Below are 72,089 nucleotides of genomic sequence, written 5' to 3'. Positions count from 1 at the left end.
GGGTTCAAAAGGAGGACACGAATAAGCCAATCATGATGGTCCATTTGTTTCTTGTAGGCGCATATCTGAATAGCTGCCTTGGACTCCATCATTGGTACATAAACCAGACACCTTTCCCCCATACCTCCAGCCATGTTTCCCCTACTCAGATTCTGGCTAGACTATACCCCATTCCCCTTTGTGGTGCACCCAGGACAGCAGGCCTTTTTAAGGGTGGCTGGCCTGCATTTAGCCCATGCCATCTTGAGGAGCCGCAGCCGCCACGTTGTCGTCTAGAGCCTGCTGCTGGATATGCCATCGTCTGGAGCCTGCTACTGGATATGCCATCGTCTGGAGCCTGCTGCTGGAGCTGCCACCGTCTGGATTCTGGCGCCGTCAACATCGTCACTATTGTTAAGTGGTAAGCATTTTTCTTTTAATTCAGTTTTACTGTTATGTTCCTATGCTTTTATCTTAAAAAGAAACCGCACCAGAATGGTTTTGTTTTAAAATAAAAGTGTAGGAAGAAGTTGAAACTTGCAATTTCAGTGCACTGCACTGAACGTTTCCCGAAACAGCTGGCACATGTGTTTTGGGGTTTGTATTGTGCGTGGGAGGGGGGGGTTGAGATGGGGTTTGTGGGCAGCGTTGCAGGCCGGTAGGGAACATAGTTCCACTAGTTCTTTCGTACATTTCGACCACTGATTGCTGGATGTTCTGACAATACAAATAATGTTAGCCAAGCACTCGGACTGGTGCAATAAAAGGAGCACTATTGAGTAGTTTGGTTGATTAACGTCTTCTAAACTTTCAGTAAACAATTTTGATAAAACATCTTATGCATAGAGAAATTGTTTTCTGCCTTCCCAGGTATTTTCATCAAATGCCCAGGTGCTCACAGCACATGAGATATGGACAGTGTATGCTATGCTAAGTACTCAAATCATAAGGCCCACCCATTCTCTGTCACCCACACCCAACCACACTCTCTCTCTGGCAAATCAGGATGCCAGGGCAACACCCATGGACACATTATGGCAAAACGAGACCAAAAACAGACCTGAAACGGCCAGGCCTAAAATAATTGTGACTTACAAGAATGGCTAAGCCTATAAAATAATGTGCACTAGGTGTGCAGTCATCAGTGAATGGTAGACAGCTCTGCACCCAGAGAGGACAGGACATTTAAACATCACAACAGTCATATGTAAACAAAAGTATCCATATGTTGGTGCGAACAAATGGTGCTGTATAAAATCGTGTATGCTACAAACCATTTTTGAGCCTCCGCGCGTAGTGTCCTGGGGTGAGTTTTTGGCATAGCATTTTCTGTAAAGTTGTGAATTGACACGATTCACGGGTAATGGTTTGAGGGCCACCTATTGAGGCGAGGGGTGGATGACTATTTTGAGGCAAGGGGTAGACCATTTTTTTTGGGTGTCCGGCCTACTTCTTGTCCCAGTCCAACCCTGTGTGTAATGGTGTATGAAGTAGGTTACCGCACGTTAAAGTACATGGGCAAAGCAGGACATGTGCTTGCATTTGTGTATCTTCAGAGCCACAACATTGTAGAGCTTGTCTGCTGATTAACTCCAATGAGGGACTTGCTCTCTAAACCTTGTATACACAAGGTGACATGCTGATGAATGGCATCAGTGGCTCCTCTCCTTGACCATGCTGCAAAGAGGTACAAGGGAGGTGACGACTCAGTGCCTGGGGATGGCCAGTTTATGTGTCTAGCATAGGGTGGACTTTCCAACCCTCAGAGTGCTCCAGTCTAATTCCCACTGCTTCCATAACATGCTTGTTGTGGCATGGGAATACAAATGCCAACATTACAACAAGGTTTTCATTGAAGAGTCAACACATTTCATATTTGTGATATTTTGCAGCATACTCAAATGCCTCAGAAACAATCGGCTGGTGGACTGAGCTTGACATTTTTTGTCAGTGTGCTGAAGGACCAATTGGCCAAGATGCTGTTGCAGAGGAGCTTCTGAAAAGCACTGCAATTGCAAGATTCTGTGGTGAAATTGTGCAGAATGGTGGGGCAAAAGTGTCCATTGCTCATATTGGAGAGCAGGGAAGATGTCACCTTTTCCTTTTGGCAAACATGTGAATGATACCATCTCACGATTGCCCACATGAAAGGGATTTGTAAATTGGTTGTCAGCTTCCCTTACAAAAACATATATTTCATGCATGGGTGGTGACAATATGTGGTTGTTGCTTTACAGTTTAAAAAACACATTAAAAAATAATAAAAAAATGAAAAAATAAAGAATACCCCCACACAAGAGAACTTTTTTGAGAGATGAGAAAGGCCTTAACCTGATGTCTTTCCTTCTTGTGGTCTGCTTAATTAAGTATGCTTTGTATGCTGTACAGGTCCTTTTGATAGAGGAGACAACAGGGTTTATGTGACATTCAGTGAAGATGAACAACGACTACTATGTGTGCTTTCTGACCGTCTTTGAAAAAAACTCAACATTTAAGCAAAGGGAGGATCTGAAGCTAGAGTCCCTTCTGGTACATATTGCTTGAGCTTGTCAATTCCCATCTACAATAAAGTTGTGCACCTAAGAATGGTTTGCACCCAGTGCAACAAACCGCTGGCCCTCATAATAGAAACAATACAAATATTGATTCAAAGAGGGTACTCATACCATACAACATACACAGCATCATGGAGGAAACATATCTTTGAGTATCTCCAAAATAGATCTGCATGGTCCTTTAAGTAATCAAGGACTCATGGAAGCCCATAAGCACCCAGATCAAGAAGGGAACCCCTTGGGGGAGATACATATATGTACACACGAAACTGAGGACCGGCACATGGGAAAGTGTTTCTACTCTAGCGATTAAATGTATGTTTTGTAGACATACTAGAGGTGGCCTTTCAATTATATGTGATGATATTATAAGTTGCAAAAGAATTGCTTCTCCCACGCAGCCCCAAGAAGATTATATACAAGTTGAGCTCAAGGATCCAAAACTTTTGCAAGGTCTCTAGTTAATTGAATATAGAACTATTTCATCCCCATCCACCGGCATCATTCTGAGACTTTTATCAACATGTAGATTAGGCATCCGTCGTGGGGTAGCTTTTAATATTAGTTACACTTTTAATCCTAGAACTAACTCAGGCAATATTACAGCTCCATGTGCCCAAAGATACAATTCAGGTATTAACGATTCCCAAAAGCAGAAGGAGAAAACAAGGTGGTCCTGAGGGGATGGTGCTGCTCACTCGGGTCCTAATTGAACTACAGACCTGATGAGGTTGATTGACTATCTGTCACAGAGACACAAGCCCATAGACTGTATAGACTCTCCTAGTTAGACTATGCAAATGGTAAGCCCTCCCATAGGGCTTAAGACTTTTTCAGCTTGAGGATTGTAGGGTATTTTGTGAAGATTTGGGGCCTGACGGTATTTTCTTACCGCCGAAAAATAACTTAGCAACAATCACTCCTTGTATTCAGATTGGGCCATGTACAACAATAATACAGTGGACATGCATTATTTCAGCACACAGACATGCGTATTTGGTATGTGTGGTTGGTATGCGTGGTTGGTGGTATTTTGGTGAGCATAATCCCCTTGTTTTATTTGTGGCCCCAATATCCAGAACCCCTTATTTTTGTTTAGATTTTTCGTGTAATCACTAGAGAGACCTCAGGCTTGCATTTCAGGAACACCAAATTTTCATTTTTAGTGTGCCACCATGGGCAATTTCTCTCTGTCTTATCTACGGCAGCGAGCTATCATGTGGTATTTTCACTATCTTATATACGGTAGTGAACTATGTCCCGGGCCTCCCTTTTTGCCGACTCATAGACCTCCGTCAAACTACAACACACACAGTTAGTTATAATTGCTCATACTGAATTACATTGTGCACACGGCTGCAGCAAATTTGACGTTTAGCTACCTTGAAAATGACAATTGCACTGTCTAAACATCTCCCCACATCATCAGCACTGTATTTGTAAATATAAAACACACCACCCGTCTGCTTTCAAATATTTTTGCGTATTATAAAAGTTGCATTTAAACACGATCTCACTCTTTACAGAAATAAATAAAATAGCACAGTAACAGCATTGTCTGTGATACACTGAAAAGAGAGTGGCGGAGACAAGAACTCAATTTGCAACATTAAACATGTGAGTAAAGCACAGGAATCTCCTTTCCTACACTGACTGAATATTCTCGTACACACTCAGCCCCCACACTACTGTAATTACCTTATCTGTTCAGCATGAGTTTTCTTCAGCTGTTCTCTTTCTGAATTTGGCTCCCTTGAAGATTGACCCCAGTGAAAACAAGCGTCTTTCGTTCTCAAACCGGGGTTATTGCCTGGAAATCTCAGCTTTTGCAGCAGGAATGCTTCAGCCAGGAAACAGGTCCTTCTCCCAGCTCTGCCAAATCTCGATTGTTCTCCCCCTCTCCTCAAGCTCCCCCAGCAAAACTCTAATCACTGCCTCTAGCATGATACTTGCTATGACGCTGCTCCAATCAGAATCAATCATGCCATCTCCTCCCTCACTACACAATGGCTCATTTCTACAGTAACCATTTGTAACCAACTGATTTCCTGTTCCTTCGAGCCCTTTGCTTCTGTAGTTATGTGGACAGAGCAGCAGAGAAAAAGAAAAAAAATGAATGTGCGTTTAAAAGTTCACTTTCACAGTAGGCCTAATTCTGCAGTGGAGACACATTTTTATTAGTGGGTTATGTTAAATGCAGTTTTATTAGTCAGGTTAGTTATTAATAAGGTTAGTTATTAATTTTCAAATGTGTCTCTTGCACCATAGGCATTTCAGGTGAAAAATAGTGTGCATTTTTGAATGTGCACGTGTGCTTTTAACTGTAAAAATAGATTTGCCTCTTATATGTTAAAATCGTTTTTGACTGAATAGCCTGTCTTTACTTATATGTCCATGTTAATCTGGCAACACATATAGCAATGCACCACACCCATGTGGTGGTGCTGCATAAAAAAAAAATTGCTACCTGTACAGTAATGCTGTACTCTGTGCTGTAACACGCCAAATATCCTTACAGGATTATTTCATGCAACATAGTGGGAGTGAGTAAAAATCTTGTTGACAAAGAATGGAATGATTATGTAAGAAGCCATCCCATAATCTGTTTAAAGGAAATATAGACAATTAATATTGTCCCCCTCCAGAGCTTTGCTACATATTCTATACCTATGGTGCAAGTTAAAAATGTCAGACCGAGTGGAGGCCTTTTAACTTTGGTACATTCTTCTATTTACTGTAAAGTAAAAGAGTGTGACAGAGGAAACCCCAACGTACACAAGTTGCAGCTGGAAGGTGGATGTGGCCCACCCACGCTGTTATTGAACATATATAATCGTACATCGGCTAATGGAAGCATGATGGATCATGGAGAGGATAGAATTGGCAAGGAACAAACAGAAGGGCCAGCTACATATTATATAAATGGGGGATTTTAATGCACAAATCAACCAGTATTACTACTTGAAGGAGTAATGGAGGAGGAAGATCTAGCATTTGGATTTCCTGAAATTAAAGCCCCACAGTAGATCTCACAAATATGCATTGGAGATGGTTAGGTATTTATTCACCACTGGGATGCGTGGATGCAACAGTAGGTGCCACAAAGATCAGCCAGCCAAACCTACATTTGCCACACACAGTAGAGCCTCACGCATTGAGCACATTTCGTTTTTTGTGTATGGTTATTTTTTTGCAAATTCAAGATTGACACTACATAGAGTAGTTCAGAGTTGTAGAGCGGCGTGAGCGTGATCACTGGCGACCTTTTTTAAAATTAAGACAGGAAGGAGTGTTGAACATCTCAGTGATAAACACTACTAAATGAACAACAGTTCCATTTGAACTGGTAGCAAATGCATGACACTTTAAAATGGGCAGAATTTAGGGGAAAGTAACATTTATTCAAATTGTATAAAGATATATTAGAGCCATACAGTGTTTTATAGAACTTGACACTGCAGATTATAGGGAAATAGTGTCTGCTTTTGGGCAATGACAAGCATTATGAGCTTGCACATAATTAAACCTAGGAAAGCAGTAGCTAAAAGGGCTTTTAGGAGAGAAGGATGGTATGATTCAGAATGTAGTAGGGTAAAGAGGAAATTAGTGATTGCCTTAAAAATGAGACGGGGGAAATTAACTATAAACACTCCAATCACGAAGGATAGATTATAAAACCCTAATTGCCAGAAAAAAAAAGTTTATGCTAAGAATACCTGGACATAGACCTCCAAGCTGTAACAGGTACATACAGCAAGATGTTTTGAAAAACAATTAATAATGGGTTGCTAAAAGCCATGAATATATTAAATGGTGCCATACCAGAAATAAAAATAGGTAGAACATTTCATGGCTCTTTATAATGGCAGCAATACTAGCCAACACAAACAGTGTAGGTTAGGCACTTAGGAACATGAATCTTTGTCTTTAATTTTCTCACTGTGGGAAATATGGGTGGCCATTCTAAGACAAAAAAGGGGAAAGGCTACGGGGCCAACAAGTATCCCAGTGGATATCTTGAGATCTGAAACAGATATCTGGGCACCAATACTGTGCTGCTTATTTAATGCTGTCACCATTCTGGTGGCAGTCCCAAACTCCTCGACAATAGCAGAAATTGTGTGAGTATATAAAAAAGGATGAAGGTAAAACGCTGTGAATAATATACCAATATCTTTGCTTGAATCTATTTGGAAAATGTATGCAGGGGCAGTATTGCAACACCTGGTGCAGTGGGTGACGAAGGAGAAGATTGCAAGCCATCATCAGGATGTTATCATAAGAGGGGTTAGACAAGGCTATGTGCTGGCACCAACATTATTTTCTATTCTGATTAAAAACAAAAATGAATCACCCAACAGTGCGCAACTGCAACTGATGTGCCTAGACTGGGAAATGATAAGATATCCATCTTGCTATATGCATATTACTCAATGTTCATTTCAATGTCCACTATGGGATGAGCAACAGTTAACATCTTTTATGATAACTGTAAATAATTGGGCCTTAAAATAAACATAAAGAAAACAAATATCATACTCGTTAGACCCCATAGCAGAACAAAAATAACCACATTGAATATTGTTATTGGAGGAAGTGCTTTTGCTAGTTGGCCGTGGAGTTCACAAGTGTCTGCACATGGACAACTCATCATGAAAAAGCTAAACTAAAATATGTTAGAGGATGTAATGCAATAACCTGCTCTCACTCGAGCTGTTGGGGTGGCGCTTTTATCCCAGCTCTTGAAGTCTATGAGTAAATCGAGCTGGCGATCCTATTTGGTGCCAAGATTTGGGGTTATTGTTATCAACCGAGCTTGGCCGTACTGGACAAACATTTTTAAAAAGGAAATTGCAACTCCCAACTGAGACATCTAGGCATATGTTGTTAACAGAACTTGAGCAGAAATACATCACTGAAAGAGGTATTAATAGGTCCTGCACTCTATTGGATCCGACTTTGGACATCGCTCCATCTGGAGAAATACAGGAAGGTTGTTAAGGATCTACTAAAACACCTGGGAGGGACAACAACTTCATGGTGAATTCATGTTGAACAGATATTTACAAACTTGGGCATGATGCATTTTTGGTCTGAAAGGGATAATATAGATAGGAATGCCAACAATATTATAAAAGGTTTATATGAGGAAAAGATTCTAACAGAGTTGCTAACGATAAGTGGACACTCAAAGTTGACGCATGAATATTGGACTCACAAAACGACTTGGGAAAATAAAGATATGTAGATTTGATTGATCATCCCTATGGTAGGCTGTTGTATATGACATTTAGATTTGGAATTTTACAAAAGTGGTTCTTTTCAATAAATGGAACCCTGAGACCCCTGATCATTGTCCAGCATGCTTACGAACAGATTGCTAGGGCATACAACACAGTTGACTATTGATGTAGATACTAGATATGTGGTTACCCATGAAGCCCATGTAATGGCCAAAGGCAATACTAAATGAATTGTGCAATACAATGTGTTTTTTAGTGAATGTTGTATCAGAATTGTACTGTGTAGTAGAGTATTACTAACTTTTAGTATGTGAATATATGAAATGGAAGACAAGGTTCTTACATTTATGTTGTAAGCTTACTGCTTTTACAATGAATTTAGATTGTTTTTCATGTTTTTCTTAATGTGCGTTTGTATATCTGTGTATTTTTATTTGTGTATTTGCTGTAAGACCTTTCTATTGGAATAAAGCAAACAATGATGATGACTGGTTTCAAAAGCGCTTCCCTCCTCCTATAAAATGAGATATAATTTAAAATGCATGTGCATGCCCCCTCCTTCACCTATACAATGAACATGTAACTAAGTATGCTTTGGATAGCTCTCTACCAACTACAAAAATGACAAGCACATAACATTTTAACATGTTTTTGCATACTCTTCTCCACCTATCAAATGACATCAAACAAAAAATGCATTGGTGTACTTCCTTGCCACCTTTCAGCATGAACATGTGATTAATATTTGCTATTAAGAAATTAATTCTACATGCAGAAGAGATCCCACTACAGAATTATTGGTCACACTTCATTTATAGCCAGAGAGGAGAGCACACACACAAATTCTTAGGCACACATTATGTATTAATTGTATTATGTGGGAAGTGAGCATGTCAGCACATTGTTATTTGAACAGAATATTACAGGTGAACGTGAGAGTACACCAAAAAATTCTTAAGCATTTGCTATTTGTTAGGTTGGAAGAGTGCATGCCAAAGCCTACAAAAGTGGAATGCACCTAAGAATGTTTTGGCATGCTCTCATTGCCTATAAAATAACGTGTGACTAAGAATACTGTAGTGGGATCTCTTCTGCATATACAATGAATATTTTACTAAAAACTATAGCTACATTTAATTTGAAAGGCGGAGAAGAGCATGCACAACTTTATTATGTGCTTGTCATTTTTGTAGTTGAGTATAAAGCTATCAGAATCATACTTAGTTCCATGTTCATTGTACAGGTGGAGGAGAGGGCATGCCAAAGCATTTTTAATCAAAGCCAAATCCTACAAAAGTGTAATACACCTAAGAATGTTTTGGCATGCTCTCATCGCCTATAAAATAACGTGTGACTAACAATGGTCTGTAATGCTCTTGTCACACTTACAAAAATAAAATGTGCCCTAGAATGCTTCAGTGTACTCTTTCTTCCGATATAGAATGAGTATTTGATTACAACTGCTTTGACATGCTCTCTCCTCTCCCTACAAATGAAAGTGTGACTACAAATGTTTTGGGGTGCTCTCTAACCACCCACAGAAATGGCATGTTGCTCAGGATGTTTTGGTGTGTTCTTCCCCACTATCAAATGAAGTGTAAAGACGAATGTGCATGTGTGTTCGTTCTTCCACCTATACATGTTTGTATGGATAATAATGTTGTGGAATGCTCTCTTGAACTATTCCTCCACCTGTAAAATGAAGTGCAACTAAGAATGATTGGATGCATTCTCTTTCCACATACACAAATGACAAGCACCCTAAATGCATTGGGATGATCTCTACTGCATTTATAAACAACATTTGTGACTAAGTATAGTTTAGCATGATCACTTCCCACCTACAAAAATGACCAGCATCTAAAATGTTTTGGTTTTCCCACCCCCCTATACAATGAGATGTGTGACTAGGAATGATTTGGTATCCTCTTTTTACAACTATAAAAATGTATTTTGACAATTAGTTCTTTAGTGTGCTCTCTCCACTGCATATTATCAGAGCCTGTGATTAAGAATGTGGTCTCTACCTGCATTTAAAAATACTCTGTGCATAACAATGATTTGGCGTGTTTTCTTCTCTGTTTCTAAAAGGATGGATGCCTAAAATGGCTTGTCTTTAAAAGCTTTAGGGTGCTCTTGCTACTGCCTATAAAATGACTTGTGGCTAGGAATTCTTTGGTGTGCTCTGTCCTTCAGCTTAAATATATGCTTGATTAAAGGATAGTTCTGGGACTTTTTTTTATTGTCCCTACGGTTCGGCCATGTGTTTTTAAGCATAACTCGGTAGATCGTAGAAAACTTTCCTATGGACCTTACCCGACTTTTCGTCCATTAACGCACTCGAAATCAGCCGCCATTTTCTGATAATCCTATCATTTCCCCCCATCGCCCTGGCTCACCTGCTTTTGCGGCACTAAACCAAATCCCCCGCCCCTGAAACAGACTTTATCTAAACATTCATATTCCCCGCCTCTATCCGTGACGTGACTGAGCTGCGTAGGCAAACGCGCCCAGGCGTCTTCTACGCGACTCCACACAGAACCCGGAAATCAACACAGATGAGCTCACACAACACAGCGCGCCACAATTGGGAATATGAAACTGTACTTTTAAATTAAACCGCAAGATTGTAAATTTGGTAAAGTACATTTATTTGACATCAAATGTTTTGAGAATATTCAGCGATTTGCATTTTTATTTGCTCTCGATCCAAAATAGTTTGTCTTGAGGCAAGCGATGTTCGTGTGCAGTACACAGGGTGTTGGTTTACGATAAAATAAGCTCTTCGGTCGCACTGATAATCGCATGGCTGTTCCAACAACGAGGCACTAGGCCACCACAATGGTCTGTATGTTGCATCTAGCTGTTAGTACTGCGTAAGGGCATACTTGTACTTGGCGATCGTCCCATAAAATGGTCAGGGTGGTAACGTTGTTCACGCGGAGAAGCAGCTGGCGGTTAAAAAAGCCATCCGCCGGTGTCTGGTACTCGGGACACATACAATAATGAAGGATGTACCTGTTTTAAAAACATAAAAAATGAAATTAGTCTCACCATCAGATCTTTATTAAAATTATTCATTTTATATATTAGGTCGGGAAATTATTTCATAGCTAGGATAGTGCAACTGGGTATTATACGTCAAGGGGGGGCTGTAGGATACTGAGACAGTCCCCCAGTGCAGGGGTTGACAGGGAGGCAGTGCAGGTGGAGAGTGGAAGGGCCCAGGACCGAGGTCGCAGACAGTGGACCAGTTGTAGCAGGGGAGAGGGAGAGAGAAAGCAGAAGCAAAGAGGAAGGTTTTGAGGTGCTTCCGTAAAAGGAGATGGTTCTCCTCAAGATAGTGCGCGGTACAAAACAATATGCCACATAGAACGAACAAGTACAACTTAACCCGTCTTTAAAGCTACTGAATAGTAATTAAATTGTGGTATAAACTCATCTAAAGAGTTACTTACATTATATTTGCATTTTCCATTGTGTCTGTGCGTAGGGCAGCCCCGAAATACCACTCCTTCTATGCCGACGTTATTTCTTCTAATGAACGAACATTAAATGGCTTTCGTTTCTGAAATTATATTCATTATCGTTTCTTACGTTATTGCCCCACACCCCCAAAAAGAAGTCTTTCGGGATGGTCCCGGCCTGTCAAGGTCAAATAACAATAGAACCTTATACTGAGTCGTGGGCCATTCCGGCACCCGAGCAAAAAATCAAAGCAGCTGACCTTCATTTTGAACGAGCACACATTCCTAGTTAGCTACATTCAGTGTAAGGCCATCTCACAGGACTTGAAATTTACACTCCATCTTTGCATTTACATTGATCAATCACTTTTATTTACACAATACATAGTTACACATATTCAATGGGCCTGCAACATGAGGAGACTCCAGAGCAAAGTCACAGGTGACACCCGGGTGGTTCGCACAACTGCACGGTGAAGGGAGGGGCAACGGTGGAGAGACACATTGCATGTACACTGAGCAATCACTTTTATTTACACATTACATAGATACACATATTCAATGGGCCTGCGACATGAGGAGACTCATGTCGCAGGCCCATTGCCAAAAATACATAAGAACTTGACAAAACCCCCCCTCAGACCGATTGTTGCGGGAACTGATAGTATCTTCAACCCACTAGCAGTTTATGTGGACAAGGCATTACAACCCATAGTCCAAACAACCACAACATATCTTAAAGATACCACAGATTTTCTCAATCACCTAGACACCTTAACAGATATTAACAGAAATGATCTACTGGTTTCGTTTGATGTACAGAGTTTATATACATGTATCCCACATCAAGACGGTTTGGAAGCACTCGAATGGTGCCTACTAAGAAATGAATGTGAAGCGAACAAAACCTTCCTAATGAAATTAAGCAAAATTATACTCATTAACAACTATTTCAGATACAGGACGCAGTACTATTTACAAGCATCAGGAACTTCAATGGGGTCAGCAATGGCCCCAGCCTATGCCAATCTATTCATGTACCATTTGGAGATGAAATGGATTTTGATACCAACAAAATTTAGCAAAAAAATCATCACCTGGAAAAGATACATTGACGATGTTTTCGTCATCTGGAGAGGACAACATCACGAACTAGAGGAATTCCTGAAATACATCAATTTAGGCCACGACAGAATCAAATTCACAATGGAAATTGGAACCCCTAAACTACATTTTTTGGACGTTGAACTAGAGATTGGGGAAGATGGGATAATCACCAATATTTATCACAAACCCACCGATGTTAACAACACGTTACACTTCAGGAGCCATCATCCGACGCATTTAAAGAATAATTTACCCTACAGTCAATTCCTTAGACTAAAGAGAATTATCTCAACAACTGACACCCTGAGGAATGAAAACCTATTGATGACACAAAGATACAAGGAAAGAGGTTATCCAGAGTCTATCATCAAGAAAGCAGAAGAAAAAACACTCACATTGGAGAGGAAAGACCTCCGTATATCAAGAAATAGATCTAAGGAGATCCCATTTCTATACGCTTTAAGATATTCAGCACAGAGTCATCACATAACAAGGATGATCAAGAAGAACTGGGGTATAATCAAATTGGATCCACAACTAAAGAGACTTTTTCCTGAACCACCCATAATCGCCTACAAGAGGGGTCGGAACTTCAGGGATAGCCTAGTTAAAGCAGAAAGACCGAGAGTGGACAATCAAAGAACCCTCACCAAGAGGAAAATAGGTACGTTTGCTTGTCTCAGTTGTGGCAATTGTAACAACATAATGAAGGGAAGCTATGTAAGACACCCATCAAATGGCCAAAAAATCCCACTTAAGGATTTTGCCACTTGTGACACGAAATCAATCATTTATGGTTTAAGCTGCCCATGCGGCATTTACTATGTTGGACAGACACAAAGGAAAGCCAAGGAACGCTGGAATGAACACAAAAGTAACATACGTACCAACAGTGTTAACTCACCTGTAGCAAGACATTTTTCCATAAAGAAACATAATATTTCTCAACTAAAGGTTGTGATTTTGGAAATTGTGAACAGAGCCCCAAGAGGTGGCAATCATGCCAGACGTATGAACCAGAGGGAAATCTTCTGGATAGAGAGACTAAACAGTCTAGCTCCCAATGGGATGAACGAAGATTACAGTTTAGCCTCATTTTTGTAACTAAATACTGTTTCCCCTGACCCAATCAGAAACCCAGTGTGGATACAATATCAATTGCTGTTAAATACATTTTTGAATTTGTTCAGTTCACTTAGGATGATTTTTTACTGACATAGGATGTATTAAGTTACAGACCATAGAATGTGAGCATGCTTCTCTTGAAATAGTAAACACACGGATGTCCAATATTCGATTAATTTTTGTCCGTGGTAAACAATAGATATCCCAGAAGTTACATGAGACACTCCTCACATTGATCTTCCGACTCTTTTCATCTTTATTTCATTTGACTCAAACTCCCTGCACCGGTATAGATATACACCTATATACTATTGGTTAATCACACATTGTTTTCTAAAATATGCCCGTATGACGTCTGTTTTCCCGTCACACGTTGACGTTCTAAACATTGTGACGTCGTCACGCTTCGACGTGATGACGTCATAATGTAAATAGTGGCCATCTTTAGTGAAAAACCGCGTAGAACGGTTCGAGCTACAGCACCGGCCATCTTCTCAGGAAGGAGGTAAGAGAATCCTTTGTAAACAGCTCCCCAATTGCATACCATGAGCCTAGAGGCCTTCACAGAATACTCTCTACACAATTATCCCATCCAATTGTTTTCTTATATCTTATATAGTATACAAGATCGCGTCTTTACAGACACGAGTTGAGGAATCGCCCATTACTGCACTACCTCCATACCTGAGGACTCTCTACATACCACAGCGACCCATTCCATGGATGTAGTAGCTTCTTACAGAAATACCGAAAGGTAATATTTTTTCTTAGATATTACATGACTAGATTTTCCTTCATGAATTAAGATCCCGTTTTTAATTGAGCTTTCCCTATTGTCTTTTTATCACATCTACAGGTTGTATAACCATTATTGAGCTGATATTGCTATTGACAATAAATCCAGTTAGGATATTCCACATTGAACATCCAGGTGATTATTATTAGAAATTTCTCCCAAGAGTTAAATGACAGTTATCAGTGAGAATCTAAAATCTGATCATTGTATCATACATTATAGACGAAACAAAGATTAACGGCAATGAAGAGGGCTATCAATTCCTGAAGAAGGGGACACCCCGAAACGCGTCGAGAAAATATTCATCATTACTTTCTTTGGATATATCATGTGAAAAGCCTATTACATAGAAAGTGTGATGAGTACCTTGTATGCCCTTGTATTATAATATTGAATGTAACCTCAAAATGAATACATTTATGTTATTATGTTTACAAAGACTGGATGATGAATGAATTGAAATTCATATCTGTAACAATTAATTTAAAATTCAATTAAAACCGATGGTCCCCATCATTCTGTTTTATTATAATAGTGTCATGAATTAGCTTCTCTCATTAATTTCTTCTTTTTTCTGAAAGAAACTGAATATTACTATTGTATAGAAATATTGACTGTTTCTACAGTATAAAGGGTGTGCAGGGGACGGGAGAGTTCCACAATCTTGTGGACAATCTGTTGGACTTACATAGGTTAAAACAACCCAGTGTCAAGGTTGTTATTCTCCCCGGCACCCCGTAAATTTTCAACAAATTTTGTAAAAAAACCTTAAACCTAGGTGTGCGCTAGGCAACACAAATATTGGATTCTTGAGACTCGAGAGAACAGACAATCAAATTACAATCATTTAAACCGTGATGTGTATTTCTCAATGAGCTCTTCTTTAGGTGGACATGGAACAGAGGCAATGTTGGGTGGCAATGCAGTTGTCCCCTGCACAGGTTCGTTCACAACTCCATGTATGTGCCTATCTAGGACATCAACAATAAGTCTCTCAATAAAGTCATATTGCATATCCTCAAACACTGGTTTGATAATCCATTGTTTACTTCTTTTAGTGAAGGCCTTATTGTAGCGAAGCGTCCCTAAAGTTCCGGTCGTCCTACTTTGTTGACGGCCAACATTATGGTTATGTGCCAAGACCGCTAGAAGAGTCCGATTTATCATGCCCTCCATGCCAAAATGCAATCGTTTTGGCCTGTACTTTAGGCACATATTGTGGAACACCTCCAAATCTCCTGTGTGGCAGAATTCTGTGAGTCCCCTCAAATCTCTTGTTATAGTTTTATCAAATACAATCTTTTCAATGGCTTTGTGAGTGGGTGATGAAGGAATCAACCACTTCTTCTTCCGTGCCTCCTCTGTGGACAAATGGCCATGTTCACAATTGTGGAAATGTTGGTTTGTGTTCCAACGGTGAATGTTGCTACAGTGTAGCATTACTGACGCCATTTTTCCAGTAGAATTTCCAACAACCCTCCACATGTTTTTGAGCTCCACCAAAGATGGTTGCTGATTGACTTGGACCACTGTGAAATACCTTGCATATCTTTTTTTTTACCTGCAGCCGACATTTTTTTATTGATTGTTTTTGCAACATGCCAAACGTCAAATTGGTGATTTATATTTTTGTACTCTTCTCTTATTGTCTTGGCAATTGAAACGTGTCTGTCCGTGGCTATCAGGTCGATCACCATTCCCCGCGATTGTAGTTCTTGCAATGATGCTACAAAGCCAACTTTCTCCATGGCCACTGAGGATGTACTTTGTGACACCTGCACGACCACCGAACTCACAATTTTCTTACTTTCCATGTCCTGAAAGTGGTAGGTGCAGTACTTGGCTGAAAATCCTGGGCTGTCGCACTGTCCATCACCGGCTAGCCTGAACCGTTTGCCCGCGAATGTACTATCAATACACATTTTTTCCATTCTCCAAGCTTCGCTAATGGCTGGAAATAGATAATCGGTTTGGTATTTGTAGAACTGAGTTTTCGCAATGAAATTGATTCCCACAAACTGAAAGAAAGACTCTAACTTTTTAAAACTTGAACCACTGCACAAAGTAGATTGCCTGCTGGCAGTTGCCCCAGCATGGGTTGTGCAGACCATGAGAAAGGATGATATTTTGTACAGGTGGCATGTATTTTAAGGTTAGTGCCTCGAATTGCACGAGTCACATTAATCAATGGCTCCCCACATACTTCCCCACTAACCGAATGCCCACATTTCATCCGAATAATAATATCAATCAAACAACTATGGAATACAATGAATTTGGCCTCTTTCCTTATACTGTCACTCTGCATCCCAGCTCGTTCTGCCTGTAACGTTGAGGACATGTCACTCACATGAAAGGTAGAATCTCTGATATCGTCTTCCGCTATGTTCAGTGATATTGATGGTGTTTCATTGTCGTCCACTTCATTCTCTTCCATTGCAACATTTGGCGATGGGTGAATAAAACAATTTCTTCAACTTTCTCGCGGTCTTAGTTTTTGCGGGTGTGGATTCTGTGAATTGATCTCCGACTGCATCCGAACTACCAGGAGGACATTCACTATCAATGGCTGGTGGTGGTATAGCTCCGTTGTCAATCACTTCATATTCTTCCCATTGGCACTATGCATCTCCAGTCTCAAGTCCCTGCCAAAAGGTTTGACAAGCAACATCTCTCGTTCGCTTCACTGTCTGTGTAGATCTAGTTCGTACACCCACTCGCAACTAGAGGACAGATTGGAAAAGGGATGTTCAGTTTAAACACAACTTACAGTATTGAACTATTAACAGTGAAAAACAACTTAATATAGTGACCAGGGCACTAACCTTCTTTTGCTTTCTTTTCTTTGACACTTTCTTGCCTCGAACTTCAACATCAGGACGCTGTTGCTCCGACTCGTGTGTGCATGTCTCCACTTCCTCTTGCGCTGCAACGACTATATTTTCATGATAAGCACATCCATCACGCACTGACGCTCCATCGACTCCCTGAACTTTCATTAGTATGTATAATAATATCGAAAACACAAAATGTACTTGGGAATCAATACCCACGTACATCTCAATAGCAAAACACGAATGAACGCTTTGTGTAGAACATTCAAACGACAATTATTCACGCATTGTTGATCTAGTTAGATGGAACTGTCAAGATCCATACCTCGGGCTCCTCATAGACTTCCATTGATGATATTATTGAAGATGATGCTTCAGTAACTCCCTGAAACACAGTAATTGCATTAGTATGGTTTTCTATTTTGTTAAAAAGAACATAAACTTTGTGCAGGCGTCAACGGCTCATCTAAATAGACCTGCACAAATGATCAGTTGTCTAAAATAAATAATGGATATGTAAATATGATTCGATTTGCTCGATCGTTGGAAGTGTCACCACCCAGAGATCTGCATCAACTACTAGGGGTGATGTTCTTGTAGAAGAAGCTCCGTCATCTCCCTGAAACATAGTACTTGCGTTAATAAAGAAGGAAGTATAGCGGATGTAATCACGTCATATGATTTCGCTTGATCGAACTGTCAGTATCCATACCTCGAAATGCATAAGAACATCAAGGGACGATGTATCTGCGGTGCACACTTCTGCAAGCTGTTGCGCCGACCCGTAACTGCATGCTCCCCCTTCTTCTTGGATTAATGCTCCATCGACTCCCTGAAACATAGGACTTTCATTAGTAATGAACACAATATTGAAAAAAGAAGACATATAGGAGGGCGACGACAGAAGGACATATCAATGGCTAAAAACGAAAGAAACATTGTGTGTAACAATCACGCTACAAGAATGCAAGATCTGATGATCTCCATCGATGGAACTGTCCGGAAACGTACCTCGAGCATCTGAGTGACATCAATGGTTGTCGTCAATACGTTGGACTCCTCAGCATCTCCCTGAAAGACAGTACTTGCATTATTTTGGATAACAATAATTATAACTGAAAACAAAGACTAGAGGACGAGTACAAGGGTGTACCATTAGGTAAAATAATTACACGATAAATTAAAACTATTGATTTACATGCCTAAAACAAGTCAGTGGCAGAATAGCCAAGTAAGATTACCCGATAGGCGCTTGAAGTGGCTGATGACTGCAATAACGACACGGATGGAGAATCTTCCGCCTTCATATTGAGTGGATACATAAATGGGGAAATTATTGTTAGCTAATGCTACACACTACCGCAAGGCCGAGAGATAAATACGTAAACTTGACTCACCAGTGGAGGGATGTGGACGAATAGAGTGGGAATAGCGGTTGAGAGCAATTTTCGCCTCGCTCGCGGTGTGTTCTTCTTTATTAGCAATGTTTGTTTGTTTGTTTGTTTGTTTATTTGGTATAGCGCAGAACCAAACCCGAAGGGGTAGCTGGGCGCAAACAGTACAAGATTACTTAAGAACTTAGTTACAGGAGAAATACAATTTATGCAGTTTGCAGTTAAATCAAGAAAAGTGCAGTTTATACAGTTCACGTTAGATCAAAGGTAAGTATAGAAGGAAAGCAGAAGGAAAAGAAGAGAAAATGCGGAACTACGGTTCAGTCTAGTTGATCAGATGTCATTCAGCTGGTTGCAGACGTCTAGTGTCTATGTGGGAGGGGAAGGTCAAGCTAAGTGTCATTGGCATGGATCCAAGTGAGGACTTTTCGCCTGAAACTAGAGTAAGGTTGGTCCATTCTGAGATCCAAAGGGAGTTTGTTCCAAGTTTGCGCAGCTATGATTGGGAAACTAGAGCCGCCGGCTGTACTCTTTTTGTATCTAGGCATCACTAAGGTGAAGGCGTTGGTCAGTCTAGTGGGACGGTTTGAGGTTCTCCTGTGGATTCTATTGGCCAGATAAGGGGGGGCAATGTTGTTAAGACATTTGGATGTGAGGGAGAGTATTTTGAGGGTGATCCTGTCTTTGATTTTTAGCCAATGGATATTTTTCCTAAAGGTGGAGATGTGGGCTCTGTTAGGAATATTTAAAGCTACTCTGATAGCGTTATTTTGGAGAGTTTGTAGTTTGTCAAGGATATACTTGTTAGAGCCTGCATAGAGGGCATTGCAGTAATCCAGCTTGGATATGATGAGAGCATTGGCTAATGTGATGCAGCTAGTCTCAGTTAGAAAAGGTCTACATGCTCGGATCAATTTGCAAGTATATGCCGTGGAGGATGCTAGAGAGTTTGTTTGTTTTTTGAAGGTGAGCGTTGAGTCAAGATAAACCCCGAGGGTTTTGACTGCAGGCATCACTTTGATGACGTTATTGTCGATGTTAAATGAGGCATAGTTAGGGTCAAGTTTTTTGATAGCCAACGCTGAGCCAATGATCAGTAGCTCAGTCTTGTCGTCGTTCAGGCAGAGGCCATGGGATGCCATCCAAGCCTGAATGAGGAGATATATCTTATTTACTAAGTCCGTGTCTTCCAAGAAGTTACCCGAAAGGGGGATTAGAATCTGAGTGTCATCTGCGTAATTAGTGTAGACAACACCCAGTCTGTCCAACTTATAAACAGGGGCTTAGTAAAGATGTTATACATCGTCGGAGAAACACATGATCCTTGGGGGACACCGCATGAAACTTGTATGGGATCAGCGGCTGCTGAGGGGGAGAAGACTCTCATTGTCCGGTTTGCAAGGAAGGATTGTACCCAGGTTATGGCATCACTTGAGAAATGAGCGGCTGAGCTTAGGTGATTGCATAAGACTGCATGATCTACCAAGTCGAAGGCCGCAGATAGGTCAAGGAGGAGTAGCATCGCTGTTTTACCATTGTCCTTCAACTCGTCAATTTGGGTCTTGAGGTCAATCAAGGCTGTTTCAGTGCCATGAAGGGGACGGAAGCCAGATTGCCGTGATCCTAGTAAATTGTTAGTTTCTAAGTAGTCCTGGATTTGCAGGTATGCTAATCTGTCTATAATTTTAAGTAAGAAAGGGACAGTAGTGATGGGTCTGTAGTTAGTTGGTATAGCAGGGTCAAGTGTTTGTTTTTTTAGCAAGGGAAGCACCCAGGATTGTTTGAGGTTGTTAGGTACTAGATTAGACTTAAAGGATGCATTAATGAGTTTCGAAATGAAGGGTGCTAGGTCTCGAGCTGCATCTTTTATAATTTGGGCCGGACAGTTGTCACCTTTACAGTTGGAGGGTTTTAGAGATAGTATGATTTTTTCTGTCTCCAATATGGATATTTTTCTGAAGCTAAATGGGTGAGGGGTGTTAGATTGGTTTGGGAGGAGCTGAGGTTGCAATATGGGTTTTGTAGGCAGGAGCAAGGAAGCTTTTTTGATAGCAATTTTAGATTGGAGCAAGCTGATTTTACCCGCCAGGGCATTTTGTATATTAGTGCACCAGGGCTTGTTTTTAGGAATGTTGTCAGGTGGGGTTATGGGTGTTTCCATTTCACGGAGGATGGAAAATAGCTCCTTAGTGTCTGATTTGGCTTTGGAGATTCTGTCATTGAAGGTGTTTCTTTTAGTACTTATGATTTCCTTTTTATACTGTTTGGCGAGGGTGGCTAATTTGGTTTTGTTCTCCTCAGTGGGTGAGTGTTGCCAGATAGACTGCAATTTTCTTTTTTGGATTCTAAGGTCTTTCAGGTATGGCGTGAACCAGTTGTTAAGGTGACAGAGTTGTTTGCTTTTGCGCAGCTTGGTAGGGGCAATCGAGTCAAGTGCCTTGATCATAGAGCTGTTGTTACCTTCTACAAGCGACGTAGGGTCTGTGATGTTGTCTAAGTTATTGAGAGTAGGGAGAAGGTGGGGTAGGAGTTGTTCTGATGTGATGTCTTTTTTACTTCTGGTGGGAAGTGGCGGGGCCATGAGTATAGGTTTGGGCCGGATAAGGTCTAGTGAGGCATTGAATACAATTAAGTGGTGGTCAGTCCAGGATTGTGGTATTATGTTGGTAATGCTGATGTTACAGTTCCGATCAGCAACCCAGTCTAGGGTTCTACCTTTGGCATGAGTAGGAGAGGAGACTTTTTGAGATAGGGCGTAGTCATTCAGGAGTGAGGCGACAGATAGGGCATGTTTGTCGTTACTGTCGTTAAAGCCCAGGTTAAAGTCTCCCAGTAATAGTATTTGAGCATGGTCTTTAGTATTGTTGGTTATGATACTGGTTGTGTCGTCTTCAAAGGTTCCCAATGGTCCGGGAGGTCTGTAGATAACATGCAAGGTGAGAGTCCGGTTGCAAGAGAGGTGCAATTTGGCAGTAAGGAGTTCACAAGATGAGAATATCAGGGTAGTAGCTAGTTTGATAGGCAAGGTAGCTTTATGAATGATGGCTAGGCCGCCACCTTTAGTGTTAGGTCTATCGACTCTTAGTAGTTGGTAGCCGTCTGGTATAGCTAGCATGATGGCAGGGCCAGCCGCGTCATGGAGCCATGTTTCGGTTATGACTAATAGGTCTAAGTTTTCATTAGTTAGGGTGTCCGAGATCTCAGTAGCATGGGCGACCATGGATCTTACATTAATGAGAGATCCAATTATTGATAAGGTACTAGTTGGTTGAGTCGAGGGGGGTTGTTTATTTTTAGTGGGGGCAACTCTTTGTGACGGTGGCTGGTTAGTAGTTATAGGAACAGGGCGAGGGGTGGTAGGTTTGGGGTATTGCGAACGTTTGTTTGCTAGATCGATATATCCTCTGTGATTGTGGTAGGAAGATGGTTCATGAAGACAGGACAGTCTTGCCTTCAGTCTCATGTTTCTGTCTTTAGCAGGGTGTGAGTCCGCGGATGCAAATGCCATGGTGGTAAGGAGGCTCAGAGCAATGTGTAGAGATTGGTAATGGGTGATTTTCATTCTGGTAGTGGACAGGGATGAGAGGGTGGGCAAGTCCATGTTCAAACTAAGGGCGTGGACTAGGTTGCATGCAAGGGCTTGTAGCTAGTGGTTCGGTGCCAGAGAGGTCTGAGCAGTCTGTAAAGAGACCTGTATATTGGCAGTTAGGTGATCTAGGCGAGAACCAGGCTAGGTTCTATGTGGGCAAAGCGGTGGCAAAATAGGCAAGTGTAGAAGGCTAGCTAGGTAGTGTGTCACCTAAGTGTGTCAGGGCGACTAGAAGCACATTGAAGTATATAAAGTGGCTAGGGCAGTGTTATACCTAATGACAACCATAGGGCAGGGGCACAAGTCAGGTGAAGTACTATCTGCAGCAGCACAGATTAAGGCAAAGGTCAACTGTAGTCTATTGGCGACCATAAGGCACAACACAAATTGAGGCACAAATCAGGGAAAGTCTGATGGCAACCATAGGGCACAGCACAGATTGAGGCACAGGTCAATTGTAGTCTATTGGCGACTATAAGGCACAACACAAATTGAGGCACAAATCAGGTAAAGTCTAATGGCAACCATAGGGTACAGCACAGATTGAGGCACAGGTCAATTGTAGTCTATTGGCGACTATAAGGCACAACACGAATTGAGTCACAAATCAGGTGAGGTCTGATGTCAGGTTAACCTTGTGCAATAGAGCTGCAAGGTAGAGGGAAGGGGTTAAACAGCCCAACTACCGAAGTACAACAGGGGTTGCATAGGGGCCTTTGTTAGAGAGTGCCAAATAAGTCTAAAGCGTGCAGTTTTCTGGGTCCCAGCTAGAGGTGCCGGAAAAGAGCCCTCGGGCTTACCGTGGTTGTGTGGGTCCGTCCTTGCAGAAGGCAGGGTTCCTTGCAGGATATCTTCGGGAGGGAGGGACAAGGGGGTAGGCCGCGCCGCGCCTCCGAAGCGCCGAACAGGGCGCAAAACAGGGCCTTTGTATGGCCTTCGGATGCGCCGGCGTATCCGCCTGCCGGCGGATGCACAATTCAGATATTGCCGCGGTTAGCGAGGCTCAGCCTCGTTATGGCGCCGTAATGCACCCGGCATGCCCAGGTCAGGCACAATGAAAGGAAAAGGTCAGGCGAGCCCTGCACCTTGTGCATTCGTAGCTCGTAGGCAGCGGTGGTGTCTGAGATGTGGCTTCTGCGGGGGGGGAGGGCTCCTGCCCTCTGCCCTTGCCGTGGGGGTGCTGGAATGGGGTCCAGGGCGCAAAACAGGGCCTTTGTATGGCCTTCGGATGCGCCGGCGTATCCGCCTGCCGGCGGATGTACAATTCAGATATTGCCGCGGTTAGCGAGGCTCAGCCTCGTTATGGCGCCGTAATGCGCCCGGCATGCCCAGGTCAGGCACAATGAAAGGACAAGGTCAGGCGAGCCCTGCACCTTGTGCATTCGTAGCTCGTAGGCAGCGGTGGTGTCTGAGATGTGGCTTCTGCGGGGGGGAGGGCTCCTGCCCTCTGCCCTTGCCGTGGGGGTGCTGGAATGGGGTCCAGGGCGCAAAACAGGGCCTTTGTATGGCCTTCGGATGCGCCGGCAATGATGTGGAGTACATGTCTGAGGTAAAGTGCCTGCTGCAGATGCGGTATCGATCACCCCTCTTGTCCGCAAAGACTTCTAGGACACTACTTTCAAGCTCAGACGGTGGATATCCGCAATATCGGACCCATTCTCTTATCTGATCTATTGTCTTAGGGAAAACATGCATTATAGTACCTTCAGATTTATTATGGGTCTTCGAAGGGCAACCGCCAATGGAACAGGCAGGCATTGTGGAAAGTTCTGAAAAGTAAAGATCAACAATTCTCTATGAATACCAATGTGTTAAAAAATTAAATGACACATAAAAGGTTCAATGCAAGGTTCGTTTTGGTTCTTGGAACTATACACGTTATTCACATGCGGATAAGTATTTGAATAACTTTAAAAAAATAGAAAAATAATTTGACTAAACTCAGAACATGTGACTAGTTCCTTGCATGTACTGTCTTGAACGAAAAGAAAACATGGATGCAATTTGATGACTACTAGCAAATAGATATAAATTAAAAAATTGGACGCAAAATGATTATGGTACATGGCCTTACCTTGACGAACAAACAGCTAGATGCAGGGATCAGAGTAGTTTCTTGTCGTCGAACAGGGAGCGGTTCACAGGTTGCAAACTGACGAGTTTCCTCGAAGTGGTCACGGAAGTTCACAGAGACCAAGAGCGGATAACCAGCACCTTCACGGGTTGACTAGCAAAGCGCAAAGAAGTTCTCATTAGAAATATGAAGTGGGTTATAAAGAATTCGAAACAGGGGTGTGTTTGTGAATGAATGACGTGTATATGTCGTGGCATTATGCGGTTTGCAGGGGGGCGTCCAGCGTGAGGGGGGATGCTTGGCAGGAGACACAGGGTCTGGAGGTAGACATGGGAACAACAACCCATGCTCTATAGACCACTTTGAAGTGTACATGGTCTTTGGCACCTCTTGGCCTTTATCGCTCCCTGACAGCTCCACTTGGCAGCACAAGTACCCCGGTGCGAACTGCCTTTGATAGGGCGGGGGGTGGATTGGGGCGGTGGTCGTGCAGACAAGACACAGGAAGACTCGTGAATGGAGACACACTTATGTGGATTGCAGGGGGGCATCCAGCGTGAGGGGGGATGCTTGGCAGGAGACACGGGGTCTGGAGGTAGACATGGGAACAACAACCCATGCTCTATAGACCACTTTGAAGTGTACATGGTCTTTGGCACCTCTTGGCCTTTATCGCTCCCTGACAGCTCCACTTGGCAGCGCAAGTACCCCGGTGCGAACTGCCTTTGATAGGGCGGGGGGGTGTGGATTAGGGCGCTGGTCATGCAGACAATACTCGTTTGCCGCAGGGCCTCACCAAGGAGAGGCCATCTAACTGCATGTAAGAGGCAGGCTGAAGGATCTAGTACATGGAAGGCAGGGGGGTGAGTTTATAAATACCTCAGCCTCCCAGGAGAATATTTGGGTGCAGTTCACCCTGGAGACCCTGGATGCCTAGGCAGTTAGTCAGCAGCAGGCTGGCCTGTGGTGGCAAGGTGGCACGGGCCAGAGGGGGTCATCTCTGTACCCGGTGCCCAAAAGGATGATTTATTATGATCAACCATATTGATTATTTACCTATAACCATGTTTTGTATCAATAAAATCCAACGGCCTTCCTTTTATTGCCAACGCTTGAACAAAGTGGTGTGGTAAGTATTTTTGGGGGAGGAGGCAAGGCCGGGAGGCTTGATGCCAACCCGCAAAATAACATATGTATGTCTGCTGCATATGGGTTCAACGGTTATGTGGATTGAAGGTGGGCGGCCAGCGTGAGGGAGGATGCTGGCCGGAGACATGTGGTGTGACAAGACAAGGCACAGGAAGACTATTCAATGGAGACACACTAGATTCATTTAAAAAATCAAAACAACCATTGTTAAAATATATGTTGGGTTTTATTTTAGATCTTAATTTCAATTGAACATAAATAATAAACATTACACATTGTAAAGTTCCGGTTGCAGCACATCCAGGGAAAATCCGCGGTATTGTCCACTGTCGCTGGGGAAATGTTGTCTAATGGCAAGTACCGCACAGGCAGGTATTACTCTCCGAACGCGGTGTCCGAGCCTCCCGTGAAGCCACCAAGTGAAGCAACGATAGGCCACCAGCCTGTACCACCTGTGAAAATGAAAGATGCAAACTGTATTGAAATGACAAAACTTTCTTATCCCTGTCAATTCAGGTAAAAAATGTCATTCTGCTTTGAAAAAAATTCTATCTAGAAAATGCACAATATGGAACCAATTTACATGCATTCGAATGATATGTAGATGTAATTTTATATGTGGGAGACGACCATGACATAGTAGTGGCATCACTGACATCAAAACCAGAGTATACTTACTCGTTACTCGGATTACGCGGATGAACAGTGCCGCGAAGTTCGTGCATAAGCACCATCATCATCCTCAACACGGTCCCTGAGAGGCAAGCTTCCCTGAACTCTGGCAGCTCGGTGATGCATTGCGGACTTGGCTCGCCTTCCGAAATGTAGGCCAAGCACCCGGAATTTTCACGGCAGCAGCAGTTCTCCTCCTCAGTTGGCATTAGCTTGCACCGATTGCACGTGCACCAGGTGGATACGCCGTCCATGCGACATGGTCCAGGCTCTTCATCCTTTGACTGGTCCTCCCAACAGCCGTCCGAATCCCCATCGTTTTCGCGTGCTTGCCTTTCCAGTAGTTCTTGCTCGGTGTACTCGGGCTCGTACATATACGGCATTATTGTAGCCATTGTGTGGTAAAGAAAGTAAAATAATTTACAGAGATGGTACAGGTGTTCACAAGGCCTAGAAGCGGCGAAGGTAGCTGACCAGAGCACAGAAACGAGTCACAGAATACTCAAAGTAACACAGAGAGAGTAATGGAATCAAAAATCTGCTGCTGTGTGTTGTGAAACGGTGTGTTTATACTTATTGAGGAAAGAGGCGTCCTGCCATTTCCATGGCGACACTTCATTAGCTGAGGCGCAGCGATTGTTGACACGAAACGTGCTTTGGCGTTGGGAAATGGGCGGTACGCGTCTGCTGATGTCAGGCTCAGGGGCGGGGGATTTGATTTAGTGCCGCAAAAGCAGGTGAGCCAGGGCGATGGGGGGAAATGATAGGATTATCAGAAAATGGCGGCTGATTTCGAGTGCGTTAATGGACGAAAAGTCGGGTAAGGTCCATAGGAAAGTTTTCTACAATCTACCGAGTTATGCTTAAAAACACATGGCCGAACCGTAGGGACAATAAAAAAAAAGTCCCGGAACTATCCTTTAAGAATGCTTTTGTATGTGCTCGTCCCACTGAAAACAATGAAATGCACCTCTGAATGTGTTGACATGCTCTCTTCTGGCAACAAAATGATGTGTGACTAAGTATGTTCGTGCGCGCTCTCTTCCAAGCTACAAAATAGTGTGTACCTAAGAATTGCTTTACTCTGCCTATAAATGAATATGTTACCAAATTGATGTGTGTCTGGCCGCAACCTTCTCATATGACTTGTTTTGTCAAGTTGCACAAAGAGAATCCTGCTCTTTTTGATAATGCTATTAATTGTGAGAAGAAACAGTTGCATAAGGCCATTTGTGCCATTAAGTGATCTAATTCCCTTTCTGTGAAGATTGAGGTAGGAATATAGTCATTTTGCGCTCTCGGTATAATAAATGGGTGCGTGGGCATAGATATGATTAAAACCACTCCAATTGGAAAATTATCTTTGGCCTGCTCAGAACCCATGATCCCAAGAAAAGTTGTTATCTATAAAACACCTTTAGGTGGGATCGTTCACAGAAGGATATCTGTAGTATCCCTTAGGATGCCCGGTGCAAATAAATAAACCAATCGATTGGAACACTGACTTGGAGAAGAGTGATTCTTTAGATAACAAATTAGCCCCTGCCATGAGGCATTTGTATTTGAATTTGATGACATTTTGTGATTATTAGTAAGCTTACAGTATCGAAAGCCCTTGGCCCTGACAGCCTTGCCAACATTGCAAATAAAAAGAACCCCACTTTGTGGGCTGAATATCTAATTGTCCTTTTTGCAAAAATAGTGTGCATTGGCAAGGTACCTGATAGCTGACGCTAAACTATCCTCATTCACATCCATAAATAGGGCACTTATTCTGATTCTGCTGGCAGTGCTTGACTCTAGCAGTAACATCTATGTCTCCCTTCTTTTGTGTCATCTTAATAGATGGGTTGAGTCAAATTATTTAATTAAATGTCAGCAAACAGGATTTAAAAATGGATGCAGTATGGTACACAACAAGTGGGCTCTACATCTGCTCACTGCACATACATTTCCACAGTTCAATGGCTGTTTATATTTATGTTGTTTGGACTACTCTGCACCATGCAACTGTGTATCTCACCCTTGATTATGGGAGAAGTTGGAAGGATGGGGCATTCATCCCACTTTACTATATTATATTAAGCTGCTATATACCAATACCCATGTCTACATTAGGCTTAATCAAGATGGCACTGTTTCCATCCCTATTGCCACCAATAGAGACCTCAAGCAGGGATGATCGTTGGCCCCTTTCTTACACAATCTTTACATTGCAAATACAGATGCCTATCTACATAAGGTTCACACATTTCCCCCTAAACTCGCTGGCATGCCTATGTCATGGTTATCGTATGCCAAAAAATATGGTACTGATTGACAATACTCCCCTGGGCCTACAACGCTTGATTGGTGTGCTTTACCTGTATGCCTCTGTTAATAGGCTAAAGATCAATTGGGGTAAAACCAAGATTATGATGTTGGGTGGGAGTAAGCAACACAGCCCCCCTGTTTGTTGGCATATGGGGGGGGACTCTCCATCGCTGATTCTTATATTTATTTAGGGCTGCCTATAAAGTATTTTCCTTTGGAACTGTTTTATAAGGAAGAGGAAGTGCTGCCCGACAAAGCTATCAGAAAGTGAAAAGTATATAAAAAGGGTGTGATCACAGCAATTATATATGGACTCAAAACTCTCCCACGAACAAAACACAAAATTGCTAATTAGCAGTGAGAGAAAATTATGATGCTCTTTATTGGGCCTACCCGGTTTGGTTCCAATAGAGGCACTATGTTTGGAATCAGGCCTAGCTTCATTATTGTCTCATTCAAAAGTGGTGTGCTGCAAGCTTTTAGCTAAAATGGTATGGCCAGAGGAAAAGCCAGACTCATTATTGGCCCTGTTTTCTGAGCATGCCCATTATAGGCCCTGCAATGCGGCCTGTTAGGCAAGATTGTATGCAGTACCCTGTAGCAGACTGCACCAGCCTTTTCCTCTTGGCAATAGTTAACCCAATCTTTGGTATAAGCATGTACTACACAAGTTGGTTGAGTAACTGAGCAGCCAGGCTTATCTCAAGAGGGGTCAATGTGAGCGGTAGGGTTATTACACAGAGTATAATAGTGACAATTATTCAAATAAACACTTACACTCTAGGTTTCTTGATTAAACAATTACTTATTAATTACTTATTAATTTAACAGTCAGTTGAATAAGCCTTCCATAGAATGGAGCAATATATGTAACACACAAATATACTTCAAAAATACACACTCTCAGTTTCAATAAATCAGTAGATACCCATTTGGGATGGCACACAGATACTTCCTACACTCTGAGGTGACTTAAATAACTAGGGTGTTGTGGACATTAATATATCACTGGTACATTTAGAGCAGTACTGAGTCTGGTATCAAAAGGAAAAGGTTTTGGGAATAAAACAATGGTTAACAAATATTCGCAAGCAGGTAAGTACTTTTGAATCCCCCAATGCAAAGTAAATTAACCCTTTCCCAGCTAGACAAGTTATGGAATGCATGGCTTTTGTTGAGGGACATCTGGAATACTTCCCTGTGTCACTGCACTGAAGATGATGCCTGTGGAGTTTGTCAGACTCCAAAGTCAAAAGAAACACACCATTCAAATCAATGAAAAATACATGAGAGAGTGGGGAAAAGAGCTGGGGGTCTCTAAGGTAGAAGGGAATTAGAATTCTCCCTAACACGGTTTATCTAGGTCTAATCAATACTGCAAAGAGACCCACTTAACACTTATAGGCCTGCAGCTCCCTAAGGTATCGGAAGTCAGTGTCTTCTTTTCCAAATTAAAAACTAAAACTTGGGACAGGGCCCATGCTCAATCTATTGCAAATTTAGTGGCTAAGAACATTTCTGTTTAGTTCTCAAACTTTTCTTTTCTCCTTTAAGAATACAAGGCATAAACTGGACTTGCATTATGCAGTCAGCAAACAAATTGTTCCCTTTTTAAACTTCTGTTGTCCACTTTGAAAATAATGTTAGTCAGATCACAGACATCAATTCCCTTAAACAGTCAGCAACCTGACAATAAAGTTATGCAAGTTGTAAATGTTAACACAGGTTTTATTCCTCTTTAACAGCCAACATGTATTTCGACTTGTGGGCCTTCTCAAGGCTGATACATTAGCAGTTAGCAGTTATCCATATACAATGGATAAAAAGTAAAGTAAGTCTGTAGGTGGAGAGGGTCAGATAATGCACTAGGTGATCCCTAGTAATGAGATCACCTTGTTTTACTGTATACAATCTGTGTGTTAGTACTTAAGTCTTTCCCTGGTGATGTGTGGAACACTATGATAGTAAAAGTCACCACAAATTGGTCTAACCAAGAGACTGGGATATATCACAGGATCCAGACAGTGGCCCTCATTACGACCCTTGCGGAAATCGGAAAACGATGGCGGAAATGCAATACCGCCATCGAATAGCGCTCGGTGCGACTATGACCCGTCACCGCAAAGTACGAAGCCAATAGCGACACCGTAGTGAACGCCAACGCTAACTGCACCAAGCACGCGCGCGCGCGCCATGCCAAACCGCAAACACCACCATGGCGCAACGGTACGCCAATTCCGACCCTAGCGGACATGTACCTAACGCCATCAGGCATGGCGTAATGTACCATTCCGCCATGGTGAGAAGTACGGCATCGCGAATCAACCGTAAACGGCCCCACTGAGTGCCTGTACACCGCTCCCTGCCCACAAAGTACAACTCCCCGTAGGTGCAATGAAGCCACAATGCAACCATTGAAATGTACAAGTCACCCATGCATGGCAACGAACAAAAGAAACACAAGAGGGGCCAATGGGAGCTGCAGGGCACAGATGGCACGAATACAGAAGCCATCCCAATGGACATGACCACAGTCCCCCACCAAGAAACGCACGCAAACACAGGCACCTGTGACCAGCCATATTCCGAGAATCACATCATTCCACCAGTCCACCTGGCTGACCGGCATCTGTTACACAAAACCCAATCCCCCGCCCCTGAGCATGACAACATTCAAACTGTCATATTGGCAGCCCCCATCCCTGACCTCACGGGCTTAGTAGGCAAACGCGCCCAGTACAGTACCACGCAACTAAACTCCGAAGCTGGAACCCAATGCAGATCTCCTCACAATACATCGCCCCCCAAATAGGCATATGCCACATCACTTGCAAAGAAAAACGCTACACGGGCCAAATCAGAATAGAAATTTAATGCACATCAAAGTCACCAAGCCCATACAGCCATCAGGCCATGAACTCCTAAACACCAATCACCATTGTGGGCTGCATCCGCAAGAAATGACCAGCCACTACTTGTGTGTCGTCCTGTTCCCTCATGGTACACAGAGCCACATTCACGTACGAAAAGGCAACATGGAAGCGCACAGAACCGCAGGGCCGTCCCAATGGGGAGGCACTAGTCCAGCTGAAAGGCCGAAATGTTGCTCCGAGCCACCAGTACTGCGTAAGGGCATGTGGGCCATTGGCGATCGTCCCATAAGATCGTAATGCTGCTCCACTGATTAACACGAAGCAGCAGGTGTCGGGAGTAAAACCCATCTGCAGGAGTGGCATACAGATGGCAGTGGCAAAAGGGGAGGAGATACCTGTCAACCAAAAGAAAAGAAAAAGAACAGAATGGCCATCAGAACTACATTCCAACAACTCACTTCAATGATCACACGAAATCCACAGCCATATGCATGCTAGCCCACTCCAAAGGATCATCACCACCCCAAAACCACTTGCGACTCATAACCATCTATATCGAGGTGCAAACACCATCACAAACGAGTGTACCTGTGCATGCGTCTGTCAAAACAGAATCCATCAGATGGGAATGTTAATGTGCATGGACACAAGTGTCTGAGGGCGTGTCGAGACAGGGAGGGCTCAACAAGGCCAGATAGACGATGGTCCCACCATGGCAGCCCTGCATCACATAGCGTAGGGGAGGCGGATAGATCCCAAGAAGCCCTGTACATGGCAAACTCTGTATCAAATCACCTGCCCATGCATCCATTCATCATTCCCTCATCCCGGAATCAAAACGCCTGAATAATTACTCACATAACATTAGAAACATCCATTGAGTCTGTGCGTTATGCAGCCTGCAAAATCCACAGTGCCCCAGCCCGTAATTCCAGTGTTGTGAAGTAACATGTATGTGGGAACGGCCGGCCTCATCGCCCACGTAGCAATTGCGCATCCCAAACTATTCATATCAATCATTGCTTCCTCGCCATGGGCCCTGTCTCAAGGACATTGAACAACAAAACGTTATATTTGCAGTCAGACCTGTGGGCATCTCCTCGCCGCTAGCTGGAAACCGAAAGCGCCGCCCTTGGAATTCCACATTTGCAACATCACGCCGAAAAGGCATCTGTGGCCGTTTGAAATCACTAATTATTCCATCGAGTGCGGCTGTGTGTGAAAATGGCAACTGCCTTCACCCACAAATGGGACGCCCCGCCCGTCGTTGCAACTCGGTACAGTGATGCATGAGGGCCCACCGTTACTCGAGTACTACGTTCCACTGACCCTTCACAAGTCTGTTCGCGACTGCACAGATAGTATGTGCAACAATGGGACCACAGCAGAATGAACATGTCAACCAATGTTACACGGCCATCGGGTACAAATACATGATTGCAATAGCAAGATGCCATTCCCAGATTTGCAGCGTTGTGCGCGGGACGTGCTCGGCCAAAGGGGAGAGCAGCTTGCACAGGTGGAATTAATCACCACAGGTGGAGGCCATACAGCCTGAAAACACATAAATTGCACAGCCAGTCTCCTCCCACAACCACACCGAAATGCTACCGGCAGGACTCGCGATGTTGGCCCTGGGGGACCTGATAGCACTGCAACTACTCCAACTCCAAGAAGAAGACGAACACCAACTGCTACCGGCCGCACGAAGGAGACGCAGGAGGAGGAGGAGGCCAAGGCAGGGCCAGCAAGGGCCGCCAGCACAGCCACTACCACCACGCAGGCAGCCCGCAATCCCACGCCTCCGAGCACATCCGTTCAACCTCACTGATGAGCAGATCCACACCCTCTACCGTCTGGACCGGGACACCATAGCCGCCATTGTGGACATGACACAGGCTGACCTTGTCAGCATGATAGATAGCCCAACCGCCATCCCACCCCTACTGAAGGTGGTGTCTGTACTCCACTTCCTGGCCACAGGCACCTACCAGCACACAGTCGGACAGTTGCATGGCATTTCTCAGCCACTGTTCTCACGGACACTATTGCAAGTGCTCGATGCCCTCCTGCAGCACGCAGACGACTACATCTCTCTACCACGCTCCGAGCAGGAAATTACCAACACAAAAGTGGGATTCCATGCACTTGCCGGCATACCGGGTTGCATTGGTGCCATCGACTGCACCCATGTGGAATTGGTCGTCCCACATGCCATGGAGGCCCAGTACCGCAACAGAAAACAATTTCATTCCCTGAATGTACAAATGGTGTGTGACTCCAACAGGATCATTACACATTGTTGTGCCCGATTCCCTGGATCAACCCATGATTCTATGGTCTTGAGGAACTCAACAATACCACGCTACATGGAGCGACACGCAGGGAACAGATCCTGGCTACTCGGTGAGTCTCATTACATGCATGATTATGTGGGGAATGTGATTTGGCAATGACCTGGCAGGAAGGGGGGGGGTGTGCGTACGTAGCAATGGCATTCCACATCATACGTTTCTCGTCCACATACAGGTGATGCTGGATATCCACTGAAGAGATGGCTCCTCACACCAGTCCGGAACCCACGGGACCAGCATGAGGAGGACTACAACCATGCCCACTCACGTACCCGTGTAGTCATTGAACAGGCATTCGGCCTACTGAAGACTCGTTTCCGCTGCCTCAGCAGGTCTGGCGGGGCACTCCTGTACCGCCATGAGAAGGTTGCAAAGATGGTCATGGCATGTGTCATGCTCCACAACATGTGCGTACGTAGAAATGTGCCCATGCCCCCTGACGCAGAACTGCAAGCACATGATGATGGTCATGATGAGGGTGGGGATGTGGCAGCACCTCATGGAGTCTGCGAGGCACCGGAGGCCCGTGACATTCGTCAGCATCTCATTGATGTATGCTTCTAGCACTCACGCCTGGTGGCTGATACATGGACACGGGACTCGTGGCACTGTGCGTGTCTGGGACATGCACAATATGGACTGTACGCCTATGATGGCCTAGTACACAGAAATCAATGTCCACACATCTCATTGGTTGATCGTGCACTTTTTATGGCATATGTGATGTCATGTTGAACACCCTATCGACCCGCCACCCAAGTGAGCCCAACACACCCCCTCCTCCCTCCTACCTCCCCCACGAACCCCAGTGTCCAAAGATGCTCATTGTCAGTGGGCTGTCGCTATTGCAAGCCCCCTCTGCGGGTATCAGGGGCACCCCTGCCTGTGGAGCGCAGGTTCCTTCCAGATCTACGTTGGGGGCTGCCCTGGACGGAACTTGCAACGGATGATGTGTCTGCCTGCTCACGTCCATGCATGTCCCTAAGGGTTTGCGAGAGCTCAGTGAGCACACGGCGCACTGCGGCAAGTTCGGCACATACGTCTTTGGACGTCGCATGCAGTTCCCCCCTCAGGCTCTCGGTGCTTCTCTCCATTTGGACTCTCAGGCTCTCGGTGCTACTCTCCATTTGTGCCCTCAGCGTCTCTGTGCCTCTCTCCATTTCTGCCCTAAGTGTCTCAGTTGATGTTTCTATGTCTGCCTTAGTGCCCCCACATTCATCGGCATGGTCCTTGAGGAGCGTGGCCATTTGCTGCTGTTGCACGATTAACTGGTCGAGGGACTGTTGCCTCTGCTGGGCCATGCCCATTTGCGGGGGTGTCACAGAGGGGCTGTTGTCCTCATGTTGCCTTGCCACAGGGCTTGGGGGGGATGGCCAGTCGTTGTCTTGTGGGTGCCCCTGCGTGGTATCCTCATGTTGTACGGGATGGGACAGACAGGGGGATTGGGACAGGTCATGGATGGATCTGACTTCGACATCCCCGTTTTCTGTGTCGGAGCATGCTGCCATCAATGGGGTGTCACCTATGGTGCTGCTGCCACCAGAGGCAGTGCCTTCTGTGGCATCCATTGGGGGGACATGTGGTGGTGGTGTTGTGGGCATGCTGGCTGCTGGGGTGCCTGTTGATGTTCCCTCCTCTGTGCTGCCACCTGATTTGTGCTGCTGCCGTGTCTTGATGCGTGCAGCTGAGGTGGAGGGTCTCTGGCCGTTGGTCTTGGCCCTCTTTGCAGGTGTGCTGGTAGGGGTGTCCTGTAGCTCGTCGTTTGGATCGGACCCTGTGGTGGAGTAAAGGAGGGCGAGGGTTAATGATGGGTCTGTGGGAATTGGAATGGCATTGTATCACATGCTCTGGGGTGGTACCTGAGGGTGATTTGGGTCGGGGCCTTGGAGGTGCTTTGATTTGTGTGTGGAGTGAGGGTGCAGTTGTTTGGCAGCCTGCAGTTAGGGTGTGCCTGCTGCACGTGTAGTGCGTGTATTAGGGGTTTTTAATTATTTATGTATTTATTGTGGGTTTTAACGTGCGCTATCAGGCCGATGTGTGTGGCCGTTCTCCTGGACATGTGTTTCTGTTGCACTATGTGGACGCATGGTACTTCACATGGATGGACTGTGTGGATTTGGCATTGTTTTATCTGGTACACCTACCTGAATTTTCGGATGTCTGCACTCCTTTCTCCATCCCTCCGACTCCCTCTATGCTCTCCATTCCGATGGTGGAGGCACAGATTTCTTCCCAGGGGGTCAACTTGATGGGTGATTCAGGACCTCCCCCGGTGGCTGTGGCAATGTTGCGGTTGGCAGAGAGTATGCTGCGGACGCGTATCCGCAGGTCGTCCCATCGCTTGCGGCATTGCTGTGGGGTGCGGGGTGCGGTCCCCACCGCACTTACCCGCTGTGCCACCAGAGCCCATATGGTCTTCTTGTTTGCAAGTGCCGTTCTGGTCATTTGCGTGGAGAAGACGACGGCAGCATTCTCCTGGAGGGTCTCTGTTAGCACGGTGAGTTCCTCGCGGGAGAAGTGGACCTGCCGCTTGCGGTCGCACGCTTTCTTCGCTACTTTTCCCATTTGTCTTGGTTTCGCTAGGGTGGGTGACGGGTTGGGGTGTGTTTCAGGGTAGTGATTTTAGTGGTTGTGTGGTTTTAGTGGTTTTATAGGTGTACGCCGGGATGTTTCCCGTTCCGGGCCCATGTTTTTACTTCCGTTTCCGTATATTTCCGGTCACCGTACTTTCCGGTAGGCGCACACTGCGGTGACCGCTAAGAGGGGTGGCGGTATTGCACCTAGGGCGCCGTACGGCGGCGGTGTGGGCCGTTTTGGGGTCATTTCCGCCATCGCGGACTTTGCACTTCCGCCGTGGCGTGGTGCTCGTGCCCGATGGGTCGGAATGGGCCGCACTTTGCTCCTCCGTGCAATGGCGGAAACGCTATTTACGCTGTGGCGCTCCGGTCAGTCGCTTTCCGCAAGGGTCGTAATGAGGGCCAGTGACCGCCTATGTGGGTTACGGATCCAGTAAGGAGCTGAAGATTATGGGATTGTAAAATGTCTGTGAGATTAACACAATCCAGGTTGTCAGGCTTATTACACCAAATATTAAGGTCACCCAATATAATTAATCATATTTGAGTAGCATAATGCTTCCATGCCAAGATAGGCATCCAGACCATTCAGAAAGGAGCCAGCAGGACCAGGTGGTATGTACCAATGAATCAACTGCATGATTAATTAGGAGATATACGGTATGTAGAGGCAGAGATCTGAGAGATTGAGTCCCAAGTTAGTGTTTCAAAGATGGGTAACTGCAGAGAAGATCTTGTAATTAGATCAACAACACCCCCTTTATCAGTTTATCTATTTAGCCACTTGACTTGAACGTTTTCTGGAACTAACAAGTGAAAGTGTGCTATAGCGCTGTCAGTAAACTAGGATTCTGTTATGAAGAGAATATCTAGTTTCAGTGTAGTAATAAGATTGTTAAGTGCAACAGCATTTTAAATGGCTGATCTTGCAGTAATTAGAGCTGCCTGCAGTGAGGGCTTCACAGCATGCCCCAGTAACCCAAGTTAATTGTAAAAGATGCCTAGGTGTCTGGTTTTGTTGAGAGCACTAGAGTGAGCGTACCATGTGCATTTTGTCTAAGGGTCAGCAGAAAATCAGTCATATAGTGCAGCACCATTTTGTCACTAGTCAGGGTAATATACACTCTAACAATGACAATCACAAGTATTTTCTAGTGGCAATTGTATACTATGAGTCTGCTATAAGAACAACATGCATGCTTACCAGGTCAGTGGGCATATCGCCCCTAAGTAGTAGTCTGTCCTTCAGGGACCGGAACAGACCGGCTTGCCCATGACATGCCGGCTCTGACATGCCTGAGAGGGAAAAAGTAGCATGTAGAACTACACAACTCTCGGTACTTGTAATTCTATGGCATTGTTAAACACAAAGCGAAATAATTTGAAATGTAGGCAGTTTTGCAGAACGTCAGTAAATATATGTGATACAGCAGGTTAAGGCAATTCAAAAATGATAATTTAGAAGCTGATTTAAAATGACTAATGCAGTCTTAAATACGTGCCTAATAATCGAATTTAGAAACAGTTCAGTCACACAATGATGGTAAAATAGCTCCCAAATTAAAACAAAGCTAGTACATTGAATAAAATTCACGTGGCGAGAACAAGGCTGTCTATTTATAGTCTGGAGAACTACAACACTCTTGGTAGGCATTGCTAAACAGAAAATGTAATAATTTTAAATCTAGGCAGTTTCACAGAAAGCCAGCAAATATATTGTGATGCAGCAAGTTAGGGCAATTCAAAAAGCTAATTTAGAGGCCGATTTAAAATGACTATCATCATCTTAAAACTAGTCCCTACTAATCCAATTTAGAAACAGTTCAGTCACACAATGATGGCTAAATAGCTCCTAAATTGAAACAAAGCTGGTTGGTACAATGAAAAAGTGAAGACAAAGACAAGAGGGCTGTCTATCTATAGCCGTAAATCTACAAAACCTTTCGTAATTGCGTATTCTACGCAGTACTTTTTACCAGAACAGCCACGAGATATCTTTTGAAAATGTGCTATGTGTCATTGAGGCATTTTATACTATACTAATAAGAAAAGCCTGTGTACACGGTAAGACATTTTCAGATTGTAAATATAGCATGTGGTATAATTTAATGAATTTCTGTTAATATGTTTTTTTTTTTAGGCATACATTTTCTTAGTGTATGCAACTTGAAGAATGCTGTTAAAGTGCTTTTCCTTGTTGAAATACACATTTTGTTTGCTTGGAAGATGAACTAGAACTCTTATTTTTGTATGCATAAGTCAACAGCTCCCTCTAGCTCTGATAACAGGCAAAGCGGGCAAGAAAGCTTTGGACAAACATACATCTGGCTTTCTATTATATAGTATGATGTGCGTTTGAATTTACTCCCTGTTTTTTAATTTACAGGAGCATGGAATGGAAATCCCTGCAAGGAAAGGATCTGTCGGCATTGTGAATCAAATGTGGAGACAGCTAGGCATATTGCAACCAACTGCGCCTCCTTAGCTGAACAGTATTGGAAGGTGTCATGCCTGCGCCATCGGCGCATACATTTACGATCAATATGGACCTTATTTCCCATTTGCGAGACTTTGGTGCTTTTCTATTTTTCCCAACAAACTACATTTACCACAATGCACTTGGCTAGAACTATCTATTCCTGGCCATTCCTATTTGTCATCTTCGGAACTACAATCCCCAGAAACCCTAGGGATCTCCTCTGCTTCCACCAGCTCAGGAACAGAGAGGGAGGAGGCCGATTGTCTGCAGGTGTGCGGATCCAGGTGCGACCAATTAGCCTGCCTCTGTGCTGGGCTGGGCGGTATAAAAGCTGCTGCCTGCAGGAGCTCAGTCTCTTGCATTAGGAGTCTTTCCAGCACCTTGTTGCTTCGAGCTACGGATCTTGTATGCGGTTCCTCCTTACTCCGGCTTTGGATCCAGGGCCCTGCCGGGCTCTCTACATTGCAGCTGATCACGCTCTGCTGCGTTCCAGCCTCTGCCCTTGCCCTGCCAGGCTCTCTGCTTTGCAGCCGATCACACTCTGCTGCTTTCCAGCCTCCGCCTATGCCCTTCTGGGTTTCTGCCTTGCAGCCGATCACGCTCAGCTGCTACCTTCCACCCTGGTCTTCCAGGCTCCTGCTCTGCAGCCTGCCTCACTCCGGCTGCCTACAGCCCTTGTCCTCTGGGCTTCCTGCTCTGCAGCCTGCCTCACTCCGGCTGCCTACATCCCTTGTCCTCTGGGCTCCCTGCTCTGCAGCCTGCCTCACTCTGGCTGCCTACAGCCCTTGTCCTCTGGGCTCCCTGCTCTGCAGCCTGCCTCACTCCGGCTGCCTACAGCCCTTGTCCTCTGGGCTCCCTGCTCTGAAGCCTGCCTCACTCCGGCTGCCTACAGCCCTTGTCCTCTCGGCTCCCTGCTCTGCAGCCTGCCTCACTCCGGCTGCCAACAGCCCTTGTCCTCTGGGCTCCCTGCTCTGCAGCCTGCCTCACTCCGGCTGCCTAGAGCTCTTGTACTCAGGGCTTCCTACCTTGCAGCCGATCACGCTCCGCTGCTTGCTACCTACCTTTGTCCGCTGGGTTCTCAGCCTAACAGCCCTCTACAGTCCTCTGCAGCCTTCTACAGTCAGCGGCCCTGCCCCTCAGGGCTCACTCCTTGCTGCCCGGCCCTTCTGGGCTCATTGCCGTACAGCCTGCTTTACTGCGCTGCCCTAAGCCCTTTCCCTCTGGGCTCTCTACCTTACAGCCCTGCTCCTGTGGGCTTGCTCTTTGCTTTCCTGCTCCTCTGAGCTCTCAACCTTGTTCCCTACCGTCCTCTGCTTTCCAATCCTGTTATACAACTTTCCCTTCATTTCCGTCTGCTAGTTTGCTATCGACTTCCTTTTCCTGGATTTGTCTGTTAGTATCTTCTCTTGTACTGTTTGTTGACCCTTTTTGGGCGGTATAAAAGCTGCTGCCTGCAGAAGCTCAGTCTCTTGCATTATGAGTCTTTCCGGCACCTTGTTGCTTCGAGCTACGGATCTTGTATCCGGCTTTGAATTCAGTGCCTTGCCGGGCTCTCTACATTGCAGCTGATCACGCTCTGCTGCTTTCCAGCCTCCGCCCTTGCCCTGCCGGGCTCTCTGCTTTGCAGCCGATCACACTCTGCTGCTTTCCAGCCTCCGCCTGTGCCCTTCCGGGTTTCTGCCTTGCAGCCGATCACGCTCAGCTGCTACCTTCCGCCCTGGTCTTCCAGGCTCCTGCTCTGCAGCCTGCCTCACTCCGGCTGCCTACAGCCCTTGTCCTCTGGGCTTCCTGCTCTGCAGCCTGCCTCATTCCGGCTGCCTACAGCCCTTGTCCTCTGGGCTTCCTGCTCTGCAGCCTGCCTCACTCCGGCTGCCTACAGCCCTTGTCCTCTGGACTCCCTGCTCTGCAGCCTGCCTCACTCTGGCTGCCTACAGCACTTGTCCTCTGGGCTCCCTGCTCTGCAGCCTGCCTCACTTTGGCTGCCTAGAGCTCTTGTACTCAGGGCTTCCTACCTTGCAGCCGATCACGCTCCGCTGCTTGCTACCTACCTTTGTCCGCTGGGTTCTCAGCCTAGCAGCCCTCTACAGTCCTCTGCAGCCTTCTACAGTCAGCGGCCCTGCCCCTCAGGGCTCACTCCTTGCTGCCCGTCCCTTCTGGGCTCATTGCCGTACAGCCTGCTTTACTGCGCTGCCCTAAGCCCTTTCCCTCTGGGCTCTCTACCTTACAGCCCTGCTCCTGTGGGCTTGCTCTTTGCTTTCGTGCTCCTCTGAGCTCTCAACCTTGTTCCCTACCGTCCTCTGCTTTCCAATCCTGTTATACAACTTTCCCTTCATTTCCGTCTGCTAGTTTGCTATCGACTTCCTTTTCCTGGATTTGTCTGTTAGTATCTTCTCTTGTACTGTTTGTTGACCCTTTTGTACAGAGCTTGTCTGTTGGTTTCCATCAGGCAACCTCTGCCCCTTCCCTTGTCTCGTTTCTATGTTACAGCCACCCATAGCTGTTGTTCCAAGTCATGAGCAAACAGCGTGGGCCTCTGTTGTAGCAAACTGTGCAGAAGGCTAGAGTTTTTCCTAAGGTCCGTGGAATACTCTTTTCCTATATCTGCATGCACCTCTAGAGGGAATCCATTCTGTAGTACCTTATTCCTTGCTAGACTTGACTACTCTTCGTTCTCATTACGTTCAGCTGTGTGTGTACTTATCTGTCCACCTTACTTCGACACAATCACCCGAAACCCTTCCTGGGTGTCCTGTGCCTCTCTTTACAGGGTGTCATCTTGTGACAGAATGCAAAAGCCAAACATATCTTGTTCCATTGGCAGGAAAGGCACACACAGACCACAGATGCTTTCCTTTCGGGTTAAGAAACCTATACAAAAATCTATTGTTTCCCTAAAGACATCAAACAAAAACATTAGTCTAAAAGACAGTCTCGCCTTAGTTAACAAAGATTTACAAGCACGGTACTACACACACTGGCTAGCTGACCCTTCTTCCATGTATGATTATTATGACATTTGCGACTATGATCTGCAGTCCTTAGCTGTTGAAGAGCTACAGCAAGATAATTCATTCTTACAGATCTTGTTAGCCCAAACAGGGAATAACACTCCTGTGTCATCTGACAATTCTTCTAACACTGCTACAGCCAAGGAAATAGCACTTATTGTGGGGAAACTCTAAACCAGAGTACGCTGTTGCTAGTGTGTTATGCTCAAGATCAGCTTGGCAAGCTCCCCAGACTGCTGGAAACCCTCATTTGAAAGTACAAGGAATTAAGTATCCTGAGGTTAGTCCACATGGTCCTGCGTACAAAAGACCAATACTGACCATCGGTTGTCTTAATACTTCCCCAGTATCTACCAACCATAATAACCTTAAGGTCAGTCTTCCTATTGCTACAACCAAATTTTCTGCTACACCAGATTCTGAAGCTTTAGATCAGGCTAATGGTACATTCCTGCTTCAAGAACAACTCCTACGCCTTAGAAGACAGACTGAAGATCTCTATGCTGACTTTGTTTATTTACATATTAAAGATTTAATGAAGGGACACAATATTCCAGACCTTCTGACACTATGTCCTACACCCGATATTCTGTCTTTAAAAATCGATATGATAAGGCCTGAAATTACCACGCAGAAAAGGATACAGACTTATACCAAGCAGATAGAAGACCTAAATTTAGCATATGCATCCCTTCTAAAGTCTGACACAGCTCTTTCACCTTCCAGCCACAGTAACTCAGCTTGTTGTACTGACAGTAAAAGATTAACTCCTTCGGTGGGCCAAATCACTCACACTGCCATTACACCAGAAGACAAGTGTAATCTTCTGATTAGAGATCCTCCTGAGTCAAAGGATTGTTCCGCTCTTACCCCTGACCCACTTAGCAATCTGAGCACACCAGACTTTGAAGTTCAGCCTTCAGAATGCCTACCCTATCCTGACCCCACATCTGTCATACTGCATGTTACTGTATCTGCTAACCCAATCTCTGATGCTCCTCCTGTTAACACTTCAAATGCTGCTACTGTTGCAGCATCTCACATCATTCTTTCTGCAGCAGAAGCACCCCCTTCCTCTCTGCCTGCAAGGACAGAACCTGTTGCTGAGTCCGATAACAACTTTTCTTTTAGGACTACAGCTCCGGTTGTTCCTGCTGGTGCCTCTGCAGCACTAAAACTACCAGACTCAACTCTATCAGTTTCAGGTGCGTCACTGCCCACTGGTTCTTCTACGGCATCCACACTCCCAGTTGCTACAGCATCGGAACTATCTCCAGCCATTCATCATCTCCCTGCTGCTTTGGTTTCTGAACTTCCTACAAATCATGGAGAACCCTCCACTGTGACTCCTGAAATTTCTGCGGCTAATCTCGACTTAGCCATTGCTGCTTCTGATGCCTTGGAAAACCTTCTTAGAGCAACCAACTCTGCTGTACCTCTGGCTCCACCTTCCAACACCTTACTGCTGCCTTTCAAAGCAAGATTTGCCATGGAGTCTGCAGCAGTCTTTCACAGTTACTCTGAACACACTGTTGGGATTTGTGCTCCCAAGACTTTGTCTTTTCTGAATTCTACCTCAAAGGTTCAGAACATTAATACTGTCTCCGTCCTTCAAGACTCCCACCTAACAACCTTAAACAGTATTTGGTGCCTCATGATGTGCCTTTTTGGAATAAGACTCTTTCACGGTGTGACAGACATTCGTCTTGTTGGTCAATTTTCAGGGAGCCTGGAGAGGGGCCTGGAGAGGGGCATACTGTCATGCCTGCGCCATGGGCTCATACATTTGCGATCAATATGGACCTTATTTCCCATTTGCGAGACTTTGGTGCTTTTCTATTTTTCCCAACAAACTACATTTACCACAATGCACTTGGCTAGAACTATCTATTCCTGGCCATTCCTATTTGTCATCTTCGGAACTACAATCCCTAGAAGCCCTAGGGATCTCCTCTGGTTCCACCAGGTCAGGAACAGAGAGGGAGGAGGATGATTGTCTGCAGGTGTGCGGATCCAGGTGCGACCAATTAGCCTGCCTCTGTGCTGGGCTGGGCGCTATAAAAGCTGCTGCCTGCAGGAGCTCAGTCTCTTGCATTTTGAGTCTTTCCGGCACCTTGTTGCTTCGAGCTACGGAACTTGTATCCGGCTTTGAATTCAGAGCCTTGCCGGGCTCTCTACATTGCAGCTGATCACGCTCTGCTGCTTTCCAGCCTCCGCCCTTGCCCTGCCGGGCTCTCTGCTTTGCAGCCGATCACACTCTGCTGCTTTCCAGCCTCCGCCTGTGCCCTTCCGGGTTTCTGCCTTGCAGCCGATCACTTTCAGCTGCTACCTTCCGCCCTGGTCTTCCAGGCTCCTGCTCTGCAGCCTGCCTCACTCCGGCTGCCTACAGCCCTTGTCCTCTGGGCTCCCTGCTCTGCAGCCTGCCTCACTCCGGCTGCCTACAGCCCTTGTCCTCTGGGCTCACTGCTCTGCAGCCTGCCTCACTCCGGCTGCCTGCAGCCCTTGTCCTCTGGGCTCCCTGCTCTGCAGCCTGCCTCACTCCGGCTGCCTACAGCCCTTGTACTCGGGGCTTCCTACCTTGCAGCCGATCACGCTCCGCTGCTTGCTACCTACCTTTGACCGCTGGGTTCTCAGCCTAGCAGTCCTCTACAGTCCTCTGCAGCCTTCTACGGTCAGTGGCCCTGCCCCTCAGGGCTCACTCCTGGCTGCCCGGCCCTTCTGGGCTCATTGCCGTGCAGCCTGCTTTACTCTGCTGCCCTAAGCCCTTTCCCTCTGGGCTCTCTACCTTACAGCCCTGCTCCTGTGGGCTTGCTCTTTGCTTTCCTGCTCCTCTGAGCTCTCAACCTTGTTCCCTACCGTCCTCTGCTATCCAATCCTGCTATACAACTTTCCCTTCATTTCCTTCTGCTAGTTTGCTATCGACTTCCTTTTCCTGGAATTGTCTGTTAGTATCTTCTCTTGTACTGTTTGTTGACCCTTTTGTACAGAGCTTGTCTGTTGGTTTCCATCAGGCAACCTCTGTCCCTTCCCTTGTCTCATTTCTACGTTACAGACACCCAGCTGTTGTTCCAAGTCATGAGCAAACAGCGTGGGCCTCTGTTATAGCAAACTGTGCAGAAGGCTAGAGTTTTTCCTAAGGTCCGTGGAATACTCTTTTCCTATATCTGCATACACCCCTAGAGGGAATCCATTCTGTAGTACCTTATTCCTTGCTAGACTTGACTACTCTTCGTTCTCATTACTTTCAGCTGTGTGTGTACTTATCTGTCCACCTTACTTCGGCACAAACACCCGAAACCCTTCCTGCGTGTCCTGTGCCTCTCTTTACAGGTTGTCATCTCGTGACAGAAGGGCTGTGGAGAGCTTTGTTCCTTCCCTACAAATGTCAGCTATGATTTAATCTGGGCTACCATTTATTCAGAAGACTCTTTGGTCGTAGCTGCTGCGGCACACAGCATGTAGGGAATGGCTCAATTAAAGATTAATACATTTTATGGAAACTGATTTGTGACACCCACTTGTATCCATTTCCTTGATTTTGTAAGAATGCACTTGGGATTTTATTAATTTACTGTATTTTACTTCTTGTGTGATTTTTTTAATGTATTCGCTATTGTCATGTGATGAATTGAGTTTATTTGCACACTGTATTTCATTTACATTGTTATTCTTCTACTTGATAGTGCAAAAGGCTTGATTACACACTTAAATTTTAAAAACAGAAATAAGAATGCTTTTCTGTTCTCTCTCCTCCACCTGTAAATTGAACACGTGACTTAGAATGATTTGAAATGCTCTCTTTTGATGTACGATAAGGTTTTGGAATTATCTCTCCTCTTCCAATAAAATGAACCTGCAACTAAGAATGCTTAAGCATGCTACCATCCCACCTTGAAAAAGAGATGTGCACATACTAATCTCTTGGTCTACTCTTTCCTCCACCTATAAAAGGAAGTGTGACATAGAATGCTTTGAGTTGTTCTCTTTCCACATATGCAAATGACAAATACATTAGAATGCATTGATATGATCACTCCTCCATCTATAAACAAAATGTGTGATAAGGATGCTTTAGCATGATCTCTTCCCACCTACAAAAATGTCCAGCTTCTAAAATGTTTTGGTTTGACATCCCACATCCTATAAAATGGCATGTGTGACAAAGAATGATTTGGCCTCCTCTTCTTCTACTGACAAACATGAATGTGCCAAAGAATGCTTTAGTGTGCTCTCTCCACTGCATATTAACTGAACCTGTGACTAAGAATGTGCTCTCATTGAAATATAGCCTAACAATGATTTGGTGTGCTCGCTCCTCTGTTTCTACAAGTATGCATGTCTAGCATTTTATTTATTTATTTATTTATTTATTTATTTATTTTAATTTTTGTAACATTCCAACAGGCCCGTGGGCCTCAGGGCGCACAAAGAACAAGAACAAGACAAAGACAAACGAGCATAAGAGGCAGATGGAGAAGCGAGTCAGGCGATTATTTCAGGTTAAATAAGTGAGTCTTTACGGCACGTTTGAACGCTGTGTAGCTCTGGATCTGCCGTATGCCAGCTGGAAGTGTGTTCCATAAAAGGGGACCCTGAGCATTCAATGTAGTACCTCCAAATTTGGCTGTCCTAAATTTAGGATAATTGAGAGTGACCGCAGAAGAAGAGTGAAGGTTCCTCACGTTAGGTTTGATGCCTATACGGGATGACAGATAGGTTGGGCCGCTGAGACTGAGGCATTTATGGGTCGTAGTAAGCATCTTATGCGTTATGCGGTGTTTGACGGGTAGCCAGTGGAGTTTTTTCCTAAAAGTAGAGCTGTATGTGTGACGTGACTGATTGAAAATATTACGCACGGAATTGTTCTGTGCCTCTTGTAAGGATTGGATGTTAGAGGCTGTGGTGCCCGCCAGGAGGTTGTTACAATAGTCCAATCTTGAATTTATCAATGCAGTGGACAATAGAGCACAGTTCTCTTCCGATATGAATGGTCGAATATATCTAATTCTCTTGTTTATAGCACCACAACTAGATTTAATGCTAGAAATATGGGATTTCATGGAGAGTTCTTCATCAAGTACTACTCCTATGGTTTTGACTTTCTTTTGAACTATGATAGTGTTATTGGCAATATGGAAAGAGGCGTAGTTAGGATCAAGTTTTGCCCGGATGTTTTTAAATGACACAATAAGGAGTTCAGTCTTTTTATCATTAAGAGCAAGAGAATTACAAGCCATCCAATCTTGTATGGCCTTATATATTCGGTTAATGGTTTCCGAATCGCTGCTGTATGAGCCACTCAACTGAATAACAACCTAAGTGTCATCAGCATAATTCGTATATTGCACTCCTAGTTTGTTCAAAAAGATTGAGAAGGGGCCGGATGTAAAGGTTGAAGAGCAGCGGCGACAGACAGGAGCCCTGAGGGACTCCACATGTCTGAGAGATAGGAGAAGATTGTTTATCACCCACGCAAACCCTTACAATTCTGGGACCCAGAAAGGAAGCGATCCATTTGGATGCAATTGCAGAGCAATGGTTCGAGCATGGCTCATCTTTAAAAGCCTTTAGGTGCTCTCTCTACTGCTTTTAAAACAACACATGGCTAAGCATTCTTTGGCATGCTCTCTTTACACCTTACAAAATGATGTTGGCCTAAGAATGTGTTTGTCTCTTTCTAAAATGAACATGTGACCAAGAATGCTTTTGCATGCCCTATCTCTCCCACTACAACATGGAAATGTGCCCAGGAATCTTTTAGCATGCTTTCCTCCACTTATAAGATAAACATGTGAGTAAGAATGATTTGGCGTGCTTTCTTCCCACTTCACAAATTCATTAAATTCTTTATTTCAGAAATTAAACCAATTCCATAAAAGATACATAACATCCAACATTCCTTTTCAATTACAATTATTTCATTTATATTTAGAATAACATTATTTTTAGATGTCAAACTATTTAAAAACATTTGAATCCATTTATACAACTAAACGTTGACATTTAAATATATGCAGCTACTATGAGCTTCCTTCTTATTTTTAGGGCTTGCACAATATAACAGTAAATCATTAAGTCGGAATATAGATCCGAAGATGAATCGCAGTCCTTCGTCACCTTGCCCGATCCCTTGTTTTTTAAAAGGTTAAAATAAGTACCTTCCTCTTAAGAAGACATCTTCAACCGAACATTGATTGCAAAAACATTTACAGTTAGCTATCTCCCCCTTCCTCCATCAGCATATTATTGTGGCCATTGATACTGTTTTTGATTTTAATCGTAGTAAAAGTGTCCTATGCCTTGGTTTGACCATCCATTCTAAACAGCTTTCTCATCCTTAGCTTACTTTATGTTAGAAATAAAACTGTACCGTGTTCATGCACTGTGCTAATTTTTCATCCCATTCCTTGATCTGAAGAAACCACTTCCTAAGCACTGTATCACTAATTCCAACATTATCCACCAAGTGTGTAATTAAATGTTGACGTCAGGCTTAATCAATTCCCTTTTTATATACGTAAACCAAGCACAACTCGAACAAATGCCTGAGAATAGAAACTCTTGGACCAACTGATGTGTTAGTTCAAGAATTGTGTTACGCCACAATGTATTACAATATATAAGTGAGTTTACTGCTTCCTCAATATGACAAAGGTCAGGTTCCTGTTGTAATGGATAGGATGGAAAATGTTGCATAATCATGTACAAAACATTGTTTCCTTTAATCTGCAATGACTGTCACCTACAATCTCCCAATGTACAGAGCCATAGGTTGTGACTGCCACCGATTTGGCCTTCTAGATGCAAACTTTATACTCCACAGGCATACCCCATATGGACTACCCATATATCACACATGACTGTATATGTTCTCAAACCACTTAGTTTTGTTGATGGAGCTCTTGATGTAAGTTCTCCACATTGACCATACAGTAATCTTGCTACGAGGCCAGTAGATTGTTCTGTCAAGGGCAATAGTAGCTTAGATGGTACTCCAATATCTCGCAGGGTACCCCACAGCTTTGTCCAGTTAACACAGTCCAATGCAGAAGAATGGTCCATGAACAACAAGTAGATCCATGAATTTTAGCCTTTAACATCCTAATCAAGGATGAACTTTAGGGTCAGTACCTTATCCACAGCACTGCATTGCCTCTGCCTCTCCTATCCTCTGAGACTCTACAATTGGCAACATACTCGGAGGGTATCTTGGTTTTGGCGTTGCTGAACTTGCACCCAATGCCTAGAGAATAAAAAAACAACACCTCACTCTACTGAGGAAAGAGGACATGGTTAACTTCTCTCCAGCAATGTAAATGATTCAAAGTCAGTTGTAATTTTAAAAGCAAAAATGTCCAGAATTTGGCAGCTAACCCAGAGAAGAAACTGACACCCAAATAAATATACGATATGTAGGCATCAAGCTCTGACCACTAAAGTCAGAGTTTGTCATCTACCAGGTACATAGAAAGCAAATATAGCTTCAAGGAATCAAGTGCCACGGGGATGGATGCCGGTCCTTGTGGATGTACTAACACCATCACCCTGGAATGTCATACTGTCATTGGTGGGCTCGCAGTTAAAATAAATATGTATTTTACACCTCGGGGACAGTTGGCTGTTGGTCCAAGTCATTTATACTTATTCATTTATGAATGTATAGAGTGCACCATACTGGCCTGAAGGCATAAGGGTGCTATAGCAACGCAATAACATATTCGTTAAATCCAGGAGCCGGGAAGGGAACAAGCACACACACTATCATGTGACCCAACATCGTCATGCAAAGAGGTGTGTTTTCAGTTTCCATTCAAATTCTTCCTGTGAATGGATGTCTCGCAAATCGGGCGCAAATGCGTTCCAGGCAGCAGCTGCAGCTACAAAAAATGTTCCTCTTCTTACACTGGTTCGTTTAGTTGTTGGGAGACATATTAGATTCAGGTCATTCGATTTCAGTATTCTCTGATTGAAACTCTTCACCAAACTTTCCGCTAAGGAAGCAGAGTTCCTTTTGGCCAGACACTGATAGGTAATCATCAATAGCCAAAAGGAAATCCTAGCCTCAATAGGTAACCAGTGCAGATTTTTTCTAGTCACGAATATGTGTACATTTCTCATCAGACCATCCACCACAGAGGTGATGCTAGGGGTGGTGAGGGGGCTATAGCCCTGGGTCTTTTGGTTTTATCCCCGGATCAAAGCTCAACAGCTACAACCAAAAGGCTACATAGCCCAGCGTGCCGACAGTCCCAATATTAGCGTAACCCCAGATTCTTTCCAGACCTAGCAAACACCCCTGCTTAAGGGTTTCCTTCTGTGATAGGGCACTTCCAACCCTTATTGTTCATAGGTTCTCACATAAGGATAGCCTCCACACTAATGTTCTCCTGTCCTCTCTGAGGGCACAGGAACTCCTTATAGGGCTCTGGTTTATTCAAAGGTGCAGCCACCTAATACATTTCTCAGATTTACCAGAATGGTGCAGCCAAACCTTGAGGTCCTTGGGTTTTCTAGAAGGCCACAACCACCTACTGAAGTACTTGGCACTCGCACAGTGCACATTCACCCCTTATGGTTCTCTGTATTTCTCATATATTGTGGGTTCTCTGAGAGAAGTTAGCCATCCGTCAAAGATTTCAGGTTCTACCAGAGGCCACAGCCACCCATTAAAGATTTCAGTACTCTCACATGGCAGAGCAACCCTCTGAGGTTCTTGGGCTTTTTTCAGGATGCAGACATCATATAAAGTTCCAAAAACTGCCCAAAGACAGTTTTCTGAAATGATCCTGCTCTTTAGGTGTGAGGCCCATCCCTTCCTCATGACTTCCCCATCCCAGCCCACTTGCAGAATGCAAACAAGAGGAAGGAATGATTGTGCTTAATCATCCTCATGTTGGCCACCACCAAGGCACAATCCTTTCCCTACCAGCTAACGGACTGCCGAGTATAAAGGCAATTGGCTTCCCGATAAAGCTATTCGGTTACTGCTCAAATATGGGTGTTGCCAGAGGCACAATCCCCCTGACTGCTTCTTGTGGCAGAACAAGGAAAAAGGGCCTGCCACTGGCTACATTTGCTGGTGCAACTGGCACCAATTGGGTAGGCTGGAAGGGAGCAGAACATTTGGCATGAGGTTCACAATATCACTGCCATTCAGTTATATGTACCCTGGGTGCTTCTAGGACAGCGTCTACCTTATAATCTCGTTTCAAGGTGGTGTCTGTGGGAGCAGGGGAATTTTTCACCTGGTATACTTTCTTGCTCCACCTGACATTGAACATAGTTCCTCATAGAATTAGCCCAGAAAGCATGTCCCTTCTACTACCTTCTGCCCCCAGTTCACTCTTTTCTCTCAGCCTCACACCATGCCGAAGATGTCACTCTCCTCCCCTCTAAGAGTATTTGCTTGTGGTAGGACAAAATGATCCCACACCCAGGACAATGTGATCTGTGTAGTGGTGTAGAGGTCCGCACTCAACAGGAAAGAAACAGGAAAAGACTCCTCCTCCACCACCTTCTAGTCCCTATCTGCTACCTGTTCCCGCTCAGTTAGGTGTACCACTTTTTGCATCACGTCCATAGACTGGTCCTACAACTGAAGCTCCTTCTGAAGGACATCCAACCTGTCCTAAGCATTTACCCTGATAAGTTCAGACCAAATACTCCTCAATTCAAAGCTCCCATGGCCCCTCCAGGCTGCTTGCTGTGGCCGACCCATCTTACCACAATGGAAACATGCCCTCATGCTCTGTTATCAGCCCTGCCTCCACAGGGCCATCCAATAGAAGACCTGTATCTATTGACTCAATTGTCATGCTCATGAGAGATCCTGCTTCCCCTGCCTTCGTGCCGGTGTGTGTTGCCTCATTCCATTGCTATGCCTCCTCTCCTACTCCTTTTCTTTAGGCCTCTCCAAATTTCTTAGGCTTCCCCACCGATGCTCTGTAGCCTAGGCCCAGTTACTGGCCCCAACAAACAGCATAAGGTTATCACATATTATTTGGTAATATTCCTTCGGTGTAGAGAAACACAGCTCCTCTCCACCCCTCTCACACGTTTCTTCATCCCCTCCCATCATCAAAGGCATGCCATGATTACAGAACTTCAAATATCTAACTTGATAATTGATTAAAAAGACATGCACACTGTGCAACCAAAACTGTGACACTCAACCACCCCTAAATCCTATAAGCCAACCCAGGTTATAAAAAGTGAACAGATCTGGCTAGTATGGTAACTACTATATTATACTACTACAAAAATACTATATGACAAACCAACACAAGTAACAGAACAATACAAGATTATATCAAAACAACAGACATGCACAGGGAAAATGGGAAACAGTTAATATATTTTGGGAGAGTTTTTGGGAAACATTTTTGTTATTTAAAAGATGATACAAATCGAGGAAACTAACAACACACAAAACAAACATTAAAACAAAGAGTCACAGAAATGTGCCACAGAAAAAGACTACAGACCAACAAAATAAACATTAAAAACCAACACGATCCTGCTGGTTGCAAATGAGCAGGAGGTCACGGTATCATCACCAAAGGTGGAAACAGTGACATGGTTGGACCATGAGATGGTTACAAAAGACTGACGGTTGGAAGAAGGGAGGAAGGGACCCCCATGTTGGAGGTGCAAGAATGGTCTCCTTAAGAAACCCAGTATCCAGACAACTCTCGCAGATGAAAATCCCCCAAAAATGTGCATTAAACGATACAGGGGACACAAGCTCAAAGATGGTTTGGGAGGCAGCCAAGGCGATAGTAAGGGACCTAATCAAGCAGAAGAGGCCTGAAAAAAGAGGGAAAGGGCACTGATGGAGGGGAAGATATGGGAACAGTTAAGAAACATGAGGACACGGTTGACAAGACCAGGAGTAGACAGAGTAGATTTACGGGATACAATGCGGGACAAGAGGTGTTCTTGATGGGTGAAGTACCAAAGAAGATGAGATACACCAAACAAAAATTCTACGAATGGGGTGATTGGGTGGGGACAATGCTGGCATCTAGAGTCAAGGAATGTAGGAGAGACAAGAGGGTCCACCGGTTAAGGGACAAGAATGGGGTGACACTCAGTTCTGAGGACCACGTCCCAGACCGCTTTGCAGACTTCTACGAAGCACTGTACTCACAACCAGTAAATCTTCAAGGAAGGGAGTTCAAGGAATACCTCTGCAGGCTCTGCAGCCCCTGCCTCACGACAGAGGGGAAATCCATGCTCGAAGAGGAAATAACACAAGAAGGGGTTAAGAGATCAATAGGTCAGTTGAAAACGGGAAAGGCACCCGGGGAAGATGGCTACCCAGCAGGCTTCTATAAGCCATTTCAAGACACCTTAGCGGGGCCTCTGGCGTAGGTACTTAACTCCATAAAATGGGCATAGGACATACCCCGACCTTCTGGGAGAAGCTCGTAATGCTGATCACCAAGCAGGGCAAGGACAAGGCAGACTGCACCTCATATAGGCCCATATCTTTGCTCAATGTGGATGCAAAGATTTGTATGAGCATTCTGCTATCCCGTTTGGAGGTACACCTCCCTGGCCTCATACACCCAGACCATACAGTGTTCATTCAAAATAAGCAAGGATCTGATATTCTAAAAAAGACCCTACACATCCTATATGACCCAATAACGCAAAGAGAGGGAGCCCTGGTCCTCTCCCTTGACACCGAAAAAGGCATTCGATAGGGTGACCTGGTCATTCATGGAAGGGGTGCTGAGGAAATAGGAATGGGAGATCGATAGATGAGATGGATCAGGGCCCTATATCATACCCCAAGGACAAGAGTCACAGTAATTGGATATTGTCTAGGATAATAGGACTGCACAGAGGGGCAAGACAGGGGTGCCTGCGGTTGTGTTCCTTTTCCCTAGGCTTCATCTACTTTCCTTCCTTTTGGGCTTCTGAGCCGTGTATCCTTTTTGGTAAATGTCACTGGGCAATTTACAAGGATATTCTTCTGAGCTTCACTATTCTTTTATCCCATTCACTTGACATACTTCCCTACCAAGCAAAGGGTTAAATCCTTTTCACTTCCAGGGTTCTTCACCCTCTTCTTATCAACTTCCTATGTGGGTGCTGGTCCCGTACTGGCAAAGATGTGACCAGTTTGGTTTACTCTCCTGTCAAGATGTTGTCCTCTCATGAACTGTCTCTCTTTCTTTCACAGGGTCCCAGATCTTCTTGTTCTGCCTTTCACATGGGTGCAGGTCCAAAACTAGCAATGTAGGGTTGTACTTGCTTGGATTTCTCCCCTATAAAGCATACAACTCCTCCCTGTTTGCTCCTTCTTCAATTGGGGACCCAGATTGTCTTCTTGATTTCTCATATGGATGCGAGTCCCAGACTCGCACTTCATTGTCATATCTGTTTGGTTCACTCTCCTGCTAAACATATCATTCCTCTCTCTTGGTTATTCTCTGGGTTCCAGACTCTTCTGTTTCTCTGTTGGTGATTCACCAGGTTCCAGACCATCTTATTCTTTTACCTTCAAAAGGTTATGGGACCCAGACTTGCAATGTCCCTTCAGGGTCACAGACCATCTTAATCCTTGAGGATCCAGATAAAGGTATTCAGTTCCAAATGGTTGTGGTCCCAGACTTGCAGTCCCTTCTCAGGGTCCCAGAACCTCTGGCTCCAACTTCTCTTCTTACTCCTTTGTTTCCCCAGACCTCCAACACCCCTCGAGTAACCCACGTACCTGTTAGCTTCTCCGTTGTAGGTACCAGCATATACCGAGCAGCTGCATAGCTTCTCGAGACTCCGGTAGCATTCATGTGAGCGGCAGAGTTATGCAGAGGCTCTGCAAACGTATGACTCCACACAGGTCTGTGTCCCTCCTTGGAATTGCCTTGGCAGGGCCTGGGGTGCAGAGAGGTTCCTTCTGGAAGAAGTGAAATAAGCCCTTCCAGCATGGACCAGGTTTGCATTTTCCTTTTCCTCCATTCACAGCTTCCTGTTTGGCTTTCATCTGCCCGCCGTGCTCGCTCCCACAGTTCCTGCCTGGAAGATCGATCTCTTCTGCGTCCCAGTTGAGTTCATTTTGAACTCCCACTCTGATGTGTTGCTTTTGTTTGGGCAAATGAGATTCTGTGAGAAGCTAGACCGCTCATGTTGATCCTCCAAAGTGATCAGAAGACTCTTGGTCATCTTCTTCTTCTTCACAGTACTTCTTTTAAAACAAGATGCAAAGTATTTCAGTCTTGTGCAGTATATTAGTCTGCCTTCGTTGACAATAGACCATATTGGCTCTGGCTAGAGGGGGGGGGCTTGCTAGTGGAGAATGGTTTGGCAGAACTGAAGCAGGGGCATACTGCATCTCCTGAGAATAGTTGTAACCAATCCCATAGGGGGCTTACTTACCCATGTGATCCTCCCTCGATGTCTTAGTTTCCAAAACTACTTCAGGTGGGTGTACCTCTGGCACCCCCTGCAAATTTATCTCAGGGCGATTGTTCACTGTGTTACTGCCAAATTTCTATGCTATGGACACATAAACATACCCTAATACCATAACCCTAAGGATAGACACAAAACGAAATAACATAAGGCACAAAGAAAACACAGAAGTCAGTCTCAATTATACCAATGAAATACATTTATTCATGCACAGCAAGGCATAATAAACACTTCTAGCAAAACCTGATTTTGCACCCCTTATGCTTGGATGTAAACTACAATGAATGTACGCCTTACAGGCTTCTAATGCAAGCAATCAAATTAGCTGAATCTAGAATACTAATGCAGCCTAATAACAATTTACAGCGTCAGCATTCAGTATTCCTCTCCAATCCATACCACACATCACACACTCTCTCTGTCTAAGAAAATCCCTGTCTGATTTCCCATTCTATCAAACCAAAAGCTTTGTGTGAGTGTCTGTCCTTATCAATCAGTTTAGGCCATAAACCATACTTCCCATTTGTATGTGCAAGCTTCCCAAGATCTCATCTCAAATGTGTCCCATCTCTCCTCTCCAGCTCCCTTGCAGCCAGCCAGTCCCTGCACAGGACTCTCAGTGGTCTGTTCTGCAGCTAAAGATCCCTGCTAGAATGCTTCGCCAAGCTGCATGTCAGCCGATTCTCCAAAAGCCTCTCTGCCAAAACGCCGCTCAATTCTACCACCAATGCCACACCAAATGTTTCCTCAATGGTACTGCTTCCTTTCATTCCCAAATGACTCTCCCTATTGTCAATTTCAGGCTTCCAGTTATAGTGTCAAATGACATACTCTTTCTCAATGGTTACATATCTCTAAGCTAAGATTCACTCTCTTTCTGTCAAGCCAGCATTTCTGCAAGCCAAGCACCTGAAAGTATGTGTACACATGTCTTGTTCTATCACCAGTCACAGTGTGTTCTGTCATTGTGACACAGTACATCATGTCTTGTCTGTGTTATATGGCCTTCACCTGTCTGTGTTACTGTGTTATGAAACCATCGTCCCATTTCTCTCCATTCACTGTCAGCTCTTAGCAAGCTAAAATCCCTTTTTCTCTCCGTTCATGTCTCTGTGCAAAGCACTTTGCTCCCTTCTGTGAATGCCCCCACCTTTCTGTCTGTCTGCGAGCAATCCAGGGATGCTGATAAGCTTCCTTCTCCATTCTACTCAGGCAAGAGTCAACTAATCTCTGCCAAGAAACTGTTTACACATTTCATTCTTTCACAGTGTAACTCAAAACAATCTTTGCAGACGGTGGCGCTTCTCTGTGTGTCTCTTAGGAGCCAGCTACATGCTCTATAGTGCCTAACGCATTCACTCAAACCAAGCGCTATAGCATGGCTCAATGCATACTTCTAAGTGCACACTCATGCGTGTCTCTACATGCATACAGAACACATAATAACATATGTCTATCTAAACATGTCTCTACGAGGCACTTAATATAACAGGCCTCTTTCTCTAGCAAACCAAATGGCTGAATGAATAGTGAATAACTAATGTCTCTGCTCAGAATGAAATGATGGATACATGAATCCCTAAATGAGTAATGAATTACTAATGATTCATCAAATGAGTAATGAATTTCTAATGATAACATACCAGGCCTCTTCATAATATCTGGTTTTACAATATCTCATCTTATTCTTAGATAATACATTACTGAATTCAATTTTCTCTAAATGTGGCATGCTAAAAACAAGCAAAATTGCAAAGGGAAAAAGCATACTATCATGGACATTTCTCAATAATGCAAAAAAAGCAAAATGCAAAAATTGCACTCTATCAGTGTCAAGCTCAAAACTCAAATCTCAAATGCATAGCTGCAAGTGTGTCAGAATTCAGAATGGCATATTCAAATCTCTAAGCAATCTCTCATGCCTAATGTAGCAATTCAAGCAAAAAGTAAAGTCACAAATGTGTAGCCAACTATGGCTCTACAAGCAGATATATTCAAAATGAAAATTAAGCATAGAATCAATGCATGTGCACTGTGGACATCAAGATGAATTCAATTTCAGTGTGTGAAGCACAAAATGACAATATTTCACTTTCACAGGTATCAATGTGTCAAAATCTCAAACATATCAGTAGCCAAACAGGCCGTTAATACATGTCAGATCAATGCATACATTCAGTGTATACGTTCAGTTAATTCCAGTTCATTCCAGTTCATTCCATGTCAGTCTGTGATGAAATCATTCAGGTTATAGCCAATCAGTATCTGTGTCCTCACATTTGCGCAAAATTCAAGGTCAGTACGTATTAGTGCCAATGCAAAGGTGTAGCAAATCAGATTCAACAAAGCGTGTCAACAAAGCAACGTGAACAAATGTGTTCACAAATGTCAACAAAGAGCATGTGTTCAGCAAACATGTGTGGGCATCAAAGCATAGACCAAAGCAGAAGTGGTGTTCCAGCTGCAAACGGGACCCAAGCGTGTCCTCGCAAATGGACAATTTTCAGTGACAGATTTTAGAGCCTCACTGCTGCAAGCTCTCTCACAACAGGTGACAGATGTTTCTTCAGAGCAAATCATGCTCATTGCTGCAAGCTTCCTTTGGTGCCAATCAAAACAGATTCTCAAGTACTTTCCTCACATCTCCCTATCTCCAAAACTCTCACTATCTATCCTCTTGATACCGATGTATCATTCACAATGGCACTCATTCAGAGTGTTGAAGCAAAACAATGCAGATGGCAACTCTCCAGTGGCAATGCAATGGCATTGCAATGGCCCTTCACGTAGGCCAAAACATCAGATTCAGATGCAGAGCACTATTAGGCTCACTCCTTCCATGCCATGCCATGTCATGCCATTCCAGTCCCTGCTCTTCACATGGACCAGCAAACATGGGTTGCAAGTGCAGATTTCAAAGCACAATGGTGTTGGATCAATTACTTCTCGCTCACTCACACAAGAGGCAAAGAATTTCACTGCTCTTCAAACGTAGTTTAGCACCAGGAAATTAAATGCACTAGAGTGTGTCTTCCTGCTCATTTCTACTGTACTGCCCTGCCCAAATTCAGGGGCTGTGGAAATTAGAGACAGGAGAAGGACGGAACAAGAATATAGCTGTTTTTCTATTTTATGGTGCACAGGGTTCTCCCCGCAGAAGTGTAAACTGATTTAGTTAAAGCAGTTGGTATTAAGGTGAAAGGATGGACTGAGATACATGCACACATAGTGCATTTCTGTAGGAGAAGGCAAGAAAAGGAGAAACAGGTAGTGGAACAAGTACAGAAGGAAGAGGCTAAAGTGGTCCATAAAATGTTATTTAAATTAAGCATGGAAGGGACAGTGCACAAACACAACAGAAGGGAAGCAGGTACAGATCAACCAGCAGGGATAGACAAAAGACCCAGGAGAACGCAGATGGGAAAACAGACAAGTTTCCAAAGGGGAAGGAGCAACTATGAGAAAGTCAGAGGGAGTGGTAGGGGAGGAATGAGACCCAGGCTTGGAGGACCATGTTGGTCTTGTGGGAAGAAAGGCCGTTTTGTGCAAGAGTGGAGTAGCAGGCCATCTTTTTCTTACAACAACCCTAGTGGTCCATTGTTTTGGCTTACTGTCACAAACCATGCCCCAACCCCCTCAGGTATAACAGCCCCTTAGCAGCAGTGAGGCTAAAGCCCGTCACACTGGCCCCAAGTGCCTTAAAACGCCATCAGAAACATACATGGAGTCAGTCCTGGCACCTTTGGCACCAGGCTCATTATCAGGAATAAAGCAATACTAGTATTGAACCTTAATACAACATGGAGGCCTATCACACAGCTCAGTTCTTTAGAACCAAGCCATGCGGTCTATTGTTTTGGGTGTGGCTGGGCCTGGAACTACTTGGCCTGGAGCTACTTTACCTGGGCTATTTAAACCACACCCAAACAGCAGAACACGCTTCGCGTTATTCTGCACTCCTGCAGCGTAACGCTCACCATGTCCAGCTCCTGTTCATCTGCTTCTCCGGCGGCCGGATCCTGAAGCCTTAGATCCGATTCCTTTAATAACCTGGAAGAACAAGAACAGCATTAGCGAGCAAGAACACTTACCTGTGAAGTAACTGGTCTTGAATCCACCCTGCGCTTCTCTTACCTCGCCCATCTCCGGGTTTCACCGCAACCTGCAAGGGAGAAGGAACAAGGTCAGCATTAACAAAGCACTTACCTGGGCAAGCAGCGCTTCGATCGCTCATCACTCCGGAACATCACCGCAACCTGTACAAAGAGAAGAGAACACAGGTTAGCAATTGACACCAATAAACAGCGCAGCGCTCCGCGCATCAATAACTCACCGTGGCCTAAGCCATTGGCGTGGCAATTCCGAGATCGCAACCATCCCTGTGAAAACAAAAAGAGACATTGTTAGGGAACAGTGTAGTGGAGCAAGACACCGAGAAGACAGAGCAAACGGATGGAGAGAAAGAGACAGAATAAAGACGGAAAAGACATTATAACTCACCTGGAAGACAGCAAGCAGTGTCAGAGTTACAGCCGGTCTGGAGCCGGCATAAGGGCACACTGACCAGTGAATGAACTAGGTCCATGGAACACAAGCACCAACCACACGCCCCTGCACAGAGACGCAGGACGGAGAGTTCAACGCACAAAAACCTAAGGTGAGCAATAACCCCAAGGGAGGGGATTTAGACCAGAGGGAGGTGGGAGTCCACCCATCACAGAACCAGTATCTTAACCCTGCATTTTCCTGTTATAGGCGCTACCCAACGTCTGGCACATAACCAAGCAGAGAGGCATCCGGGATAGCGCTTAGCCCTCCATCCAGTTTCGTGTGGCGCCCCCGTGGATACCAGGTGAACGTAACACTTACCTACCACCAACCATCTCAAATGCAGTCTCCAGTTTTCCCATATTTCCTAAATTTGATACAAGCCCCAGGCTCCAAAGTCACAGCTGACCCAGTATTCAACACCAAATGCTATAAAAACACAAATGCAGCAGTCACCTATGCAGACCCCGACACAGCCATGGGATAAAAATCCCCTGCTACAAGGCACAGTAATACATTACACAGAAGCAACCATCCTAGGAGGCAATCCCTTTCTGCTTACACCCATGAATACTTATCCCCAATACGAGAACCCACAGAGAGCTCTGACATGCCTAGTACTTTCAATCACTTCCAACCTGGAAGTGCACCCCTGGGTGGCAGTGAGGATAGTAGATCAAACATTTAGTTTTATGGTTGACGCAGAAGTCCTCTATTAGTGAAGAAAAGTTCCCCTTGTCAAAAATTAATGGGCATGGAGGGATTCAATGGGATAATTGCATTGGTTCCTTTTACTGAAGATTTACCCTGTGTCAGAATCCAAGTCCTCGGATTCTTGACTCACCTGTTTGTTTCTTGCTGTCTTTTTTCTGGTGTTTACAGGCTTCTTCTTTTTGGAGGTGAGAGTCTTCTAAAAGTACGGGCGTGTTTCCGCTGAAGCCAGTCTGCAAGCAGGTAGCGAGTGTTGAAGTCCCAGGCTCCAGCCTGCGGGGGAGCCATGGAGTCGGATGCATTCAAAGTTCCAGGGAGGATCCAGGAAGGGTCTAGGATAAGGGAAAACTTTACCATGAATGACCAAGAAACGGCTCATGTAGCTCTGCTAGGTCGAAGGCAGCAGCCACTCAGGAAGGGATGCCAGGAAGGGAGCAGAATAATTGGAGCCTTACTGGGAACGAAGGCAAAAACAAGGACAGGGAAGTTTGATATGTAACTTGCCGAGACGAGGAGTACAGACACGCGTAGCATTGAGACGCGCCGAGCCGCGGGGGCATGTCTATTTTCAAGGAAGCATGAGACAGGATCAGAAAAACTAGACCATGCAGTTCCATGGCGTCGACCATGTTTAGGAGGGTTCGAATTGCAATAGACAATGTCTAAGGGACCAGACTGTCCAGAAAGGTCGGAACCGCCGATTCATTACACCATGCCCCCTTCTAAACCCCAATCCACCAGGCTTGCCCGGATGAGTCCAATGGAAACGCTGTACCAGGCGGGAGCATTCAAGTTGGAGACTAGCTCCCAAGTCCGTTTGCTAGGTGGATAGCCTTTCCACTCCACCAGATATTGGAGATGACCTCTTCTGTACCTGGAGTCACAGATCCTGGAGACTTCAAATTCGACTTGATTGTTGACAAGGAGTGGGGGAGGCCGAGGTGCTGACCTGATTGATTGGTGAAAGTGCTTCAATAAGGATAAATGGAAAACAGGATGGATTATTTTCCAGGATTCCGATAATTGGAGTCAGAAGAATACAGGGTTGATCATTTCCGTCACAGCGAATGGTCCATAAAAACGTGGTGCCCGTTTGTTGGGTCTCAGATGCCTGGGCAAGTATCGAGAAGAAAGCCAGACTTTATCTCTAATATTATAGGAAGGACCAGGTCACCTTTTGGTATCAGAAAATGTCTTTATGTCCATATTGTCCTTTTCTAGGTGTTCCTTTAAATCTCTGTGTACTGAGACTAGTTGGGCAACCCAAGAATCCACAAATGGAGTTACTGTGGTATGAGGTAATAGCGTGGGTAAAACAGACAGATGGAACCCCTGAGTGGAAAAGAAGGGACTTGTCTTGGTCGTAGAGTGATCAGAGTTGTTGCAAGCAAATTCTGCTACTGGAATTAGTAACGACCAGCCGTCTTGAACTTTCGAAGCAAAGCACCATACATACTGTTCAAGGGTTTGATTTACCCTCTCAGTCATGCCATTTGTCTGAGGATGATATTCCAAAGATAAGGCACGTTGTATACCTAACTGTTGACAAAGGTGTTTCCAGAATCTAGAGATGTATTGGGGTCCACAATCAGAGATTATATTGGTAGGTAGACCATGTTATCCAAAGATGTGTTTAACAAAAATCCCTGCCATTTCTTGCGCCAAAGGTAGCTTGATCAGAGGAGTAAAATGGGCCATGTGAGAAAACATTTCTATATTAACCATTATAGTGGTATGTTCTTTGGAATGAAGAAGATCCACAATAAAATCTGTGGCAATCATTTCCCAAGGTCGAGATAGCAGGTCAGGTTGATGAAGTAACCCTACTGATTTCCTGTTATCGGATTTGTTCTGGTTGCAAACTGCACAGGCTTGTATATATGCACGTATGTTTGTGATCATTCTAGGCCACCAAAAGTTCCTCTGGATTGTTTGATATGTGGCCTTGATTCCACGATGTCCGGAATGAAATGTGTCATGACAAAGTTTCATTATCTTAGTTCGAGTGTTCTGAGTAGGGATGACCAGATTCTTGTCCTTGGAGAGATATCCATCCTTGACAGATAGAGCCCAGTCGTTATCCTTTGTGTGGTCCTTTCAAATATCTGAATTCGGTGTCTCTGAGCGTATGATATCCAAAAGCGAGTTGGCCTGGGCTATGAACACCATGTCCAGAAACATCTTGGGAAAAGTGCGCGCTTACTCTGGCATGTAATTTGGTCATCTGGAAAGAGCATCTGCAATCACGTTGGATGGGCCGGGAACATGTTGAATGCGGAACTTCGTATTGGACGAAGAAAAAGGCCCAACGTGCTTGGCGGCTGTTTCTAAATTCCATGGACAGTAAAACCTGGAGGTTTCGATGATCAGTCCGCACAAGCATGGGATGTTTGGTGCCCAAAAGGAGGTGGCGCCAATCTGTGAAGGCTTGTCGAATGGCAAGCAGTTCCTTTTCCAGGACCGAGTAATGTGTCTCACTAGGATGTAAGGTCCGTGACAATACTGCCCCAATTGTGTATTCAGACGCATCTGTCTCTACCAGGAAGAGTTTGGTGGTGTCTGGTTGAGCCAGGATGGGTCCATGAGTGAAGTGATGTTTAAGTTTCTGAAAGGTGGCTTCTTGAGTTGCTGACCAGCGAAAAGGTCTGTCTTTCTTCAGCAGACTGACAATGGGTTGCACTATGGATGAAAACATAGGGATGAATTTCCTATAGAAATTAGCAAGTCCTTGGAATGACTGTACTTGTTTAACTGAGGCTGGTGCAGGCCAGGAAAGGATGGCTTTGACTTTGTTTGGCTGCATAGCTACCCCTTGAGGGCTCAGAACGAATCCCAAGTACCTAACCATGGAAACATGGAAGATACACTTCTCGGGTTTTGCCAGCAGATGGTGATCTCATAACCATTGTAAAACCAAGGTAACATGTTCCTGATATAGAGCCGGGTTGTCGTCTAGGTAGACGATTACAAAAAGGAACACCATGTCGGAGAAGACTCGGTCCATGAAATGTTGGAATTCGGCAGGAGCATTGGCAAGGCCAAATGGCATCACTAGGTATTCGTAATGGCCAAAGGGGGTTCAAAAGTCTGTCTTCCATTTGTCGCTTTCCCTTATGCGAATCAAGTGGTAGGCTCCTCATAAATCCAGTTTGGTGAAGATCACTGCTCCACGTAGCGCCTCTAGGATATCCAATATGAGTGGTAAGGGGTATCGGTCTTTAAGGGTACACTTATTCAGTCCCTGGTAATCCAAGCATGGACGTAGCTCCTTAGTGTCCTTTTTTGGTACGAAGAACAAGGAGGCTCCAGCAGGGGATTTGGACAGACGAATGATTCTGTTGGTTAGATTGGTGTTTAAGTATTCACGTAGGGCAGTTTTCTCGGGCTCGGACAGAATGAACATCATCCAAAAGGGAATGACTGCATTTTCTTCTGTGTCAATAACACAGTCTTCAGGACGATGAGGAGGTAGAGACTGTACTATGGCAGAGGAGAATACATCTAAAAACTGATGGTATACCTCTGGTACCTGTGTGATGCTAGAAAAACGGCGAATCCGGGGACTCTTTTCCTTTGAACTGTTCACTTTTTCCAGGAAGGCAATGTGAAAGACAAAACTCGGATCCCAGCAACAAGGATCCAGCTGCCAAGTTGATGTATGGATTATGTATATGCAGCCAGGGCATACCCAGAACCATTGGGTAATGAGCAGATTTAATTATGTTGAAGTTCAGTAACTCTTTATAGTTGTGAATGGAAAGTAATAGCTCTGAGGTTTGTTGGATTATGGGTCCTTAGGACAGAGGCTTCCCGTCTATCCCTTTAACCGCTTTGAAGACGTTCTTAGTTTCGCTCGGAATTTGATGTCTGTGTGCCCATTCATCATCTAGGAAGATGCCCATGGCCCCACAATCCACCAAGGCCAGGATGGAAGAGATTTCCTCGCTAGGGATACCTGGAGAAGCACCAAGGAGTTCTTCAGGGAGGAGTCCAGGATTAGAGGAGATTCAGAGCACAAACCATTCTCCTTGAGCTGAGCTCCGTTCAGGACTGGAAGCTGGTGTTTCCCGACTGCTTTGGAGGGGCTATCGGGCAATTTTTGACTAATTGTTTGTCAGACGCACAATACATACACAGCCCACTGTTGATCCAACGGGTCCTTTCCTGTGAAGTGATGAGACACCGCAAGGAACCCAGCTACATGGGCTCTGGCTCAGCGGGGCTTGGATTTGGAGTTTCTTTAGGAATGGTGTATTCAGGTAAGGGTCTTTGTAGAGGACTCCGTGTATTCCTGTTTTTGGCTTTTCTTTCTTGTATCCTGAAGTCGATCTGTTGGGACAAATCTAGGAGGGCCTGGAAGGATCCGGGATGGGCTACTCTGGCCAATTCATCCTTGACCTCTTCATTAAATCTGCATCGGAACAAGGTAAAGCTGACTCGAGGGGTCCAGTCAGGGTCTTTAGCCAAATGCTTGAAGCGTGTCACATAAGGCAACATATCCTGGTTTCCCTGCTGAAATTCCAGTAGTTTGTCTTGGGCGGAGAACACCTGTTCTGGTCGGTCGAACATGGCCTTAAGGGCATTAACAAATTCGTCATAGTTGTCAAGCAAAGAATCCCCCGCGGATAACAAAGGGGTTGCCCAGGCCAGTGCATTGCCGGATAGGTGAAGATAATGAACCCCACCTTAGCCCTGGGAGTGGAAAAATAGTAGGGTTTAAAAGTAAAATGAACCAAGCATGAATCAAGGAAGGAGCATAATGCTTTTATATGGCCATCATATTTGTCCACTATGCCTTCCACAGATGCACTTTCCGGATATGCCGAATCCCTGGACAAAACGTGTTGTTCCAAGGCCACATTCTCAGCTTTGAGGTTCTGAACTTCCGAAGACAGCTCCTTTATTCCTCTCATGAGGTCTTGTACAGCAGCCTCTATTGCGGGAATAGTATTAGGTTGTTGGAGTCTCAAACTGTCAGAATCCGAGTCCTCGGATTCTTGACTCACCTGTTTGTTTCTTGCTGTCTTTTTTCTGGTGTTTATGGGCTTCTTCTTCTTGGAGGTGCGGGTCTTGTAAAGGTACGGGCGTGTTTCCGCTGAAGCCAGTCTGCAGGCAGGTAACGAGTGTTGAAGTCTGAGGCTCCAGCCTTCGGAGGAGCCGTGGAGTCAGGATGCGTTCAAAGTTCCAGGGAGGATCCAGGAAGGGTCTAGGATAAGGGAAAACTATACCGGGAATGACCGAGAAATGGCTCACGTAGCTCCGCTAACTCAGGAAGGGATGCCAGGAAGGGAGCAGAACAATTGGAGCCTTACTGGGAACAAAGGCAAAAACGAGGACAAGGAAGTTAGATACACAAGTTTCCGGCACAAGGGGTACAGACAAGCATAGTGTTGAGACGCAGCGAGACACGGGGGGCGTGTCTGTTTTCAAGGAAGCATGAGACAGGATCAGAAAGACTAGACCGTGCAGTTCCATGGCGTTGGCCATATTTAGGAGGGTTTGAGTTGCAATAGTCAATATCTAAGGAACCAGACTGTCCAGAAATGTCGGAATCGCCAATTCATGACACCCAGCACTGTAGACACACAGGAGTTGTCAGCACCCTTATTGTATTTGAAAGATACCCCTGTTAACTTCTTGGGCAGGGATCTCCTGAGTAAACTGAATATGATGTTTGAATTCACTGAGGAAGCTATAGTGTGTTCAACATCAGGCATATACCATACTACAGCTGTAGCAATAACACAAGCTTTTTGTAGCTGAAGCACCATGTGGTGGAGTGCCCCTACATCCAGATTTGCGGAGTAACAGTTTTGTTAGGATGGGTGCCCGGGATTCAGGACAAGACACTGTGCACACCTGCTGAACTTTTGTTCAGACAAGCCGTTCCCCAGGAAAAGGCATCAGGCACCATCATCTCAATTGACTTGGAAGCAGTGATCACAAAGGCAGACAAGGTAATCCTGTTCGGCACAGAAAAGGATGGACAAGTTTTTGGCATAGACCCAACACAGTCACTAAGCAAGTTTTTCAATGAACAGTTGTTTGAAGACATAGATAGCAGAGATGAGATGGTGTTTGAAATGTGCATACCCTGCCAGATAACCATAGAGCATAGAGTTGTACCACATACCATTCTTATTTTTAAGACATTACTATCACACTTGCAGAGAGATCTGGAGAAGGTGCCCAGTCACTTATGGACCAGCAATCCTCATGACGTAGGATTATTGAGAAACATAGGGGCAGGTTGCATCAAGCTGAAGCCAGGTGCTTTTATACCCCCAAGTAAAACAGTAACCTATATCAAAAGAGGAAGATGATGGGATTTACTCCACCATTGTAGCATTATGGCAACAGGGCATAATACAGCCATCTGAATTCCCATGTAATCTGGCTAAATACCATGTAAAAAATGCAAAAGATTCAAGTTGGAGGATGGTTCAGGACTTACAACTGTTGAACAATATTGTAGAAGCACAATTTCAAGTGGTACCTAATCCTGCCACCATTCTTTGCAATATCCTGCTGCTGCAACACACTTCACAGTAATAGATCTCAAGAACGCATTCTTCTCCATCCCATTGCACACTGACTCTCAGTATGTCACAGCATTTACTTACTGTGGGTAGAGATTTCAAAACACTGGGTTGCAGCAGAGGTATTGTGAATCCCTGAGCATCTTTAATAGGGTTTGCAAATGCATTTAGGAAACCTACAAGTACAGAGCACAATCATTCAAAATGTTGATGACCTCTGTTCTGCAGCCCAACATAAGGGCAATACAGAGGGCATTCAGTAACATGTTTAACTCTACTGGCAGAACAGGGTTGCAAAGTAGACAAATAGAAAATGCAGTATTGCTAGAAAGAGGAAGTGTACCTGGGACAAATAATATCAGCAGGGAGAAGGGTAACTCCAGAAAAGGCATATGCAATTCAACAAACAACACAGGCAAGACAATTCTTCCTCCAAACCCCTGCTACAAGGCCTATGGGAAGCACACAAAATAAAGGGACCAAATCTTTTCAGGATCTTAAATGTGCCATAGGAAATGCACCCATATTAGCAACACCAGATTATAACAAGAAATTCTTCCTGTTCTCATATTCAAATGGTCAATTGATGACTGCTGTCCTCACTCAGCAGGCATCAATGGGACACAAGCTTTTGGCGTACTACAGTGAGCTGTAAAACCAAGTAATGCAGGGACATTTTCCATGTGAGCAAGCATTAGCAGCAGCTAAGTTCACGATATAGAAGACCTCTACAATCACAAAGGGCTGCACTGTCACATTATAGGTTGGAACACACCGTTTTCACCATCTTAGAGACATCTAAGTCCACCCTTACCACATAGAGAGCATCAATATATGAGGTGATCCTATCAAACTCCTTCATTCACATTGTCAGATGTCACACAGTAAACCCTGCACATTCATTGCTATTCATTGCAGAGCCTGTATAGCCAAATGATTCAGTACATTATTGCACAACACATAAAGGAACTTCAGAGGAGGGTACCAATGTCAGGGGGAATGCACTTGATGAGAGGGAAGTTGACTTCATTGCTGGGTCATCAACAATTGATCAGAGCAAGGGCGGAAGGCACACAGGTGCAGCAGTGGGAAGACTTGTAGATGGAGAGTATGAGGTAATGGTCAAAAGATGATTGCCCTCACATTTTTCTGCTCAAGTGGCAGAACTCGTAGCACTCATAAAAGCATTAGAAATGTTCAAAGGGTATCTCATCACAATGTATTCAGATTCAGCATATGTCATTTCAATGGTGTATTCAGGGTTGTCAAGATGGAGTAGAAGAGGGTTGAACAAATCAGATGATATACCCGTACATCACACTAGTGCTGTCTAGATCAATTGTGCATTAGCGCTTCCTTCAATAGTTGCAGTAGTAAAGTCTACAGCACATACCAAGAATACAGACCAAATTGCTTGTGGCAATGATGCAGCAGACAAAGCAACAAAAGAAGCAGCATGCCTAGAAGTACCCGATCTCACAGCATCCCCTGAAATAGCATTTCAGCAAGTGAAACGGCCAGCTCCATATAATGTAATCCACTGACCCAAATTATAGAACTGCAGGGACAAGCCCCACAGCAAGAGAAGGATTTATGGATCAAAAGAGGGTGTTCCCTATCCCCATACATATTTAATTTGGAGAAAGAACATTACAGGAAAACAGTGATGCCCCAGGAATTGACTATTGTTCCTGGCCTTACGATTCCTTCTCTCGAGGCTTCATGGATCTCTCTCGATAAGGGCAAGGTCACTTCACCCCTTGGATTCCTCTTGACTCTCGCCGTCTTTTGCCTCCTCTTGAACTGCTGGATGGAACTGGCTCTCACGTCATGGGGTTGCCTTGCTCGTACTGTGCTCTCTTGCTCCACCTTTTATCCCTGTGGGAAAGGGAAAGGGTGCTGAGGTGTGTGTGATTATGGTTAATTGCCTGACTCTTGTATTTGGACATGTCAGGTAAACGGCTCTGGTGTTAGTCGGTTGTCTTTCGTGCTGTGTGAAAATGTTTGTGTAAATGGGGGTGGGAGAGGTTGAATGTCTTGTATAGTAGGATGGGGAAGAGAGTTTTACAGAAGGGGAATACCGCGTCTCATCCGTTGGTGCTCCCGTTCCACTCCACGAGGACCCCCATCCAGGTGATCCTCCCGCACTAGTACACCCCCAGAAACTGGATCCAATAATGATGGCCGTGTTCTGGCCACTGAGATGATGGATCCCTGGGGACTAGATTGGTAGACACCTTCAGGTTTCTCACAGTGTGCAGAAATAGGAAGTACATGTTGTACATATTTCTGCCCCATGATTTGGAAAAATGGATCCCTGACACGCGCAATTGTGGCCCTACATGATCTAAATCATTAATGCAAAAAGAAGGTGGGGTGGTGGTGGAGCAAACTTGGTTATCATCAATATTCACATTGGTCCCGTGGTTGTGCACTGTTTGCAAAGTATTGACTCCTGTCCTTTTCATAGTTTTTATATCTTTGTGGCCTTCCAACTAATTGTAAGGTGTTGCACAAAGACACTGGACATCATTATGAAGTTGGCGGTAACACGCATGTTCGACTTGCGGGTTACTGCCGACCCCATAACACGGGATCTGCCGCCTGGCTTCTCAGTGCTACTGGGACATTACATGTTCCGGTGGAGCGGGAAGTCAGGCGGCAGATCTTGTAAGTCCAAATTCCCATGGAATGCCATAGGAATCCATGGCAATGGAGACTTGGAAACACCATCACCGTCGCTGACAGTGCAAGTGCTTCCATGTAAACTCTGCCTGCTGCGGCCACCGCGCCCCGCAGGGTGAGACCTGCCAGATGCAGCGGCCCTGGTAGGCAGACTCATAGTGTTGCGGTCAGGAAACAAGGGTCCCGATAAGCTTACTGGCACCCTTGTTTCCCGACTGCCGCACTTGTAATGAGGCCTAAATGTTTTCAGGAACTACTATGATGTCCCTAACTTACAAAGCAAGTGAAAACACTCCTCTCTTGAAACATGTGCACACACAGACAGACCAATGGAATAGTGAGAAAGTGCACACTATGGTAAGGAAAGAGAGTCCAATTGGTCCTCAATTAATGCTTTTTTACCCTCTTCCCGACCCAGAGAACTATTTTGAACATTGGGTTGATTGTTTGGGAGATGGTATTGCTGTTTTCTGACATGCACACTAGCAGAATAATGGAGAAAACGTGCCTAATGTGTGTTAAGTATGGGTTCCCAAGACAGATTTTGAAAAACAACAGGAAGCAAGCAGATTGGTTATTGAATTAACTAAATGAGGGAATGGTGTAATTCAGGTGTAATGTTCCAAACGTGTAAGGAGGTGCAGGCTACGGAAATTCTATAAGCATTGACAACTGGTCAGTTTAGTGACAGTATTTTTTGGGGCATACCGTACAAAAGGATGTAGGTAAGAAGGAGAGGGGTGCAGAATATTTAAGATTAGTAGGTGAAGCCTTCTTGATCCAAAAACCCAGGAGCAGACCCAGGGAAAAGAGCAGTATCCCAACACAACACACGTTCTGCAGCAGATGTAGCCCAATGTGGCAATCTGGCAACCCAGACAGTGCCACCATCTCAGGGTGTTACCTCAGGCTATGCCCCCTCCAATTGCAGAGCAGTCCAGTGGCATCTGCCACAAAAAAATGGGAAGCCTGACAACATTTTGCTGCTTTGCTAGGAGAGTTTGCTATGGATAGAGAAATGCATCTCATGTCGAATGCACAATTGGTGGGGGCATTGTGGGCCGGGTCATTGGGCCCCAATTCATGACTATGAGGAATTTGCAACACTTGGACAGAAAACATGCATTGCTTTCTCTTACGGTGACTCTGCTGGAGGGCCATCCTCTGGCCCTCTCAGTAGCAAGAGGGAAAAGCAGCCTGCAGGGGAGATCTCAAGAACTGCAGGGATTAGCAGTAGGTACTGCCATGTGTCTTGGGATTTTTGTCTCAGGTTTTCATCATCTACCATGCCATTTTGTGTTGGGTAGTTGTGCCACCCCACAAGAGAGGACAGAGGTTAGGGTGGAACATGTGTGGTCATTCAATGCTGTGTGAGGGGACAATAATGCAAGGCAGGCAACTTTTTGAAGATCTTTCAAAATATGCCATTTTATTGTTAAAGAAAATGTATCAACCTGCCTCACTTTCCCTATTCTGCTGAGGTATTCCCTCTCTATTCCAAAAAGCTCAGGGAATACTCTAACACAGGATATAGGCCCTCACACTAAACAACAAAGACATTAATAAAAAGTATGGCAATTCAACAGAACATAAACAATATGTACAATTATTAAATTACTTTCTGAAGTCCTGGGTGATTTCACTTCCCCTGGATTTAAAGTCAAAATATTCTAACTTGGAAAGGCAATTTATCACAAGTCTGCCGGTCCAGAATTAAGGGTGGTGGTAGCAACATACCGGCACCCATTTCGGACCGGCAGACTACAACTGTGCCGGCCAGAGCCTGGCACTGTCTGACCTGCGGGGTGCATCGGCCCCGGTAGGCACAGTTTTCAGGGAAGCACCAGCACCGTGAGCAACAGTGCTGGTGCTCCCATCTTCCCACTCCCATAGAGTCCTCTGGAACTCTATGGGAATGGGAACTTACAACGGTCACCACCTGAGATCCCGGGCTGCTGGGACTTGCAATGTCCTGGTGCACTGGGAAGTCAGGTGGCGGAAATGGTGTTATGTCTCAATTCTGTCTTTAAAGATGTCATGTTAAAGCAAACGTTCATCAACAAAAAGTTCCAATGGTAACACTCTCCTCCTATTAATAAAAGTTCCACTAGCAACAAATCCCCTCCTTTTGGGTGAAGTTTTCCACTTTTCACTGTAAGCAAAGTAGCTCTAATTGTAATCCTGGCCAACATGTTTTGTCAAACCCACAGATAGATTTGCTGCAGTTCAAAAGAAAAAGCAATATCCATACTGTTAATGGAACACGGTTCTTGATTAAAAACTAAGATTCCTTTAAATATGGTTCTGACTGTCAAAATGGTATATTTGTCAGGATGACTTAACAAAACTGCTATTTCTACTTCAACAACTATATGTCTTCTTATTTTTACCATGGGAATAGTCACCTTTGTCCCATAGTAGTTCACCTTGGTTTTGATAACTGCAATATATCATCTAATGACAACCAAATGTACCTCGGGAAATACTTTGGACTACTGCCACAGCTTCAATGACTTTTAGACAACCTATGAAAATACTTCAACCTCTTCAGGTAGGCTAGGCAGTCTTCCCTCAAAATGTTTTCTTCAAATGGGCAGCTT

The sequence above is a fragment of the Ambystoma mexicanum genome, chromosome 8 (genome assembly GCF_040938575.1).
Source record: "Ambystoma mexicanum isolate Mex_15411 chromosome 8, UKY_AmexF1_1, whole genome shotgun sequence".
Lineage (NCBI taxonomy): Eukaryota > Metazoa > Chordata > Amphibia > Caudata > Ambystomatidae > Ambystoma > Ambystoma mexicanum.
The sequence above is the reverse complement of the archived record's forward strand: the minus strand, read 5'-3'. Positions refer to the sequence as shown.